The 72089-nt window shown below is 46.7% G+C and overlaps 1 protein-coding gene across 1 annotated transcript; it reads right to left on the bottom strand.

Moving 5' to 3' along the window:
- Window positions 1-36955: 36955 nt before the first annotated feature.
- LOC119250697 (allergen Bos d 2-like) lies at window positions 36956-53605 on the bottom strand. Its single transcript, XM_037518343.1, has 7 exons — window positions 53501-53605; window positions 41324-41463; window positions 39896-39963; window positions 38949-39056; window positions 37915-38019; window positions 37703-37732; window positions 36956-37088 (listed from the first exon to the last, which is right to left on the bottom strand). The coding sequence occupies exons 1-6, from the start codon at window positions 53501-53503 to the stop codon at window positions 37716-37718; spliced, it is 441 nt and encodes a 146-aa protein (XP_037374240.1). The 5' UTR covers window positions 53504-53605; the 3' UTR covers window positions 36956-37088; window positions 37703-37715.
- Window positions 53606-72089: the final 18484 nt, after the last annotated feature.

Below are 72089 nucleotides of genomic sequence, written 5' to 3'. Positions count from 1 at the left end.
TGCCTCCGTGATGCTGATTTCTGAGGAAACTGTGCAGTATGTATGCATGTTCATCAGTTCGGTTGGGTTTGGGGCACTGTTTATAATTTTGCTCGCACATCACCTCTGTTGCTCACAATAAATCCTTTTTCCTTTAATATGGTGTGGTCATTGAATCCCACGGAATTGAGCCTCCCTCAAAGACCTGTGCACAGGGCTAGCAATTATATTTTATTGCTAGTTACACCCACATGGTGCAGCAGACCTCTCCTGGCTCTCCTGCTGCTCCCCTTAGCAGTATATTTCAGTACATCTGCTTGTTCTGCTCCCCACTCTGTCTCTGGTGAATCCTCTCATCCTCCACACCTCTGGCCTGTACCCCAGTTCTTTTATGTATGATAAATAAATCTTAAAAAAAATAAACTGAGAAAAAAAAGAATATCACTCAAAGTAATATTCATTTCAGTGATAGTATGAGATCACAGTCGCCATCCCTTGGGATATGATGTCATTCTCTGGTCAGATTCCTGTTAATGTATTTTCTATTTTTCTTTGAACAAATCCAGTGTCTGTTGAGAAGGGATCTTTACCATGAGTGTTTCATCGAAATGTCACATTAATTTGTTATTTGTTCTTATCAAGGATGACATTTACACTCTATACTGTTTTCACTGTGGGTCACTTTTCACTCCCCCACACACACAAGTGTCCACTCAGAATCTGCTAAACACCTTGCAGTGCCTGGCCCTTCCTTCCACACTCTACTCTCCTCCCCTGTTTCCTCTGGTAGTGAGCAAAATTTTGCACAGAGTCCAACATCTCCGTGTGCTGTTTGCCACTATACTTTTTCAGTTATTGAATTTTTATATTATCTTCTACAGATAGGTAGGACCAGCCAATATCTTTCACTTTGTGTCTTATCTCACTAGCATACACTGTTCAAGGTCCACCTTTGGTCCCGAAGGTCATGGGCTCATCTTTTTAATAGCTGTGTGTGGACCCACATTGTTTATTCACTCTTCTGTGTACCACACTTGGGTTGGGGCCATGGCCAGCAACAGTGGCCAGTGCAGCTATGAACACAGGTGTATGTGGTCTGCACTGTAGAGTCTGTGCATCTGGGATAACATCTGGCAGAGGTTGGTCCAACCTGTGGGAGATCTGTTTTCATTGTCTGAAGACATCTCCATGTCATTTGGCATCAGAGGTGAGAGGCCCTTTATTTCCTTCCCTTCTCACGGGTGACAACTCATTACAGTTTGGATTTCTATTTTCCTCATTAGTGCGGTTGAACAATTTGGAATGGATTAAAAATCTGCATTAGATGAAGCCTTAAGATACCAGAAAGCACACCTGAGTGCTGCCCATTGCACATCTACCCCACAGATGAACTTGGGGACACACACCAAGGACCAGGGAACAAGGCCACGTAGGAACAAGTGGCCCCCCCACACTAGAGAGCTTCTGTGCCTCAGAAAAGCCATCCCCAAAATAGGCCCCTTCACTGGGAGATGATTGTGCACATCACACGCCTGACAAGGGTGAGTGTCCAAAGTACACAAAACCCACAAACCCAGCACGGAAAGAGACACCCCAACCACACATGGCCCGGGCCTCTCCAGCCCAGCCCGCCCGTCGGGGGTCCAGCCCCAGGCCCTGCCAGGCCGCACCCTGTCCCTGCCCCTGGCGCCATCCGGTCACCCTCCCTTGCTCCCAGCTGACCTGGAGCTGTTTGGAGCCGCCGTCCTGGACCGTGTCCTATCCGCATTCTGCGTGTGGCTGCCTCTCCCTGGACCTGCCCTCTGCAGCCTCGACACCAGGTCATGAGGCGCGTGTGCAGAAGCTGCCGCCGGGCAGCACCTAACCAGGGAGGATGCCTACTAGCTTATGCGGGGTGGGCGCGGGTCACGTTTTGGCCGTGTCTCCAAGGCCAGGCTGATGTCAGCGTACCGGCCCCGTGCATGCTGTGGGGTGCCCACGGGTCCCCGTGGGTGACTGAAGGGGCCGCTGGACGCCGCCCTCCCGCAGGGCCACTGCCCCCCGCTGCTGCTGCTGCGGCGGCGCTGCCCTCGCTCTGCCAGGTGCGGTGCAGTCCGCGCTCCCAACCCAGGGGAATGAAGCGCTAATTCTGCTCAGAAGCGTCCTGAGGAGCGGCTGTGAAAGCTGTTCACTGCACATACAGCAGGATTACGAAAAAGTTGTGAAAATGTATTAGGTGGAACTTTGGGGAACAAATAAGAGGATGTAATTTTGTAGTTATAATAGCAAAAGCAGAAACACCAGCCTCCTCGTAGTCTAGAATTTCCAGAAATCGCTGAGGATGGCACCACAGCCTCACCCCACACCTACAGTGTTTGTCCCCATCTGCTTATTTCCTTCTGTGCTGCAGAGATTCAGAACAGTGACCCGAGGGCACGCAACATGGGGCTCTCACCAGAGGCCGGAGTTTCCCAGTACGGGTCGAATTGACAAAATTTACGGGATTTGTGCGCATTAATATAATACTATCATTTAGTGTAGACATAAAGACATGCAAAGAATATTAAGAAGGGCCTCCCCAGTGGCGCAGCAGTTGAGCGCTGGGCTGCGAAGCTGCCCGCTGCCTCTGCAACGCCGGTTCGATCCCCGGCTGCTCCCCGGCCACCGGAGGAGGGTCCCACATGGCGCGCAGACCTCTCCTGCCGCCCGCTGCTCCCCTCAGCAGTGTACTTCGTCAGTCTGCCTGTTCTGCTCCCCGCTCTGGCTCTGGTGAATTCTCTCACCCTCCCGCACTTCTGACTATACCCAGTGCTTGTATAAATAAAGAAAGAAATAAATCTAAAAAGAATATTAAGAAGGTTTAAATTTGGGAAGATAAAATGCCCAGTGTGTGTCGTTGGCTGTCTGGCTACAGATCCTCTCTGCTGACTCCATCAAGCTTTCCCATCTGTGATGTCCAATATTTCAAAATTTCACACCAAAAATTACATGATAAAATGTAGTTCCAATTGGATATCAGACATTTCATTCATTCTCAGACATTCACCCTGTGAGAAGAAAGTCAGGCTGATCTTGCCTTTGGCCCAGGTGAGTTCCAGGTGGGCACAATATGAATTTGGAGGCAGCCAGGAACGGTTAGAAGAAATGGCAAAATCTTGATATTTGAACTTCTGGGTTGACAACTTGTAAATGAGTGGCATTATTAACTTTATTTTTTTTGCCCATAGATAATTTTGTGAATATTAATCCTTGATTCTGTTATAGTTTACTGCTCAATAAAAGTTACAGGGTGCAATGAGAATTTAATATGCATGTTGAGTTATGAAACTGAATTAAACCATTATAACCTTATACTGAGAATATTCATTGCCAATATTTTTGCCAAGTTTGTATGACATAATTAAAATATTTAAATTAATCAAATATTAACTGTCTCAACGTTGTATGAATTCAAATTCACACCCATTTACTCACAATTAAAACTATTGTGGATAGCATGATAATATACTCTAAGATCTCTCAATATATCTGGTTTCATTCTTTTGAATGTTACCGCCCAGTTCTCCCAAGCCCACTTATTGAAGGCTCTTCACTTGCTCCAGTGTAAATTCCTCGCTCCTTTCTCAAGATTAATTGTTTCAAACTAGATCAGTATCTCATATTTCCATGCAAAAACTAATTAAAACAATAAACCATTTCAGTTAAGTTGGAAGGTTACAAAATCAACACATGAAAATCAGTTACCTTCCTATACGCAAAAAAAAAAAAAATAAATAAATAAAATGAGGCAGAGGAGGAAAGAATTAAGAAAACAATCCTATTGCAGTCACAAAATTAAGCACCTAGGAGCAGGGCCGCCCCTGGTGGCGCAGACAGTTGAGTGCCATGCTGTGAAGCTGTCCACATCCTCTGAGGCACCTGTTCGATCCTGGCCGACTGGTGAGACCTCTCCTGCCGCGCCCGCTGCTCCCCTCAGCTCTGTGTTTCATCAGACTGCCTGTTCTGTTCCCCACTCTGTCTCTGGTGACTCCTCTCACCCTCCCACACATCTGGCCCTTACCCTGGTTCTTGTATAAATAAATACATAAATAAATAAAAGAACCTAGGAGCAAAGCTAGCAAAAGAGGTGAAGGTTCTACACAAAGAAAATTGTAAGATATAGTTAAAGATCTGGAGAATTCAAATAAATGGAAATAGATTCCCTTTTCAATGATTACAAGAATCGGCATTGTCAAAAGCCCATCCCACCCAAAGCAATGTACAGATTCAAGGTAACCCCAGTGAGAACTTGAATAGCATCTTCAAAGATATGGAACAAAATTACTGAAATGCATATGGAACCACAAAAGACCCCAAACAGACAAAGCAATCCTGACAAAATTGAGGAAAATGGAGGAATCACACCACCAGACATCTATCTATACAATAAACTATTGTAGTTAAAACAGCATAGTAGTGGGATAAAACCAGACACACAGACCTCTGGAATATAATGAGAACCCAGGAACACACCCACATCAGATGGACAGTTACTCTACGACAGAGGAGCCAAGAGCATGACTGCAACAAGGAGAGTGTGGAAATGGGGTTGGGAAAACTGGGCAGCCACATGCAAAAGAATGAAACCACATCACTATCTCCCAGCAGACACCCCAAAAAAACCCTCAAAATGGATTAATTGACTTTTTCCAAATATGTGAAGTCACCATAATTGTGACAGTGAAACTCAACTAACATGACCACATGTACAGAAGCCCCAATAATCACTCCTATATGTTAAGGATAAATAAGTAATTATTCAAACATATAATAATTATTATAATTTAAATGCAGAGTCGCAAGTGCAGAAAACAGAACAGAATTACATGAATAAACAGGTTTTAAGTGACAAGAATAAATCACTTTCTCAGATGATTGTGTATTCATCCCCTGGCCAATCCCTTCTGCTGAGTTTCTCCTTGACCTCTGACCTCACGTTCCCTCCCTCACCCCTTCCTTCCTTCATGTCTTCCCTTCCTTGCTGCCTCCACAGTTTCCTCACTTTGCCTCACACCAAGATGCCCAGGTCTCCCCATGAGGGGCACACAGTGGGGACAGTGATTTTGCAGCTTCCTCCTCAACACGTGCTCTTAGGACGGGGCCTGCACCTGGGTCAGTGGAGTCTGATAGAGCCTGGAAAGGGGATGAATTACATTCCTCCCCACACAGGTGTGAATCACCAACAAACTGCCTCTGACACACTCAGTGCTTCAATTACCTGCTGATTGTGCCAGAGGATGATGCCAATTAAGACAGTCAACTCACAAAGGGCACTTGTCCCTCTAGAATAAAGTCACTTTACAGATGGATCTTGGACAGTTTCCAACACAGGGACACCAGCTCTAGAGCTCAAATAGCCCAGCCCTGAGGCCCTGCTCGGTCCATGAGGCGGCGCAGGACAGGGTGGAACATCTGTCAGTGCTCAGAAGCTCCCCACGAGTCCTGACCATGCAGTGAGAGGCCAGGATGCCCTCTGTCCTGCCATGGGGAAAATATCAGGAGAGAGACTCAACACGACAGCGGAATCTTTTCCCCCAGACTTCAGGTGTTTAGCTCTTAAACAGTTTTCAAGGAGAATCCATTCAGATTGAAAGATTTCAGATTTCAAGCTTCATTTCACATCTCAGAAAGCATCATAGTTAAAATATTCATTCAGAAAAGAACTACACAGTCTCAAGTTTCCCAAATAGTTCCGTTTCACACCACAATATTTTTTATGGGATTAGTTTCAATGAGAGAAACTAACTTTTTCATTAACTCTTCCAAAGTCTGTGACATTTAATTCATTTTTCATAGAGAATGTTTTGAATTGTGGCCAATGACAATATTGTTTAATAACTGATTTTAGCGTTCAGCACAGTGAGTGAATATCAAGTATTAAATAAAATCACAACTAATGGAATTATAATGATAATAAATATAAGATAAAAAATAGAAATATAAGATGAAATTTAAAATACTTATTGTTAAAATTCGGAGCATTATGCCTTTTTTCCCAAAATTTACAACATATAGGTGTCAAGCAGAAATTAAAAAACATTTTAAGCAACAGCTGTTGATGGTTTCATGGCTCTGACACTAATGTGAGCCTTTCACATTAGTGATTTCTATTTCACGTTAGGGATGTCTATTTATGGACATGAACTTGGAAATTTTCCAAAACTCCAGGACTCACAGATTGTTAGCAATATTGTAAAATGAAAAAGTGACAGTATTTTAACAAAATTATATGTCAAAATTTATCTTATTATTATAGATATTTAAATCAATGAAAATATTTGACATCTAGACTACTTTGTGCCCTTATTGATAATAATATTTTTATTAAAGTACTTTTAAATGTTCAAACCAGTGTATACTTACAAGTTTATTTCCCACATTCTCCTTAAAAATCCTGCTTCCCGGGCCTCCCTGGTGGCACAGTAGTTGAGCGCTGGGTTGCGAAGCTGCCCGCAGTCTCTGCAGGGCCGGCTCAATCCCTGGCTGCTCCCCGGCCAATGGAGGAGGGTCCTGTATGGCGCACAGACCTCTCCTGCCGCCCGCTGCTCCCCTCAGCAGTGTACTTCGGTCCTTCTGCCTGCCCTGCTCCTCGCCCTGGCTCTAGTGAATTCTCTCACCCTCCCACACTTCTGACTGTACCCCGTGCTTGTATAAATAAATAAAAAATCTTTAGAAAAAAAAATCCTGCTTCCCCAGGGCCTGCCACTCCGTCACCCCACAGAGCTGGGAGAGGATGAGGTTGAGGAGAGGAGAGTGGGCAGGGCTGACCCGTGTCCAGATGTCCCCACTCACGCACGGGCCTGGGGGGAGGAACAAACCCACACCCGGGGGACCCAGGGCCCTGGGACCGGCAGGGACAGCCACATGCACAGACCGTCCAGCTCAGCCCCGGAGCAGCCTCCTCACTGCACACATGTGCATGAGTCTGGGGGGGGACAGAGGGGCCAGGAGGTACCCAGGAAGGACGAGCCCATCGTGCAGGAGGGATGTGTGGGCTTGACCCAGGAGGAAACTCTGAGGGAAACATGGTCTCTGAGTCCTCAGATGTAGGGAGTCAAGGGCAGGGAGATGAGGAGATGAGGGGATGGACCAGGAGGCAGCAGTGAGGCCACAGAGGCAAGAATCTGACAGTGGAGGCATCAGGACATGCCACACGGGGACGCCGAGCCCAGATCATTCAGTTCCAGGACAGTGTCAGGTCCTGGGAAAAGGAAAACAGGGACCCACACACCCCACCTCCCTGCATACCCGTCCCTGTGGGGCCTCCCCAGACCAGAGCTGTGCTGGAGGAGCAGGGACAGGCTCTCCAGGGTGGGGAGGGGCTGGGCATGGTCACGTGTCCTCTGGGGATGTGCCCTGGACAACCTCTTGGAGGTGTGCTGGGCAGAGACGCTGGGGCCTGCGCAGGACGGGGAGCCGTGGACCTGGGGCAGTGGGGAGGTGTATTCACTTGGGTTTATTGACACATGTGAGATTCTAATTTGTTCAAGTTTGTAGGGGAGAGTTGAAATTTTCTGGTCTGTACCAAAAAATTTGGACAACATAATAATGACACATGAGATGGAAATATAAGGTTGAATTAGCAGGAAGCACAGAGGAGGATATTAGACTCCGTAGCACCTAGAAGGAATAATTACCTGGTAAATAGATTGAATCATTATCCTATACTTATAACTCATGCTCAAAACTTGAAGATTTGACAATTCTTGCTCTTCTCTTTCATACAGATGATGGCTCCAGGGGTGACCAATCTCACGGCCGTGACGGAATTCATTCTCCTGGGGTTCCCCACCCAGGGGACCATGGGCTTCTTGCACCCATTGCTCTTCTCCCTGGTCTACCTGTGCGCCCTGCTGGGGAAGGGGCTCATCATCCTCATCACCTCCCTGGACCGGCACCTCCACACCCCCATGTACTTCTTCCTGAGTAGTCTGTTCTTCTTAGACCTCTGCCTCATCACAACCATGGTCCCCAAGTCCATTGCCAACTCTCTGAGGCACAGCAGCTCCATCTCCTTCCCGGGCTGTGTCCTCCAGGTCTTCGTGATGGTTATGTCAGCAGGTACAGAGATGAGCCTCCTCACGGTGATGAACCTTGACTGCTATGCTGCCATCTGCCACCCTCTGCACTATGAGGTCATCATGAGCAGGGACAGGTGTGTGCAGCTGACAGCTGTGTCCTGGCTGGGTGGGGGCATCATATCTGTGATACACACAGGTGGCACTTTCTCCTTGTCCTACTGTGGGTCCAATGTGGTCCACCAATTCTTCTGTGACATCCCCCAGTTACTGGCTATTTCCTGCTCAGGAAATTTGATGAACCAACTTGCCCCATTCTCATCAGTGTGTTTCTGGGGTATCTGCTGTTTTATTTTCATCGTCATTTCCTATGTCCACATCTTCTCTGATGTCAAGAAGATCCCATCTACAGAAGGGAAGGCCAAAGTCTACTCCACCTGCCTACCCCACCTGCTGGTTGTGGTGCTGTTTCTCTCCACTGCATGCTTTGATTATCTGAAGCTGACCTCAGGGACCCCATCCATGTCTGACACGTTCATTTCTATGTTCTACACGGTGGCGCCCCCCATCTTTAATCCCGTCATATACAGTCTGAGGAAATAAGCCTTGAAGACGCCTGTGGGGAGACTGATAAATGGCAAATACTCTAAGATGTGAGATTTCATAATGTAAAATTATAACTCCTCATTAATTCAGCTTTCCCCCTCTAACTATTACATGTCATCATTTATAAAGCATAGGCTTCCTGCATTAGAATTTTTCATTTTCCAGAAATTTATATTCTCGTATTCTTCCATAAACTCCTGTTTCCTAAAATACTACAATCTCTTCCCCAACCCCTCTCTACATTGTATGCATAGACTGAAACCAGCTCACGTTTAAAAACATGTTTTTGGTATTGAAAGAATGTTCTAGAACTCAGACATCACCAACTTTACATAAAATGAAGCAGTGGTAAAGGGGTAGTCCTTGAGAGTGCATGGTCATGAGATCCCAGTCCCGGGCACTCATTTCCCACAGCCGATGTGTGTCTCCACAGACAGGCCCATCTTTGGGGAGTGGAGGGGAGACAGAGAGTGGGGACCCCATCCCTCACAATTTCTTTTCTTTTTATTTAAATGCTGATGAACTTGGCCTCTCTGAAGTTTTTTTTTTTTGTTTGTTTGTTTTTTTAAAAAATATTTATTTATTTATTTATTTATTTATTTATTTATTTATTTATTTATTTGTGTATGTATGTATACAAGCACTGGGTACAGTCAGAAGCATGGGAGGGTGAGAGGATTCACCAGAGACAGAGCGGGGATCAGAACAGGCAGACCGACAAAGTACCCTGCTGAGAGGAGCAGCCAGCGGCAGGAGAGGACTGCATGCCACTTGGGACCCTTGCTGGCGGCCGGGGATCGAACCAGCACTGCAGAGGCTGCAGGTAGCTTCTGGGCCCAGCGCTCATCGCTGTGCCACCAGGAGAGGCCCCCTCACAATTTCTAACAAAGCATTTTCCTCTAGGAGAAATTCATGTTTCTGCTACATGAACAAAGGGAGACCACACTTGACTCTGCCAGAGATGGAAAGATGGAGGTTCCTTGGTTCGTCAGAATCTGTGATTGAATCCTGGAATTGATGGGAACATTAATTTATATGATGCCCTGTTTTGATGCAAATGTAACTAAAACTCCCTTGATGTGGAATTTTCAAAAGTAAAGTTATTGGAATTATTTTTGAAGAACTACATTTCTACTTAAAAATTTATAATTTTAATTGTATTTATTTTTAGGTTCCTAATTTTTCCAGATTGTATCTTGATCCTATACCAGGTCTCTTCTCAACCTGCTTGTAGATTACACTTAAGCCCAGTTTTATTCTACATGGGGAATATGTTATTTTTTTATTATGTAAAACATCATGCAAAATAAAGCAGGGAAATATTTGTTCATTCTACACATCTTCACTCAGTGATATTGTTTCCCTAACACTGGTATGTGAGCTGGGCTTGTTGTTCTTGTTCTGAAGTACTTTCTCTGGAACAGGTCACTGTGTCTCCAAACTCTCCTGATTGATTATCACATATTTGTCCATAAATATATTTCTTATAATAATATATGTAGTTAACCACAAAACCTGACTAGTACATTCAAATTTCAGAATTAAACATGAGTTAGAAAATCACTCAAATTAGGGGCCTCCCTGGTGGTGCAAAGGGTTAAGACACAACCTATGAAACTATCTGCATTCAATGAAGCACCAGTTCAATCCCAGGCCAGGGAGCTACCCACATGGTGCAGCAGACCTCTCCTGGCTCTCCTGCTGCTCCCCTCAGCAGTGGATTTCAGTACATCTGCTTGTTCTGCTCCCCACTCTGTCTCTGGTGAATCTCCTCACCTCTGCACACGTCTGGCCTGTACCCCAGTTATTGTATGCATAATACATCTTTAAAAAGAAGGAATCTGAAGGGAAAAAAAAGAAATTCACTGAAAGTAATATTCATTTCAGTGATAGTATGAGATCACAGTCGCCGTCCCTTGGGATATGATGTCATTCCCTGGTCAGATTCCTGTTAATGTATTTTCTATTTTTCTTTTGAACAAATCCAGTGTCTGTTGAGAAGGGATCTTTACCATGAGTGTTTCATCAAAATGTCACATTAATTTGTTATTTGTTCTTATCAAGGACGACATTTACACTCTGTTCTGTTTTCACCGTGGGTCACATTTCACTCCCCCACATGCACAAGTGTGCACTCAGAATCTACTAAATGCCCTGCAGTGTCCGGCTCCTCCATCCACACTCTTATCTCCTCCCTGGGTCCCTCTGGTAATGAGCAAAATTTTGCACTCAGTCCAACATTTCCGTGTGCTGTTTGCCACTATACTTTTTCAGTTATTGAATTTTTATATTATCTTCCACAGATAGGTAGGACCATCAATGTCTTTCACTGTGTAAATTATCTCACTAGCATATGCAGCTCAATGTCCACCTTTGGTCACAAAGGGCATGGGCTCCTTTTTTTAATAGCTGTGCAGTATTCCACAGAGTGTGGACCCACATTGTTTGTTCAGTCTTCTGTGCACCGCACTTGAGTTTGGGCCATGGCCAGCAACAGTGGTGAGTGCAGCTGTGAACACAGGTGTATGTGGTCTGCACTGTAGAGTCTGCACATCTGGGATGACACCCGGCAGAGGTTGGCCCAACCTGTGGGAGCTCTGTTTCCATCGTCTGAAGACATCTCCATGCCATTTGGCATCAGAGGTGAGAGGCCCTTTATTTCTTTCCCTTCTCAGGTGACAACTCATTACAGGTTGGATTTCTATTTTCCTTATTAGTGTAGTTGAACAATTTGGAATGGATTAAAAATCTGGATTAGATGAAGCTTAAGATACCAGAAAGAACACCTGAGTGCTTCCCACTGCACAATCACTCCACAGATGAACATGGGGACACAACACCAAGGACCAGGGAAGAAGAGCACGTAGGAACAAGTGGCCCTCCCACACTAGAGAGCTTCTGTGCCTCAGAATACGCCATCCCCAAAATGGGCACCTGGACTGTGAGATAATTGTGCACATCACACGCCTGACATGGGCGAGAGTCCAAAGTACACAATACCTACCTATTTCAGTCACAAAATTAAGCACCTAGGAGCAGGGCCTCCCATGGTGATGCAGGCAGTTGAGTGCCATGCTTTGAAGCTGCCGACAGCCTCTGCAGCACCAGTTTGATCCTGGCTGACTGGTGATGGTCCCACATAGTGCGGCAGACCTCTCCTGTCACCCCGCTGCTCTCCTCAGCAGTGTACTTCAGTCAGTCTGCCTGTTCTGTTCCCCACTCTGTATCTGGTGACTCTTCTCACCCTCCCACACATCTGGCCCTTACCCTGGTTCTTGTATAAATAAATACATAAATAAATAAAAGAACCTAGGAGCAAAGCTAGCAAAAGAGGTGAAGGTTCTACACAAAGAAAATTGTAAGATATAGTTAAAGATCTGGAGAATTCAAATAAATGGAAATAGATTCCCTTTTCAATGATTACAAGAATCGGCATTGTCAAAAGCCCATCCCACCCAAAGCAATGCACAGATTCAAGGTAACCCCAGTGAGAACTTGAATAGCATCTTCAAAGATATGGAACAAAATTACTGAAATGCATATGGAACCACAAAAGACCCCAAACAGACAAAGCAATCCTGACAAAAATGAGGAAAGTGGAGGAATCACACCACCAGACATCTATCAATACAATAAAGCTATAGAAGTTAAAACAGCATGGTAGTGGGACAAAACCAGACACACAGACCTCTGGAATATAATGAGAGCCCAGTAACACACCCACATCTGATGGGCAGTCACTCTACGACAGAGGAGCCAAGAGCATGACTGCAACAAGGAGAGTGTGGAAATGGGGTTGGGAAAACTGGGCAGCCACATGCAAAAGAATGAAACTACATCACTATCTCCCAACAGACACCCCCCAAAAACCTCAAAATGTATTAAATGACTTTTTCCAAATATGTGAAGTCACCATAATTGTGACAGTGAAACTCAACTAACATGACTGCACGTACAGAAGCCCCAATAATCACTCCTATATGTTAAGGATAAATGAATAATTATTCAAACATATAATAATTATTATAATTTAAATGCAGAGTTGCAAGTGCAGAAAACAGAACAGAATTACATGAATAAACAGGTTTTAAGTGAAAAGAATAAATCACTTTCTCAGATGATTGTGCAATTGGCCAATCCCTTCTGCTGAGTTTCTCCTTGTCCCCCCACCTCACTCTCCCTCCCTCACCCCTTCCTTCCTTCATGTCTTTCCACAGTTTCCTCACTTTGCCTCACACCAAGCTGCCCAGGTCTCCCCATGAGGGGCACACACTGGGGACGGTGACTTTCCAGCTCCCTCCTCAACACGTGCTCTTAGGACGGGGCCTGCACCTGGGTCAGTGGAGTCTGATGGAGCCTGGAAAGGGGATGAATTACATTCCTCCCCACACAGGTGCAAACCACCAACAAACTGCCTCTGACACACTCAGTGCTCCAATTACCCGCTGATTGTGCCACAGGATGATGCCAATTAAGACAGTCAATTCACAAAGGACACTTGTCCCTGTGGAAAAAAGTCACTTTACAGATGGATCTTGGACAGTGTCCAACATGCGGGCGCTGGCTCCAGAGCTCAAATAGCCCAGCCCTGAGGCCCTGCTCTGTCCATGAGGCGGCACAGGATGGGGTGGAACATTCTGTGAGTGCTCAGAGGCTCCCCACGAGCCCCATCCATGGAGTGAGAGGCCGGGACGCCCTCTGTCCATGCCATGGGGACAACATCAGGAGAGAGACTCGACACAGCAGCTGGAATTTTCTCCCCAGGATACAGGTACCTGCCACCAGCCGTTTACAGGGAATCTTTTCAGACTTGAAAGTTTAACAACTTCACGTTTCATTTTAGACTTGAGAAAGCATAGCAGATAAATATTCATTTTGCAAATAATGAAACTAATGGATTCTAAATGAGCACAAGTTGCTCAATGTCCCATAGCTGCATCATCCTGGTGTGAGTCTCAATGAGAGCAAATAGTTTATTCTTAATTTAAGGAGCTCAAACGATACTGACTTTTTAGTACATTTATCATATGAGAGGATTTCGATTTATGGTGCATCACATGGCATAGGATGGTTATTGCTTTGGAACTGTGATGTGAGTGTGGAGCGCAGTGAGTGTCTCTAGAAAGTGAAAGAGCCACGACAGTCAGGGACGCCATGGGGGACTCACGGGAGAGTCCAGGGACGCTGCTGTTGGGGACCGGGCCGCGAAGATCCCAGCCTGTCTCTGGGCCTCAGCGCGGGCCGCAGCGGGTCCTGCGCTCAGAGGAGCCGGTTCCCTCCAGACCCAAATGTTCTCTCCAACCCGGGGGGACGGGAGGGATAGGGGGGATGGGGGGTAGGGAGTAGAGACCCAGAGCAGACACTGGGCTCCTCTCACGGGGAGCCAACCCCTCACGGGGGCAGGGCTGCTCTGAGGACAGGGGTGCTGGGCCTGTCAGTCGCCAGCAAGGCTGCAGCGTCAGGGGAGCGACAGTCAAGGGGTTTGAGACAGCGTCTGGGGAGATGGATCTTCCTCTCAACACGTGGCGCAGCCGCAACTGTGTCCGTTACTGGACACACGCTTTGGGGTGATCTAACCGTCACTCCCTGACACTGTGGCGTGCAGGAGTGCCAGTATCTGATCAGGGCCAGGGGAGATGTGTCACGGCTAAATTTGTCATGAGACTTTTATGTTTTATGTCATTCAGAAGAATCACAGGCCCCTGATGATGGCGTGTCCTAAACTGATCCCTTTTGTTCTTCAAACATCTGGGTCATTTCCACGAGCCTTTCACAGTTATTTCTTATCAGCACATTCTCCTATAAGTCCAGCCTCCCCAGGGCCCGCCCCTCTGCCACCCCACAGAGGGGGGAGAGGGTGAGATTGGGGAGAGGAGAGCGGGCAGGGCTGCCCCGTGTCCAGATGTCCCCACTAACTCATGGGCCTGGGGGGAGGAACAAACCCGCACCCTGGGGACCTGGGGCCCTGGGACCGGCAGGGACAGACACACACACAGAACGCCCAGCTCAGCTCCGGAGCGGCCTCCTCCCTGCAAAGACGTGCATGAGTCTGAGGGGGACAGAGGGGCCGGGAGGGACCCGGGGGTGGACGAGCCCATCCTGCAGGAGGGATGTGTGGGTGGGACACAGGAGGAGACTCTGCGGGAGACACTAGAGATGGAGGAAGGTCCTTTAATGGGAAATCACAGCGGGACAAGCTGGTGTCTCGGTGCCCACAGCTAGGGCCCGCAGAGGAGGAGTGTGGTGACCAGTGACCAGAGAAGCATCATTGCAGGAAGTGGATGTTAAGACAACTCATTCCATGAGCGTCTGCGTATGTGCTTGGGACTGTGCAGGGTTTGGTTTGACAACACTGCAGTGAACAGCGGGGGTGGTGCAGCCACCCAGAAGAGCAGGATGCTGGGGATAGAGCAGACCCCGCCTGTGCAGTGGTAGTGTCGTCCCACAGCACCTTTTGGAGATGCAGGGGGTGACACTGACAATGTGTTTACTCACCGAGGGCTTAGGGGGGACATGAGTCTGTGACCAGATTTTCTTCTACTCCACAAACTGCTGTAATGGAAACCAGACCCCAGGCCCACCATGTTTCCAGTCTTATCGACAAGGTGTCCCACTGTTCAGTCTCTGGGGTCCGGCCATTCCGTCCTAACTCCCGATGTAGCCCTTTCTCCGGGTCATCAGCTCCTGCTCTTGCTTAATTTCAATGGAGTCTGCGGGGTCTGGTGTCCTCCACTCTTGCAGGTCACATCACTGACCATGCTGTTCTCTCCTCATATTGAGGACAGAGCTCCATGCACCCAAGACGGTGGCCCATCAGGCCCTTTAAGTCCAGCAGACCCACATGGCTGCCGAGTGTCTACAGAGTCCTCGATACGAGTGCAGATGTTGGAGGTCTCTACAGTGAGTGACTCCAGGGCAGGACATGGATTGAAAGTTTCTAGGTGGAGGGATGAGGTTCAGTGAGTTTCCTCCTCAGATGTGGCTTCAGCTCTGTACAGGCCTGACCCGGGATCCTGAGGGGCTGAGGGTGTGGGAGCAACAGGAATAACAGCGATGCTGGGCAGGTTATGGAGAGATGGAGCAGAGTCTGGCGGGTTCTGAGGGGAAGGGGAAGTGTCCAATCTCAGTGTTTCTAACATGAGCTGTTTGGACAACATCATAAATCTCTTTCAGAAGAACTGGAAATATGGTAGTTTGTCAGGGCACAGTACTCAGAGAATGACTAGAGATGGAGACACGGGAGCAACAGGGGTGTCAGTGGTGAGTAGCTAGTGTGATTGTCGTAAGAGAATCCCAGTTATATTCAGTCTGCAGAGACAGGGCGGTGGTGATTTCTTCCTCTCCACATTTATTACACAGATGACAGCTCCAGTGGTGACCAATCTCACGGCCATGACAGAATTTGTCCTCCTTGGGTTCCCCACCCAGGGGACCATGGGCTTCTTGCACCTGCTGCTCTTCTCCCTGGTCTACCTGTGCGCCCTGATGGGGAACGGGCTCATCGTCCTCATCACCACCCTGGACCGGCACCTCCACACCCCCATGTACTTCTTTCTGAGGAGTCTGTCCTTCATGGACCTCTGCCTCAACTCAACCATAGTCCCCAAGTCCATTGCCAACTCTCTGAGGCACAGCAGCTCCATCTCCTTCCCGGGCTGTGTCCTCCAGGTCTTTACGGTGGTTATGTCAGCAGGTGCAGGGATGCACCTGCTCACGGTGATGAGCCTTGACCGCTATGCTGCCATCTGCCACCCCCTGCACTATGAGGTCATCATGAGCAGGGACAGGTGTGTGCAGCTGACAGCTGTGTCCTGGCTGGGTGTGGGTCTCCATGCTGTGATGCACACAGCTGGAACCTTCTCCTTGTCCTACTGTGGGTCCAGTGTGGTCCACCAGTTCTTCTGTGAAATCCCCCAGTTATTGGCTATTTCCTGCTCAGGAAATTTAATCAATGAACTGGTCCCCATTCTCATTAGTGCTTTGATGGATTCCTCTTGTTTCATTTTCATCGTCATTTACTATGTCCACATCTTCTCTGCTGTCAGGAAGATTCCATCCACAAAAGGGAAGGCGAAGGCCTACTCCACCTGCCTTCCCCACCTGCTGGTTGTGGTGCTGTTTCTCTCCACTGGATGCTTTGCTTATCTGAAGCCGACCTCAAGAACCCCATCCCTGTCTGACCTGGCCATTTCTATGTTCTACACGGTGGTGCCCCCCACCTTTAATCCCATCATATACAGTCTGAGGAACCAAGCCATGAAGTCAGCTGTGGGGAGACTGATGAAGGGGAGACTCACCCAATTGTAATAGAGAAGATGAGTTCATGTCCCTTTTATGAGAGACTTATTTTAAATTTTCACATTATACTGCCTTTTTTCTTTTTTAGAGGCATATTTTATTTATTTGTTTGTATGTTTGTTTGTTTGTTTGTTTATACATGTGCTGGGTACAGTCAGAAGGTCGGGTGGGTGAGAGAATTCACCAGAGCCAGAGCGGGGAGCAGAACAGGCAGAAGGACCAAAGTGCACTGCTGAGGGGAGCAGCGGGTGGCAGGAGAGTTCTGAGCGCCATGTGGGACCATCCTCCGGTGGCCGGGGAGCAGCTGGGGATTGAACCGGTGTCGCAGAGGCCAAGGGCAGCTTCACAACCCTGCGCTCAACCGCTGTGCCACCGGGGAGGTCCTATACTGCCTTTTATGTTTTTACAATTATATAAGCAACATGTATCCTCACGTTACCTTGTGTCTCAGATAGCCAGGATACTCTGCTGCTCATATGCTCTATTAGCATTGATTGCATCTCTTTTTAACCCTTATGTGCTCTTTGATATTCTGTATATACTGGAGGGAATGGAACTTCTAACCACTCTTTGCTGGTCTCCATTTCTTTAGCTCCCAGCCAAGAAAGGTGATGGTTGGGCTTCATCTCAGTTGTCAGCAGTTCTCTCACTGGGGCAGCATCTCCACTCTCTAAGGCGGCTTCTCCTCTAATGTCACTGACCCTTTCAGTCACGTGTGGGACCAGGGGCCACTCTTGGGGCTGAGGCCCCTGTACTTAGTGAGTGAGGCCTTCATAGCATAAACAAGGCCTTAGGGTACAAGTTAGAATCTGAATAGTCACCATGTACTGTCAATAAGGACCACAAGTGACGTGGTAGAGGCCCTCCTGGAAGCACTGGTGTGGGTGCCGCTGGCATTTAACATAAACACACTTAGAAATAAGAACATTAATTTCCTGTGCAGTATGATTACTAAAATATTTCAACAATATTTTAAATATTTTAAATAATAAATTCAAAAATATTTTAGATAATATTTAAATTCAAGTACTATCTAAAATATTTTTAATTTAAATATTATTAAATATTAGTATTTCATACTATAAAATTTTAAATAAACTTTTAAATAAAATTTTAAATACAATTTTAAATATTTTAGATAAAATTTTAAAACATTAATATTTTAAATAATAAAATTTTAATATTTTAAAGATTAAAATATTAAGTATTGAAATTTGGAGATCAGACAGGGGCTGTAGAAGAGGTGGCAGAATCCTGATCTTTGAACTTCTGGGCTGACAACTTGCTATATTATAAAGTGTTCAATTGATTGGCCATTTTATGTTTTCTGTCAATAAATAACTTTGTTAACATTAATTGTTGATACTGCTATAATTTAACCATCAATATTTAAAATTTTCAAACGTTAAAATGTTAAAATATATTTTTTTAAACAGGCATGCATTTTATTCATTTATTTATTTATTTATTTGTTTGTTTGTTTGTTTGTTTATACATGCACTGGGTACAGTCAGAAGCGTGGGAGGGTGAGAGAATTCACCAGAGCCAGAGCGGGGAGCAGAGCAGGCAGAAGGACCGAAGTACACTGCTGAGGGGAGCAGCGGGCGGCAGGAGAGGTCCGTGCGCCATGCAGGACCCTCCTCCATTGGCCGGGGAGCAGCCGGGGATCAAACCGGCATTGCAGAGGCTGCGGGAAGCTTCGCAATCCAGCGCTCAACTGCTGCGCCAACAGGGAGGTCCTAAAATGTTAAAATATTTTAAATAATATTTAAAATATTACAAAAATGTAAGGCATAAGAATTTTTGAAACAAATAAGAGAAATTAGCAAGTTATATTTATAAAAGCAAAATTCAAGGAGTAACCTTCATCAATTCTAATATTTCCAGAAATCGCTGAGGAATGGCACCACAGCATCACCCCACACTTACACAAGTTTGTCCCCATCTATTTAATTAGCTGGGTGCCTGGGAATTTGGGAACAAGTCCTGTGGGCACCTCATGGGATTCTTACCCAGAGTGTCTGCATTTCTATGGACATATTCAAATGAGAAAGCTCATCAGATTAGTGTACAATAAAATAATACCATTATTTAGTGTAAACATAAAGATGCAAAGGATTTGAAGAAGATATAATTTGGGGAAGTGAAATGCCCCGTGGGTGTGGCCTGCTGTCTGGCCTCAGCTCTTCTCTGCTGACTGCATCCACCTTTGCTTTCCTGTCTGTGATGCTTGATCTTTGAAAAGTTCACACTAAATATTTCATGATAAAATGTAGTTCCAATTGGATACCAGACATTCGGTCACTCTCTAACAGTTTGCCCTGTGAGGAGTGAGTCAGGCTGACCTTGCCACCAGCCCATGAGAGTCCCATGTGGCACAAGGGAAATCTGGAGACCAGCCAGGGACAGTAGAAGAGGTGGCAGAACCTTGATCTTTGAACTTCTGGGCTGATAACTTGCTATACTATAAAGTGTTCAAATGATTGGCACTTTTATGTTTTATGTTGATAAATAACATTGTTAACATTAATTGTTGATACTGTTATAATTTACTCATCAATGAAAGTTATGGGATATAATAAGAATGTAATATATGTATTGAATTAAGAAGCTCAATCAGACCATTATAAACATATGCTGAGACTATTCATTGCCAACATTTTTGCCATCTTTGTACAACATAATTAAAAAATTTACCTTAATGAAATATGAAATGCCTCAAGGATGCATGAATTAAAACTTAATTTCTAGACCATGGGCGCAGGGAAATGCCCTCCTGACTCGCCATTTTAGACCAGGTATCTTTGCATCCAGAATCCACCTCAAATGTGTGGAACTGGAAAAGGGCTGCCCCCCCACAGCCAGAGGTGAGCCGAAAAGCCCCACAAGCCAGGCCCCTGTCTGGCAGCCAGTGGGAGCCCAGGTGGGTGATCCAGTGATTTGGAGCCAAGTGGACGATCCAGCCATGTCCAGGGCAGTCTTTGGGACTGCAAGACTCACCTCTAGAATTAAACAAATACAGAAGGAGGAGATTTTCTGTGCCAGCAACCACTAACATATTTGTAGTGCCACTGCCCTATTGGACTTCTGGTATAACAGTTTTTGACTTGACTGGACCACCAGTTTCCAACATCCCAGAAAGAGCACACCAAAAAAATGCCGTCCAGTACCAGTGACACTGTCCCAACACATAGGACAAATTATAAAACAAGCAGCAGGGAGAAGAAAAACTACAAGCAACCAAGCAAGTCTTCAGGGAAAAGACACACCAAATAAATAAAATCACCCACCAGATTGCAACAACAGTGATTTGGGAGAACTTCTGAGCCTTCCAGATACAGAATTTAAAATTGCCATGATTAAAAAACTGAAAGAAGTCATAAAACAATGATAAGGGAAAAATAATCAATGATCAGAAGAATGAAATTGAGCCCCTAAAGAGGGAAGTGAAAGAAATGCAGGAGATCAAAGGATTAATGGAGGAGCTAAAGAACTCTGGGAGAGCAGTAAAAGCAGAATAGATGAAATGGAAGAATGAATAAGCACTCTCTCGAAGACCCAGAAATAAAAAGATTCAAAACAGAAAAGGAAAGAGAATTAAGAAGGAAAAAGAAGGAAGAAAGACTTCGGGAACTATCTGATTCCATGAGGAAAGGAAATATAAGAGTTACAGGAATCCAAGAAGGAGAGGAGAGAGACATAGGAACAGAGAAAATATTCAAGGAAATAATTGAAGAGAACTTCCCAAACGTGAAGAAGGAGCTGAAATAGATGTAGAAAAAGCAAAAATGACACCAAACTTCCATGATGAAAGGAAAAAATCAGCAAGACATAATAGTAAAACTCCCAAGAATCTGAGACAAGGAAAAAAATAATGATGCTGACAAGAGGGAAGAAACAGATAATGTACAAAGGAAAACCAATCAGGCTGACATCAGACTTCTCTGAAGAAACACCATGGGCAAGAAGAGAGTGGAGGGACATAGCCAATAGGCTTCAAGGCAACAAATGCCAACCAAGAATACTCTATCCTGCAAAGCTTTCTTTCCTCTATGAAGAAAGAATAAAGACTGTCTCAGACAAACAGAAAATCTGGAATTTCATTACGACTAAACCCCCACTCCAAAAAATACTACAAGGAGTCCTAAAGCCAGAACCAACAGTTTGCTCTGTTTAGATCCCTGTCATTTAAATATCAACTTGCCGGATGACTCGACTTATTCACCTCCATGAATTATAACCATCAGGAGGTAAACTCCATTTGCTGCCATGGACAGAACCTCGTCAGCATGAGGTAACACATAGCCCCAAGCAGCAGCATGAAGGAAGATCAAATGGACGCATTGGACTTTCGGATCAAGTTACTATTGTACAATTTAATTCATGAATAAAGATCATTACTCTCCTTGTAGAGTGAAAATGAGAAATTTAGTGGTGGCTTCTATAGTTCCCCTCCTGACCACATCATGGGGATAGAACTGATTCCTTGTCCTTTTTATCTTCCTTTGTCTTCCTCACTGTAGTCTGTAAGGGAATAAGGGGGGATGGTTAAATTCCATCTGCCTGCTGATACAGAGCTACACGCCCCTCCCTACCCATCACGGATATGGTGGCCAGACAAATAATGAACAAGAGAATGAGTGGGCAAATAACAAAAGAAATTAAAGATGTGTGCTTCAAAGGGGATACATCTGGAATGTGATTCTGTCCCTGGACTTGGAATCACAGTCGTTAATGCCCACACCACATTGTCTACTTGGCACATCTATAGGAAAGGGACAGTTCCTGCAGCATAGGTCTGTGAGATCGTCAGAGAAAAGTCCAAAATAGGACAATACGAGTAAAGAAAATGTCTTCACCACATTTTGCAGTAACTCCCTCATTAGGAGAGAAAAATGTAGACAAGGGTAGAGTTGTGAAAATATCCACTTTTGGATAAAAGGCATGGTGAAGTCCACAGGTCATTGCTGGTTCTTTAGATTTGAATTTAATTGGAATTTCATTTTCTAAAAGTTCCTTTCAGCTTTAGTGTAAATGCGTAGGTAGATGAAATATTGCCTAGGTAGATTGCATAGGTAGATTGAGAGTAGCTAGGCAGCAAATGGATAGGTGGACACATCTGTCTGCTGGCAGGGAGGCAGACAGACAGACATTGGATAGGTCATTACAATAAACCTAGAGAGTTGTCTCTGTATGTAGGTGGATGGAATGATGCGCGGATGATGGGTGAATGGATAATGGATGATGGATGGATGGAGGATGGATGATGGATGGATTATTGATGATGATGTGTGGATGGATGGGTGATAGATGGATGATGGATGGGTGATGGATGGACGATGGATGGATGATGGATGGATGATAGATGGATGATGGATGATGGATAGATGATGGATGGATGATGGATGGATGATGGATGATAGATGGATGATGGGTGGATGATGGATGGATGATGGATGACAGATGGATGACGGATGGATGACTGAGGATGGATGGATGATGGATGGATGATGGATGGATGATGGATTATAGATGGATGATGGGTGGGTGACGGATGGATGATGAATGGATGATGGATGCATGATTGATGGATGATGGATGATGGATGGATGATGGGTGGATAATGGATGGATGATGGATGGATAGATACACACACAGAGATGGACAGAAGACGGATGGTGGATGAAACAAATTTTTTCATAGATTATAGAGCTAGATGGACAAATAACTGGCGGCATGGACGATAGATACAGACAGACAGACAGACATGTAGAGAGCATGGACAGTAATTGTCAAGGTGACCTCTTTGCTCTGGGGTGCCCTGAGTTTCCCTACTCCCTGTCCGATGTCTTCACATTCAGTTCTGTTTTCCTGATTGTGCTGAGATGTGATTTTCCTCCTCAGCCCCATCCCTTCCCTGAAGAAACCCTCCAGAATGTGATCCTGCAATAGATTAGACGCAAGAGGCAAAAGTGAGACTCCAGCTGTCTTCTATTAAGGCAAACATTACGGAGAATTGCAAAATGGAATATCACACCAGTGTCATCACTCTTCCTTCTGCTATTAGAAAATGTACTTATTGCCATTGTCTCGCTATCAGCGAGGAAATGGAGTCCGTTTCTACCCGGATGCATCCAGGAACTAGCCAAGAGGCACGAGCTCTTCAGTGCTCATCGCTCTAGGTGACGCGTAAGAGAGGGAATGTGATCCCATTTGCCAATGGATCAATACCTGCCCAGTCTTACTCTCAGAGCCCCTGCACCTGCAGTGTGAAAGATTGTCTTTACCTATATCTACATTTGCATGTGAATGTGCATAAATGTGTGCACATTATTCGTTGCACATTATTTGCTTATTATCCGTCCATAATAATTTTAAGTGAGTTAAAATGTTAAAAAAAAACCAACAACCCTTGTAAGCGCCAATGATCTCTGGTCGCACAAATCCCGTCTACCGAGTCAATTAGCCTTCGTGTCTGTGCTGAAGCACGCGTGGGTGACCATGTTTGGAAGTGGCCTTGACCACGTATGAATAGCACATGTGCCCGTGCTTGCTGTCATGTGGGAGCTCCGTCGCTGAGCTGTGCTTTGGGGCAAACTCCTTCACCTCTCTGGACCCGCATTGCCTCTGTAATCCCTCGTATCTGCGTATCGAAGTTCTGTAAGTGCCGAGCGAATTTACATCCTTAAAGTGAGCAGAATAATGCATGCAAATGTTTGCTCCAGTCACATTAATTTTAATGAAATGCCGGGAAAGAAAATCCTAGTCTAGTTTAATAACAGAAAATAAAATCCAGTAGCACATGAAATTAAAACGTAGCCAACCAAAAAGACAGGGCATGCAGACTCGTGACGAAGCAGCCGTAGGTGTTCCCGGCGGGTTGGTCGCACCCAAGTGAGTTCCATGAGGTCAGTGGCAAGAGAAGGGACAGAGAGGGACAGACGGAGGGACAGGAGGAGGGACTGACCAGCTACATAAGCTCTTTGCTTATTTCTCCCCCCAAATTGCGTTTTTGTCCATATCCCGTGGAGGAAGGACTCACATCTGTGTTGCTTTATCAAGCTGAGCTGCTGAATCTGCAGAGAACACTTGCCTCCTCGTGTGACCAAGATGATTTGGGGATCAGAAACTGACATTCTAGCAACACTTGAGTGAATTAGGGGATGTTCAGGATTAAAAAAAAGGAACAGGAAGAATTAGAATGATTAAAATAAGACACACGTCCCGAGAGCAGCCGAGCGTGAAAGTGTGAGCAAGAGCATGGACCTGCCCAAAGAGACCCAGCGCTGCTCCCCAAGGGGAATCAGAGTTTCGTCTCCCCAGCTCTCCCTGCCACCATCCCTGTGAGCCCTCACTTTCTCACCTTGCTCCCCGCAAACTTGACGTGAGGAGTTTCGGATCGTCTCATGTCCTCTGTGTGCACATGGAGTGGTTTGTTCACAGACGTTCCTTTCCTGTGGGACTGTCCTCCCCACGTCTGTGAGTTCAGTACCCCGTCCTGCTCCGGGCGCTTGTGATTAAAGACCTCTGGTCACCCGGGCGACTGGGGGGTGCCAGGACCTTCCTAGCACTCACCTGGGACTTGTCTGTCTCAAGGGGTGGGGATGCGTCTCTGCAGACCCAGACGTTGGACACCACTAAGGTCCCTCGTGTCATCACGTCTGCTGGGAGCAAGGCAGCCGCTCCGAGCTCTATCAACACACATATGCATGAAAGAAATCTAAGGGGACCCCCAGATGGGTGACCAGCCCTCACCCATCGGTGTTTAACACCCCAATTTTGTGACTAAGAAGCACAGTTGTTTTCACAGCAACAGTGTGAAGCAGTCAAGTGAACGAGGCCTTTCAGCTTCGCCCTGTCCCTCTGAGACTGTGCAGCCGCCGTCCATCTCGGGCCATGCTGATGCTCCTCTGTCCATGTAATCAGTCATCAGCACCACCCCCGCCATGAGTGGCTGCCCGCTCTGGGCTCCCACCACCATCACTTCCCATTGGGCAGGGGATACATCAGATTCGGGGAGCAAGGGCCGGCGTCCATGGGGCCCTCACAGTGGACACTCGTCGCGAGGGCGGAGAAGCTGAGGAGGGAGGAAGAGTCTGAAACTGCCCGGCAGCCCCGGGACTCACTGTCCAGCCTCTCCTCTAGCTTCGGGCACCGGAATGACCAGCAGCTTCAGCGGGGGGGGGGGCTCTGGGAACCACATGGACACAAAGGAAGAAGGGCCTGTGGTCTGGAAGCAGGTGCTGCCCTTCTGACCTGGTTCTTCCCGGGAAATAGACGTCAGAGCACCCAGAGGACAGGGCGTGAGATGGGGTCTCCGCTGGAGGGGTCAGCAGCGGGTGGGGTAGATGAGGCCCCTGGTGAAGGTGTGGGCTCTGTTGGTGCGGACGAAGGACTAGTCTGCAGTCCCGTGAGCGAAATCTAGACTTGACCCGGTCTCCCAAAGATGAGGACGTTGCCGCCCGCCCTCCTGCTGGGTGCTCCTGCCGGGAGCCACCCCGTGCTGCGCCCCTCAGGGCAAGCTGGTGAGGACAGGTGCTGACTCCGCAGCTTTCAGCAAACACCCGTACCTCAGCAGAGGTGATGATTCCGGGGAACGGAGTCAGGGACTGTCTATAATGTGTGTGTTTGAGAGCCTCCCCCCTCCCCGCATTATTAATTTCAGACCCGCTTTGTTGCCAGTATCCCCATGTAGGTCACAGACCGCGTTGAGGGTGGTGAGTGAATGGCAAGGAATCCCCCCAACTCTGGAAGCCACGGGGTGGATTTTACAGCAGCACAGCTTCCAGACAAGCCCCCCCACCCAGGGTGCAGGAAAACAGGCTCTGGGCACGGGGTGACAGGAGCTGTATTTTCCGTCGTCTGCAATGGAAACACTGGATGGCGGTTCTGCACAGCAGCCATGCAGGAAAGCCGCGGGGTGTGCACACTTTCCATGGAAGGGGAGCTGGATCTCAGGAGCAGAACATAAGACAGTGTCGGGGGAGTCAGATGCTTTGTTCTGGGAGCTCCTCCTGCAGCCCGAGCACCGGGTCTTATTCCTGCATGGAGATGGCCAGTAACTCAGAGCTGAGCTCCCAGCCAGAGACAGCGAGCTGACAGGTGGCTGACGGGAGCTAGAGGGAGGCAGCGGGCAGAGCTGGAGGTGGGCAGCTGCCATGTTGCTTGCTGCCTGGAGGCAGCCTGTTGTGGAGCGAAGTCTTTTCCTGCAGCTGAGCTGGGCACGCAGTAGGCGTTTGCAGACGAGACATCCTGGGGGGATGAGACATTCTGCAGGGGCCTGGCCCGGAGAGCAGCTCTCAGCCATGTGCAGAAAGCAGGACCGGACACAGGCTTCCTCTCTGGCTTGTAGAGGTGATACTGACATGTGAGTGCATGTATGTCACGTGCATGTGATGTCGCACATGGCATCAATAATACAAAACACAGAGTATGTCATAACACACGGTGCTGGTGACTATATGTGGTTGGCGAGGTGGTTACCAGTCTTCTTCATGTACTCCTGGGAATCAAGATTAGCAAAAAACACAACACAACAAACAAAAATCTTTTCTTAAACCCACACGTCTGGGACACAGATAGAAAGACACATTTAATATCAAATTATATCCATTACATAGACATAATATATGCATAACACAAGCATCACATGATACATAATGAAGCACAATAGTTTAACAGATCCGTGATGACTGGAATACAGAGTTTTAAAGCCAAACCATACCGGAGAGCTGGCTCCTTTTCCCAGTGTCCAAAATTGAGATTCCGGTAGAGAGCTGTGTGTGTTTCTTTATGATGAGGTCTGACAGGTAATTAAAACCCAATTTTATGCTAAATTTGGACTTGGGGACAGAATGCACTTTTAAGGCATGGACCGCAAGAGTTGAATAAATTCTGAGTTGAGTGTGCAAACATGGAGAAATTATAGAAAATAAAAAGAATGAGATTGTAAAAACTACTAGTATTTATTCCATGCATGTAGGTGGCAATCCCTTTCACAGTTTAATTCCCAAGTCACGGTCGGGTGTCCGAGGCACGAACACTGAGTTAGCAGGACAGGGAATTAGCGTATTTCTGAGACTCGCCATTTCTCTCTAAGTCCAGTGTAATTATTGGGGGCACATGGCCTTGTAAATTCAAAGAAAATCTCTTTTGGCGTGAAAGTAAAGATGTGCATGCCTTTCTAGAGCAAAATAAATTTCAAAAAAGAGGAACCCTCGTTACCTGTAAGTGGAGAAACTCCATCTAATCAACAAGTCATAAAACTCTTTTCTTCCAAAACACTTTTCCTCTTATATTTGGTGTGTGTGGGGGGGGCTTTGCTATTTTATTACTTTTCTTGTGTAAATGGGAATAATTTTAGTATGCTTTCCAAAACCTTATTCTCGTGAACACTGGAGCAATGTTCTCATTGAATCATTCTCATCTTTGAGGGGGAAAAAGTGTAGTTTTGTGAAATATGTTGCTATAAATTAACGCAATTTCAAGAGAAAAACAGAACACATATCTGGCATGTTACATATGTCTATATAATGTGCCATTATGTGTATGTAAAATCTGCATGGAAGTGTGCTAAGGCTTAAAAATGCACGGGCTTCTTCAATTTAAAATTAATTATGATAAAAGCAGTTGGCCTGATAACTTTCTAATTGAACATCAGCTTATCTCTAAGCCCAGCAGAGCCAACATTGTCTTTGCGTGGGTTTCAGGCAGCCAGTGTGCACTGGCTCATGGAGTGAGCAGGTGCAGACACAAGATTTCCCTTATAATTTAAATAATCTTCTGGAAGGTTTCCTGTTTACCTGAAAATGCTTCTTCTGGGATAGAGTCATTCTCCTGTTTCATAAGAAGCTGCCAAAATGGCAGCCGCTTTACATCTCCTCCTTGACGATAAATTTAGGATGAGATTAGCGACTGCTAAGCATGCAGACGTCCTCTGATGAGCCTTGACTTCCATCCCTGGAATTGGCCTAATCAACAAGCACTCGTCTTGGCATCGCAGATATAAACGCCTTATCTTCTCATTCCACACATCATCATCTCTGCGCGTGCATGCTGATGCGAACTTAATCAAAATTGCACATCTGGATGCGCCCTATAAATATTAACAGTGCATGCACCGTGCCTTACTTCACAGAAGTAAATCTCCCAAACACGCTCATCTTGGTGTTCTCTCGTCTTTCCCTGCCAGGGTCTCCCATCATGCTCCTGCCGCGTTTGATGCCCTTTGTGTAACCACAGAGAACGGTTCCTAACCTGGCAGGGAGTGTTGTTGGGGACCAGCCTCCGGCAAAATGTCGTGTCAGGGTTCCTGAAAGGATGAGACGGCCTCGGCGAATACGAATGATCTGAAACGTAGGGACTGAGGGGAAGGGAATGAGGAGACACCGACACTTTGTGAGGTGTTAGTATCTTCTGCCGAAACACTCAGCAGGTTCTTTATTTATAAATTTTTTGCAAGCAGTAAGATTACATTGGCATGTGCATAGAAACAAAGCAGAAACAATTAGTGCATCTCATTTTCCGTGCTCTCAGCAAGAAGGCACCCTTCAAGGTTAATTAAAAACTAAGTCTTACACTAAAATTTATTGTTTCAGCTAAACAATAACCTAAGACAATTGATAGCCACCAGTACATCCCTATCAGCTAAAGCCTAAGCAAAGAAAAGACTTTTCTTATTCTCATGGCCTTCACAGCAGGGGCTGGCTGCTACTCAGCTATCAGAACTTCCTTTACCTAGAAACTCCTTAACTCAAATAGCTTCATTTAAAAACTTTCCCAAGAAACTTCAAGGGAAGGCAAAAGAAGGACCCATTATTATTATTGTATTGTAATGCTTGTCAGGCATGCTCAATAAGTTGTCTCCCATTGTCAAGTGGGCCAAACTGCCCAACGACTTATTTCTAAACAAACAATTTTTCGTGCTATTTACTTACAGTATGCTGATACATATAATTTATTGCCTAATATACTTTCTGATAAATTTTTCTCTCTCTATGACCAAGAACAAAAAGCAAAGGGATGCCACATCTTCAGCCGCACGGTGTGAGGCCTTTTTTCTTAGCTGCTTGTCAGTATCCTATCTGGCTGGAACAACAAGGCCTCCTGCAGAATAGTGTGGACGTGAATTCATTTCCCCCAAGAACTGAAGAGGTATCTGAGGTCGCCACGTAGCCTGTGTGTGGCGGCGTGGGCCCAGCTCGCTGCTGTCAGTGGGTTCTTCAGTCTGTGACATCCTCTAATACCCCGATCAGAAAACCGATCTCTGCTTCCCCCCTTGGTCTCTGTGCCTAATGCAAAATTGTAAAATCGTTGGGCTGCAGAATACGTGTGACTTTCCCGTTGAGACAGGTGTATAATGAAGACCTCCTGACACATTGATGGGGCGCTGCCGGGTTTTAAATGGTTTTTAATGGATACCGTTCACTTTCAAAAGGGCTTAGCTCCCTGCATCCCTCTTGGCTTGCCTGAGTCTCACCACGGCCACTCCTTGCTCCCGAAAAACAAATAATTTCAGCATGTTACTGAGTATTGGATGTGTGTTTGCTGACAGCACTCTGTTTCCAGACATGTTGAAGCCACAAATAATAAAGCTAGATGCTCCGAGTGGGGTCCTTTCGAAGAAACGGCCTCCTGAAATGTTGACGGATGGGGATTTAGGATTTCTTCTGAAATTACCCAGACTGCATCAACATGTGCTCGCACATGCACGGGCAGGAAGCTAGGGCTTGAAAACGGCAGCATCCATTGTGAAGAGACAGCCCAGTTTTCCTGGAGGGTGACTACAAGCCGAGTGACACAGTGGTACCATCTCCTCATTTCACATACAACCGGCTTGTCTAAAATAGTCAAGAATACTGGAAACCCACAACTCCCGACTTTCTCCATTTCCTCTTGGATGGATCCATATTGACGGGAGACACGTGGACCAACACATCCTCTTCCCTGTCCCCAACGGCCTGGGGGGACACTGCTGTCACAGAATCATCCAGTCATCCAGTTTATAGCAAAGATGAAAGGACACGTATCAGTGTCAGAGGAGTGATTACCCCCCAAAACATAAAATCACCCCTTTTATTTCGATCTATTAATGAGGTGTGGCCTACAGCCATCTCATAATAAGCTCTTTGAAATTCAAATCATGCATTTGGGATAAGGAATGACGACTTTGAATGAGTGAGTAATAAGAAAAAAAATACTAAATCCGGTTTCCTCAGACTTTAGTTTTGGGGGACGGTGGTGATTCTTGCTTCAGTTCTCTTGCTTGTGATTTGTTATGTTTGGTTTTCTATTCCCCCCAATATTGTCTCAGATGATTTTGTAATTCTGAGGAGCTGTCATCTCCTCAAGGTTATTGACCTTGTTGCTGTGCGGACATTCATAGTAGTCTTCTGTGTCTCTGAATTTCTGTGGTGATGATCACAACCTCTCGTTCACCCCTAATCCCGTTTGAGTTTTCTCCCATCTTTTCATCGTGACCCTGGCCGGAGGCTTGTCTATTTTGGTTATTTTTTCAAAAAAACAGCTTTTGGTGTCACTGATCTTTTGCACTTTCTTCTGAACTTCCATTAACAGGATTTCTACTCTAATTTGCATTATTTCCTTCCTTCCGTCAGCTTTTGACATTGCTTGTCCTTCCTTTCCTATTTCTTCCAGGTGGGAAATGAGGGTATTTATTTGAGTTCACTCTTGTTTCTTGATGCAAGCCCATATTCTCTATACTGGCCTCTTAATACTGCCTGCACTATGTCCCCAAAGGGGTCAAGAATGCATAGGCTCATTACATGATGGGATACTACTCAGTCATCAAAAATGATAAATCCCTGCCATTTGCCGCAACATGGTTGGAGCTGCCAGGGTTGATGCCAAGGGACATACATCAGGAGGAAGATAACACCAGGTGGTGTCACTTGTATCCTGAATATAGACAAATAAAATGAAGGGAGTGATAGACCCCAATTCAAAAACTAAACCTTGAAAACTCATATAAAACGGAAGCACACCCATTTCATATCACAGAGGAATGCGTGCTCCATGTTACACACCTGGACTATGTACCTTTATATTGTGCATTCCTGGGGGCAACCTTCACACACACACGACATAAACGTGTTCTTTCCTTTCAGTTTTTATCTCTGTCCTCACCACTTGCAGGAATGATGGAGAGATTTGTTCTGGAAATTTCTCTGCATCTCCCTGTGCTATTAGGACAATGGAGGCTGTTTACACAGAACAGCATTTGCTTAATCATTTGAGCAGAAAATGCCACCACCTCACCCAAAAGTAACGTTCCTAGCTCTGTTTTCTTCCCCATTCCAGGAAGTTCCGTTTTTGAGGACACGTTTCCCCGGAAATTATGATATTAGGGCAGAGGTGAAAGCCAGTGGAAATCCTTATTATTGGTGGCTGACAGTGGGCTCTCCGCACATTTTTCTTTCCTGATGCCTCGGCTTATGCGAGAGCAGAAGTGCAGTGAAAAGGAAATTGAACACTACATTAAAAAGAATTCTGATATCTTGTTGTTGAGCTCAACAGGAGACACTGTTGCATTTACTTACTTTTTATTCAGGTGACACTGGTTTAGATCACTCTCTGATCTCTAGGTCGAGGGTCTCCCCCTGCAGGTGATGCGAGGTGACCACCTACCTGTCCACTGACTTACCTGCCTACCTAATTACCACTCACCTGAAAACTCCAAGGAACTTCTTGGTCTCTTTGACTTGCACAGCTGCCCCAGGCACACTGGACATACTGATATGTCGTCCATGGTAAATGGAGGTGAGAATCTGGGGAATCCACGGCTGTGGATAACCCTTCGTGTTTACATAAGTACTTTTGATGAACCGTTGATCAATGGAACCAGGTTTGTTATCACAAACTCCTCGGGGCTTTCAATATGTCAAGTGACATTGCAAGTCCCCGAGTAGGGCATGTGTGATGCAAGAGAGCTTTAAAAAAATTGGGCAGCAGAAACATTTTCTTACCGAGTATCTGGAGAGGTTGGTGTTCTGTAGACTGTGTTGAAGAAAATTTACAAACATGTATCCCGAGGGTCGTGGAGTGATGTTTCTCTGAGCATAATCCAATCTGCAATATTTCATCACTGTTTCCCTGTTGTTCTGTCTGGTTGTAGCTATGGAGATTTAATTGCTCGTTTTTAAAAGTCCTATTTTTTTATTGCAATAACATTGGTTTCCACCCCGCTGGTAGCCTCATATCAGATTTCTAGGACTTGTTTCGGTTTCAGTTTCCCCGTGTCTTCACTTTATTTCTCCATGTTCCATGATGAGTAAAATAATCCAGTATTTATCTTTATCCTTCTGACTTAATTCACTCAGCATCATCCCCTACAGGTTCATCCATGTTGGCACAAATGACAAGGCTTCACCTTTTTGATAGCTGTGTAGTATTCCGCGTGTGTGTGTGTGTGTGTGTGTGTGCGTGTGTGTGCGCGTGCAACCAATCTTTTTTATCCATTTATCTGTCCTTGGGCACTTAGGTGCTTCTATAGCTTGCAGTGTACACAGGAGTGCAGATGCCCCATTGGATGACTTAGCGCTCTTTGGGTAGAGACGTACATGTGCAATTGCTGAGAAAAAAGTGGCACTCTCTGAAACCTGGTGCTCACTGTCTTGAAGCTGTAGAATGCAGCCTCCTTTGTCCCTTTTTTTTGCAGCAAAAATGCATTTCTCTGCATCCAACACATGGACAGAAAAGGATCCTTTCCTCTGCTCATTGTACCAGCACCCCAGACGCCCACGCTATCCACGGAGCATAGACTGCAAAGCTGAGAATGTTGATGTGGAGACGCGTGGCCTCAGATCACTTCCAAACGCACCCTCTGGGCTGCACTCGGGATAACGTGATGTGACCCTGGGAGCCGGCAGGTGGGTGACGATTCTACCCTACGGGACTGGCCCCTGGAATCTACTCACTGGACACAGATTCTTATAGTTACAATTCCTACTTTTGAATTTTAGAAAGATCTACTTATATTCAGCTGAGTTACTTGGAGGAAAAAGTCACAACTACAGGTGACTTAGAAAGCCAGGTAAAAAGCTGTTGTAAAAATTCTTGCCAAAAAGATCGTAGTTTTCCCTACTAAGAACATTAAGGTAATATCAAAGATGGGAAATACTTAATGAGGTTAGATATTAAACCTAGAGTTCATCGTCTCTCTCGCGGGGACTTAGCCACTGTCAGGAAACAAAAATCTGCCTTCTCCAAGTATGTCTTTTTGGTGAAGCTGATTTATTGGGAAGGGCCAAGGCTGTTTACATGGAATCATCTCTGAGCCCTTGGAGGTGAGGCCTGAGGCACGTGGTGAGCTTCCCAGCTTCAGAGGCTCTCCCCCGGGTGCACAGGCCGTATGGGCCATGGGCGTGTCCTTACTAATCTGCTTGTGGGCCTGTTCCTCTTCTCAGTTTGTCCGATGCTAATTTATTTATTTATTTATTTTAACTAGCCCAGAAGAAACGTGGATGGGAAGGGGAAGTATCCCCCATAACCAACCCCCCCCCAGGTGCACCTTATAGTGTCATCGAGACAGGCCCTAATTAATCATAGCACTTGCAGAGCACCGTACTCCGGTATCCAGGGTCTACAAATGACTGCCAGGGAAAATCCATTGCTATTCAAATACAAACAAGAAATCACTAATTGAGTTAGCTGTTAGAACCTGTTAAATCAAATTGCAGGGGATGTTTATTAAAATGTATCAGTCTAGGCAACGTTTCACTTCCTTAGCTGTATTTCAGGGAAACAGAGAAAATGTAATCTCTGAGAATCTGAGGACTATGGATGGATATTTCTCTCATATCGGAGAGTTTAGAAAGTAAAGCTGAAGCTATTTACCGAATACACAGTGATGTCTTTTTAAGCTCTCCTTGCACATGCATGACGGGGCGTGCTCTTCCTTCTCATGGTCTCCTACCACAAGTATGGGGGGTGTGTTCTCTCGCAGACAGCCAAGGTGAGAGTGGGGCATTTGGTTGAAACTCACCCACGCCTTTTTTAGGCATCAAAGGAGCAGCCTGGCAGCCCCTGAGGGTTCCTGAAGCCCACGGTGAATTTTGGGGAATGTCCCTGCAGTGGTAATGAGGTTGTAAGAGTGCTTCCGCCGGCCATCTTGTCTCTCTTTGGGAGGGGAGTAATTCTGGCTTAAATATTTCTCCCTGAGGACCTCATTATTGGCAGTGACAGGACAGGGACAGCTAAATTCCATCAGCAGGTGATGGATTCTGAGTCCGGGGGGAGCTGATTGTGCCCTTTGGATCTTGAGCTTTCCTCCTCCTCCTCTGAAAAATTCCAGCAGCCCTCCAGCACCCCCCTGGTCTCTCTTAGGGTTCCTTCCCAAACACCCTACTTCCCACATCCTGCATCTTCTCTTCATTGGCTGGCAACTTCCTCTTATCAAATCTGAGCTACTTGCTGTCCTTCAATGCCTAATAACTATACTCTAGGGGAAAAAATGAGCTTCCCTTTCTGGAAAGAGCTATGCCTGGATGTGAGCTGGAGTATCTGTCTTAGGAGGCCTTGCTGGAGGACAGATGTGTTCTGTCTACTCTGTGGAATACTATTCAGCCAGGACAAAGGATGTCATGCAGGTGCTTTCAGCCAAATGGAGGGAGCTGAGAGAGTGCTGTGCCGTAAAGCGAGTCAGAATGAGAAAAACAAACAGTCGCCACCCATATGGAAGATACTTGGATAAAATAAAACACTCACCCCCACCAGCAATTAATTAGCACCACAAGGGTGGTGAGGTTAAGGTGTGGGAGAGGAAGAAGGAGGCAAAAGGGATAGTCTTCGGGGTATAAAAACACCATCAAATGAAATTAAACTGAAGGATAATACAAACAATAATACAATTTATAAAATCCTAACCGCATATTGTGGTGCTCCCTTCAAGCTACTGAAGATCAAGAGGCCAGTGACTTTTAAAGAAAATACCTGCGGAACACTCGCCCTCAGTTTTCTTGGCTGGATTCCAATCCCATGGACAGCACGCCCAACTTCTGACCGTTTTTTCCAAATTAATTTTATCCGTTTATCATTTTCCCTGACATGGTGAGTCCATATGTCCCCACGGGGTAGACTGCAGCGGACCAGCGCAGCGGTAGACTGGCAAAGCCGTCCCAGGGATGTGAAACTCGTGCAGGATGGTCAAGGATTCGGCACATAAATGACAGACAGACACACTTCAAGAGTGAAGATCTGAATGTAATTTGCTCAAATCATTACGCATATTTATACATTTTCAAAAGGCATTAGGTCACACAAAATTTATTTTCCCAGCATAACAATGTTTCTTGTTACCTAGGCATAGAACACAATTTTTTAGCTAATGGTTTACAAGTTGCTAAGCATATGTGTTTACAATACGTTTCCTGAAACTGATTTTTACATATATAGAAAAAGTCAGGTAAGAAAATAATATAATTATAGACAAGTTGCTAAGTTACTACTTATTCAGAAACAATGACTAACTGGTTAATGGTGAAACTGCTTTGTAGGTAATTCCGTGAGGCTTGTTTGTAGGCAGCGCTCTTAGCAGCCTTGTTTTCAAGCAAAGGAGGGGTTTTTTACTGCAGACTTATTACCTAGATTGGGCTTACAGCCATTTAGACATTTGCCTGAATTTAACACCAAAGATTTTCATGATGAAGCCCCTTGGGGACTGTGCCTGTCTTTGGTCGTCAGGAGTCACAGACATGAGGCTGGCCAGTGCCTTCTTTAGTCTGCCCCCGATCTTACCCGTCATTGACTGTCCAGTCCAGCGCACAGGGGAAGGGGGTCTTACTCACTCGGATGTGTCTGAGTGAAAGCCTCCCTCTTTCCAGTAAGTTCACTGGTGTTCAGCGGCAGAGGCTGCCGCAGTAGACGTTCTGCAAAACGGTCAGCTTTATTTTTTGTATTATTCTTAAGAATATTTTTATTTGATGGTGTTTTTATATCGCCCATCACCGTGGCGCATGGCAGGAAGGTCAGAGGAGACCCTGTGAGCTACAGGAGAAGCTGCCACCACCACCGTGCAGAACCCAGGGCTCCCTGTGTGGGTCCAGGGCCCAGACGACACCACAGCCGTATTTAGACAGGGGATGCGTGTCCTTACTCAGAGCTGGGCTAGTGCTCGGGGCTCGGCATCCGCTTTGTGAGCTCAAGCCATAAACCCCAGTCCCCTGGGGGTAAAAAACAAGGATTCTGCATCCCAGACTTTCCAGCCGGCCCTTGTCTTCAGGGCGACAAATAGACTTGAATTTCTTTTTGTCTGTGTCTGTGCTCGGTCACCCGGCAGCCCAGCCTGGCTCCCTTGGAACCTTCCTGACGCCCGCTGGACTGGGACAGGCTCCTGTCTTCCCCATGGAGGGGATTCTGAGCTTCCTGCCAGCGTGGGCCATAGAAACCACGGTTGCCATAGTGCGCTCGTGACAACCCAGCTATGCGCTTCACCATGGAGACGCCATTAATGTGTTTCATTCCTCTGGAGAGAGAAAAAAGGGACTCTTAACCCCAGGGGCTGGCACGATGCTTCCATCTCTGTGTCCCTGGGGAGCCGGACATGGCCTTCGGGCCTCGAGCTTCTGCTCCTCCTCTGCCGACCAAGTCCAACAGCCCTCGGGCCCCACTGACCCTCCTCAGGGGCCCTTCCCAAGCCCTTGCCCCACCTCCTGCACCTGCTTCCTTCCTCTGTTCAAAGTTGAGGCTCTTGCAGGCCTTTAGTGTCTGATCATTACACTCTGAGGAGAAATGGGCCCCCCTTTCTGGACCTGGCTGCCCCAGGGTGTGAGGGGGAAGGTCTGGCCCTGAACTGTGGCCTTTGGTCCTGCCATGCGACCATCCAAGCCCCGTTCCTGTCAGCCACCACACGCTCTGCCACGTGGCATGTGGATGTCTGCTCCAGACAGCTGAGGAGCAGAGGCATTCATGCCGACATTTCTGTGCATCGCAGGATGATACATTTACTCAGGGACGCTTGTTTCCTTGGGAATCACTTTATTTAATCATTTGAGAATCAAGAAATATCAAGTAGGGTAAGAAGGAAAAGCATGGTCTCTGCCCATGCAGTGGAAACTATGATTTAGAGGAAAAGACAATTTTATCTTCGTGTTGATGAGCCGGGGGCCTGGAGATGTTTGTGTTTCTCTTACCGATGGTGCCACCGTCTTCAAGCTGCGAAAAGAAAGAGAAACATTATCGAGTTGCCATTACTGATGTGGGGTTGGTGAAACAGGGGCAGAAGAGGTGAAAACAGTTGTCGGTGGGTACAGCACAGCAATTCTCATGGACAGCCCATTTGCCGGCACCTCCTCTGTGGGGCACACGTGTGTCATCCAGATGGAAGCATGTGAAAGGACACTCCACGTGCACATGCTCTGGGCTCACACCGTGGTGACCCCGTGCACAGGAACCCAGGCTCTTGAGGGAGCCGATTATACACTCTCAGCCCGTGTCCCTCACAACCTCTATACATCTAATCTCTAATTACGGAAGAGTTTTTCCTGCAGGAGGATTTGCTCCCACTGGCACAAGCAGGGTTCCTCATCTCTCAGGGTCCAGTGCCTCACCTGACCCCATTCCTGTAACCCCCACCTACTAGATCCCACTGTATGCTCCAGATAAGTGAATTTTTTTGATGACTTCAAACCACACCCTGATATCAGCCACTGTTTTCGCAAACTTTGAAGTCAAACTCTTTTCTTATTTTACTCTTAACACAGTAATCCTGGGAAGAAACACTTCTGTGGGCACTGAAAGTCATGATTTGCAGAGGGATGTGCACTCACCAAACTGATGCTCTTATTGAGGGCAGATGTCTGTGAAGGAGAGAGGACAGGAGACAGTGAGGTCATTGGCATTCTTGATTCTCTAAGAATAATTTTGTAGCTGCCTTTATTAGAGCTGATCATGTGCAATGGAAATTTGAAGTGAGGATCACAGTGGAATGATTCCATTTCAGATACATTTCACCCCGAAAGCCAGAATACAGTGACATTACCATTAGGGGGGATGTACTGGGCGTTTTGCGGTGAAATACCCCTTCTTTCACTCATTCTGTAGTAGGCATCAACCTGTTGATCCGTAAGGGTCTCCTGCTTCCGTGCTTTTTGTAGAAAAGAATCAGAAGAGATAGCCGTTAAAACACAAGATAATTCCCACAGTGTGGCCTGGGTTGGTGCCATTGTGTGATGATGAGCTCACCATCATCCCCCCGCCCCATCAATGCCGCTCAGTGAAGGGCACCCATATACTGCTGTCCAGATGGCGCCAGAGGTGGGGTTCACTGATGGAACATTTTATCACTTTCTAGCTCTGGGGACAGCTAAGAAAATGAAAGACTGTGTTTTGACCCCTACATCTGATACTGCCCTCCAAGGTGCATAGATTGTATGAGATGGTAGTACCTGACAGTTCAAAAGTCTATTTATTTATTTTCTACAATCCATTCTCACCTAATCTTCAATATCATAAGACAAATGGGCACAGGTCCTTGGAAACTCCCTTCAAGCCCCAGCACACAGGCTGAAAGGGAGAAACACAATTCCTTCCCCTTGTCCTTGTCATTCACTACCCAGCGCCCAAGTCATGTCAGAAGGACTCATCTGAAGTGTCTGTGGACTTCATGTGGTTTGTGTGTTTATCTGGTGAAGAAATGATTCACGTCTAAAACAGAGCCCTCAGATTTCTATAAAATAAAGTATTTGTGGTTGAGGTGAACACAGGGAAAGCTCGGAAGAGGTTCATCTGTTTGAGGGAAATATTCAACGTTGGACCCTACTTGCTAGAGCCGTGTGCAGCCTTGGATGGTACCTCACGGCCCACCCAGAAGTCCTGTGTGCCTCCTCTGGATAAGAGTGTTTCATTTTTAGAAACACATTCTGGCGGGTCACCTGGAGCAAGATGACCTTTCAAAATCCCAGACTCCATCAACACAAAATCCGAATCCTCAAGTGCTCAAACTAACACACATACACCTCCTCCTTTCCTTAGTAAAACTCTATATAATACTATGGTTTACCCCACAACACTTACCAAAAGCTTCCATTATTTCTGTAACACTATCACCGTTCACATTCTTAATGTATATAACCATAAAGTCCTTGGATACGTGAAGGAATTGGAAATAATTTTGGCCCGAGACTGTAAATAGAAAGCAATGAAAAATTCAAGAAAAGTAGCATCTTCCTATTTCCAGAGTGTGTGAGGGATGGAGAGAGAGACGCCAGCCATCCCAACATTCCAGGACATGAGGAGGATTTTCCTGAACGGGAACCATGTCTGAGAGATAGCACAGTCACAACAGCAGGGACTGCAGGCAAAGGAAGGGGCGGACTGTGAGGTCTACGTACTGGTTCCCAAGAGCTGATGACAAATTTTCAGGAATTCTGGGATTCATTTTTTTAAGTAGTATAGAAACTTACCAATGTTTTAAAAAAAATAATGAAATCCAAGATGAAGTCTTTTCATTCCCTACATTAAATGAGTCAGGAAGGATTGGTACTGATCAAGCTCTTGGAAAATATTAGACATTATTTTATGTAATTTTGTTATATTAGTTCCTAGTTCCACAGGTTCCTATTTCAAGAAGATGAACTTTCTGCATCAAGATTGGAACACTAGTGTTTCTTTTATGTAAAAACAAGCAATGTTGCAGCATTTTTCATTTCCTACATGAAATGAGTAAGGAGGGGTTGATATTGATCAAGCTCTTGGAAAATATTAAACATTATTTCATTATATTAGGTCCTAGTCCTGCAGATTGCTATTTCAAGAAGATGAACTTGCTGCATCTTTTGTGTAAAAACACACAATATTTAATCATTTGGCCACATGAGGTGTGAGCCAAGATTCCATTTGTACTTGGGAACAGAGGTGGTTTTAGAGGTGAACAGGGAGGTGTCTCGGACAGAGCTCAGACCAGTCATGTCCACACCTCTCATGCCCGAGAGTCATGCTCGTCTGAAAGGCCATGTACTCACAGTCTGTTGTGTAGATATCGTCGCTTGTCAGGGTTCCTACTACTGACAACAGCTGGCATTCAGGTGTCCTTAAAAAGGCCCAGAAAACATGCATGAGATCCGCCAAACATTTCAATGTCTTTTAATTGCTCAAAATACTAGATTTTCAAGCTTATTTACTCCTTCATTTCGCCTTACACTGCACATCATCCATACTCAGCACCTTTGGAGGCCACAGATTAGACAACTCTGTGCTGAGGTGTCCTGTGCCATAGGCGGTGGAAGGGCCTCCTGTGTCTCCACCTGCCAGCCAGTCCCCTGGTGGCCTTCAAGCACTTCCACGTAATGGCTGTGACGGAAGGAGACAGAACCTCCGCGCTCGGATGGTTGCTGCTCCATTTCCACCTTTATAAAGATTCCACCTTGTTTGTGTTCTCTGATCCACACACGGCTTCTCTGCCCCCGCCATAAGCCCTCCCTCTGTAAGCTACTTTTTCATCAGAGAAATCTTTAGCATTGAAATCCAAACAGAACTTGAAGTGAGAGACAACCATGTTGCTCTCCCACATCACCACCATACCCCCGTCTTACTTGTTTCTCCACTTTATATTTTTCTCTGATTTAGTTTAATTCTATTACCATTTCTACTGGTGGGCCAGTTCAAACTGTAGCATTTCATTTGTGAAATAAACTGATCCTCTACCTTTTTATTAACTTGTTGATTTCACCCAACCCCTTTCTCACGTATCCTGTTGCTAAAAGTCCCTCAAATTCGTAATTTGTATATGCTCTGCAGCAGAATGTACTTAGGACAGTGATAATTCAGCAGAACCAGAACTGTATCCACTCCTTACTTTCAATCCGACCCCTGTGCTAACTTACAACACAACAAATGGAAAATCAATCTTCTTGACTCATGAAACTCTCCAGACCAAGGCCTCTTGTTCTCACTTCGAGTATAGTCTTCTGTAATACAATCCTTTCCACATACATGGAGCGTGTCCTCCCTGAAAATCAACATCCCCTGAACTATTGATGGTTTTACTATATCCATTTTGCTATAAAAGCCATTTCTCTCATCCTGTGACTCTTGGTGTAAAACATTCCCCCAATGTCTGCTGATTAAATGCTCTCCCATGTGGGAAAATTTTCTGCATGTGATCCAGACTTTCCTCAAGCCTTTGTTAGTGGGATTTCTTAAAAAAAAAAAAAGAGATGTCTGTGAACCCTCTCTCTAATGACAAAATTCAAATGGAGCTGCTCACCCTCTACACGCTCCAGAAATATGGCACACGCTGGTCTGTGGACCAAGGCACCCCCCAAAACTCAGAGCACCATTTCTCCAGAAGAGCTCTGACTCTTACAATCTTGAACCTCAGATCTACAGGTTTGAGACTGAACTGCCTGTCCAAAGTCATGTCACTTAACATTTGGGCAGATTTTGCTTACTTGACATAAAAACTGACGGTGACTGCCTCGCATTTGGAGTCACAGGTGAATTCACGGACGTACACTCTGAGGGGGCCACCTTCATCTGTCATGCTCGCGTTCGTAGACACGATGTACTGCGTGCGCCATTCTCCGGAAATCTGAAAAGATTTCATGAGCAAAGTTGGTCAGTGTCTCTTGTTTTGACACCCACTGTATCTTTGACTGTCATTGACATCAATTAAAAAGAAATAAATTGAATAGTGTTGAGTGCTGTAGGGTCTGCCTTCTAGCGACTAACCTACAGGGAGTGAAATAAAGAGTAGGGTTCCAAAAGAAAGCGTGGGGTTGAGCTTTTTATCATCCCTCAAAGAATGTCACCGAAATATCATGCCAAAAAGTTATCATTTGGCATGTCAGTTTTATGTGTTTATTTATTAACCTACAACAGATAAAGTGGGGGTATATACAAAGCTGCAAGTTAGATGCATTGTTTTATACTTTCTATTCCTGCCCCACAGCCTTCTACCCATTTCACCCTGTCTGCCTCCCCCCTGACTTCACCTCAGAACCTTTTTTTCTTTTACTTGTACCCATTCATTTTGATAAATATTTTGCTTTAGCCAAATAATTGTCCACTATGCAAATGTCCACTATTTGTCTTTGTCATTGTGATTGTTTCCTCGGCATTGTTTCCTCCTACTCCTTCCTTTTTCTTGTGAATAACAACAACCCTTCATTGTTCATGACTGAATAATATTCCACTGTATGCCCAGACCTCATCTTCTTGACCCAACCCCCCTTCCATGGGCACTCCTGCTGCTTCCTTACCTGAGCTGTTTTATATAGTGTTGCAGTAACCATCTCAGAGCAGATAATACTGACTTAATCATTTTCCTTATTCACATAGATGCCCAAGTGTGGGTGAACTGGATCAAGTTATTTCCAATTTTCCCTTGTTTTGGGAAAATCCAGAGCAGTTTACCCTGTTTCTGTTCCCACTAACATCATAGATGACTGTTTTATGCTCGTAGATGCAGAATCCAAGGTTATGTAAAATCTGATGCATTCTTGCTAACGGACACATCACACACACATGCACACACACACACAGCAGCAGCATCGCCCCCATCAGGAGGTCCCTGGTACCTGAGAGACATGTTTGGCATATGTCAGACCAAAGACTAGAGTCAGCAGCAGCAACTTCATCTTCATGCTGGCTTTTCGTCCTTCTTCTGGAGAAGCAAGCGTGTGAAGTATAAAGAGACTCTGGACATGTGCACTTTTATACCGTTGGCCTGTGGGTGGATTATTGGTCTTATTGCATCACATCAGCAAGGAATCCATGGCTTGGAGTCACGCGATCTTGGCGGTCATGTCTTATCCTGGAAGCCGTGATGGACATGGGTGTGGAGTATCATTTCAATAATGAGATTAGTTTCAAGTGATGCAGAAGTTGATGAAGATGTGTGATCTTTTGAGGAGGTGCAGAGCACTCTGTAGATGAGGTTTTTCAAGGACAGTTAATATTTGCTTTCTCTTATGTGCTGAGTTCCAAGTGGGATCAACATTTCAACCCCTGTATCTCCTCTCCCGTAGTATTTATTTAACTCTCAGTATGTTTAAACTTATCTTCATAAAACAAAGATGTCCCTGGGCAGCTTAAAAAATAATTGCAAACATGGCGGCTCTGCCGCGAATCCATTTTCAAGGACCCATCCTCATGGACACTAAATGAAATATCAATAACAAATATAGAACTGGAATTGTGATTAGATTTAAATACAAGTTATCAAAATGTTTTGAAAAAGTCTAAATTCTCATGTTTTACCGTATTGAGAATCCTTGTCAAATCCATCTCTAAAATTTCACATCTCCACGGGTGTAGACCCTGCTCTTATGACAATTGATGAGGCTCCTGCATTACCTGGAGCTCCGGAGTGAGACTCAAGTTCTTCCACTCACTAGTTCGTCCACTCGCTAGTGTGGACGTACTAGCCGGTCCAGACCCAAGAAACCATGGCAACAAATCACAAACCTCTTGGCCTTGGGCAATTGTTTTAGGGTTCTATTGTTAATTTTTATTTATTTTTCACGAGGCAGCATTGGTCTCCATCAGTGCTTGGATGTTGGAGTTTTGCAAGTACAGGTGTTGTCACTGCCAAGTGTTGTCAGCACCCACAGCCAACACCAAAGCACCCACATGCACCCCACAATTGTTTGGGCTCCCTCCACAGTCCTCTCTCCCCCGCATCCTGTGTACTATCGAATCAGGACTCTACTGGCCTGACTCTGACGCGGCATCATGAATAAAGATGAAGTGGGTGAAGAGCAATCCAACTAGGAACCTACACATATCGAGACCAAACCGCACCTGGGTCACTCAGGTGAGCTCCATCACTATAGCTGAACTGAACAATCTCAGAAAAGGTATAAAAATATCCTCAAAGCGGCACGAAATTCAAATAGATTGGGTGTTGGACAGACATAAGGCTGTGAAAATGACCAGCTCCATTTGTGCAATAGTGCTGTCTTGCTTCTGTCCTCTCCGCTCTTGATGCTGAGATTTCTGTTTCTCTTTGTTTCTCATCTTCCCATCGACGGTGCCCTGAGTCATCTGGCAAACGACTCTGATTTCCCAGCTCGCCATGTCCTATCATGTCCTCTCAGTCCCCTCCCCGGATTGGACAGTTGAATAGGGGCTGAATCGTTATCAATATAATGTCCCGCCCACCCTCAAGCCCCTTGCCCTTCGAGGTCCCCTGAGTTTTCCCCATTTTTCTGTTGCTGCCCCCCACCCGGCTTCCCTTGAAATCTCCTGAGGTCCTGCCCTCTTGGGACCGTCACTCTAACTGTCAATCCAGGGAAAATTAAAGCCATTATTCTTAGAGGTTATTGCAGGAGGTTGCTCTTTTGATCTTGCTAATCCTCTTATTTTCAAGGAAGTCCTGTGACCTCGCATGCATGACTCCCTTTAACATCGCTCCAATGTGACCTTGAGAAGGATCCATACAAAGCAGTGTCCTCACGTGCATGTGCCTTGGAGCCCACGGGTGATGGAAGGCTGCCAGGGAGACTTTCCTCTTTTCCCACCTCAAATTTTTGTCCCAGTACCTGCAACTGTAAATCCTGTCTCTCCAGGTCACAGGATCTTGGACCCTCTGTGTTTCTGTGTCCTCTGTGACGGCTGTTTCCTGATTAGTGGGCCTCAGCAACTCCCTGCATAGCCAACAGAAGCCTTTCGCCCAGGTCACCAGAAATACCATTTTCCCTCCGTGACGCCCCACAGTGCTGGTGGTCCAAGCCCTAGTTGGCGAGCCCCACAGTCCCTGCTTGGAGTGACATTCCTGGAGCCTCTCCATCCAACAGCAGCTCCCATCATGGTGTTCAGAGCAGGCTGCAGTGGGATTGGCCGAGAAGCTGGTTTAAGCCAGTGTTCAGAGCTGCAGCTGTGACTGAGCACTTGTCGCAGGAGGCCCGGACATGTCCCTGCCTCTGCTCTGAAAGCCACACTTTCAAGGTGTCTACACAGTTTGCCCTAAGAGTGTTGTATCACACTGGTAGATACTATCAGAGCGAGACATCCTCAAGTCCATGTGTTGCCAAACACCTCACGTTGCCCAGGACATCCCTCCAGCAGCCAGAGCACACCCAACAATCCATCCCTGGATGTGCGGCCTCTGCCTTGCAGCCTGACTGCTTTCCCAGCCCCGCCGCTGTGGAGGGAATCACTGGCTGTGCTGGGGGTTCTTCGTGGCGTAGGCAAGTTGGGTGACACTACTCTCGGCCGGCCCATTTCCCTGTAAATCTTGACTCCAAAGCCACGTCCGAGTGTGGATAAACTATGCATCCAGGGACAGGGTCTGCGCCAGCACTGGGGAGGGGCACCCAGCCCTTGAGGCATAACTGTGCTGTGTCAGCTGGGGGAACAAGGGGATTTTGTAGCCGAGACACGTGAAGAGCAGAACGGTAGGCATGATGGACTGCTGAGCTCATGATGGCCTGCTGAGCCCATACTGTGTGGTTGTATGAGATGGGGCAAAGGCATGCACTTGCTATCCTGGACGTAACCCCCAAAGGAACAGGAAAACCCTACAAAGCAGAGTCCCAGGAGGCACCCCAAGCAAGCCTTGCAAGGGTGCCTCTCTCATCTGACCTGGCAGAGGGCCGCCATTTTCCCGTTAATGTCACAGTGTTTACAAAAACTCTCCAAGAGTTCCAAGGACGCATGCAGGGGCCGATCAGCCAGTGTGAGCAGAGTCACTCTGCACCTCTCAAATGTCATCACTGGAAGTCCTCACCTGGTGAGGCTTCCGGTCAACCTGTTCCTCCACTGAGAATCCCTCAACCACCCACACATCAGACACATCCATGACCTCCCCGATCCTTCAGGAAGCTTGTAGGCACAGACAAAGATCTGGAAGGGAGTCAGGTCGTCTGAACGCCAGCCAAGGCAGCTCCCAAGAACTTTCCATGTTTACCTTTGCTTTTGATTGTCTGCCATTTTCAGTTGGCTGCTGTTTGTTTTCTGCTTTAACTTCAGTTTGCATATTTGTTTTAATAAATGACAGGCACTGTGATTCTCGGTGATATTTCACTCACCAGCCTCCGGACATAATCCTTTATCAAAATGTTTATTTTGCATTAAGTAGGGATTTTCCCCACTCTTTCCACCTTGCAGTTGCCTGAGCTCTTGCCTAGATTACCCAGGGCCATGTTTGACTCAGTAGCCACGTGAGACTGTCCCTTCTCAAGCATAAGACCCAGCAGTGGAACAGGTCGCAGTTTTCTGCAGAACGGCTTGGTTTTTCTCATCTCACAGGAAAGTGCTAGACAGTGCAGACTGTCCTGTAGCTTGTCAGCTTTTACCCCGCACACCTCTGGCCTGCAGTGCAGCTCTTGCATGCATCAATAAACCTCTCTAAAAAAAAAAAAAAAAACTAAATAGTGATTTTTGTGGGTCCAAAAATGACTATAACATTCAAGTAAGGGTAATAGTGATTGATTTTGAATGGATAAAGTTAAATCTTTCTTTTTTTTAAATAAAAATTTATTTATACAAGAACTGGGGTGCAGGCCAGAGGTGTGAGGGGTGAGAGGATTCTTCAGAGACAGGGTAGGGAGCAGAACAGGTGGATCTACTGAAATCCTCTGCTGAGGGGAGCACCGGGGAGTCAGGAGGGGTCTGCTGTGCCCTGTGGGATCAGCTCCCTGGCCAGGGATCGAACCTGCACTGCAGAGGCTGCGGACAGCTTCACAGCACTGCGCTCAACCCCTGCACCGCAAGGGAGGCCCCTGGAGTTAAATCTTTCTACGTCTTGAATGGGGAGAGTTTTCTGGGCAAAAAGTGTGTTTGCCAGGGATGATGGGTGAGTTCCACAGTAGCAGACCCATCACAGCAGGGGAGGGAGGCTCGTAAAGGGTCGACCAGTCATATCCACCATCTTAGCTGAGCGGAGGCAGCTGCCTCACTGTTGAGATGATTTTTTCTCCTCCAGAACCTACACCCTTTCCCATCCCAGTGGGCCTCATGCCAGGTATCCATGAAAAGTCTATTGAAGTCCACTTTGGGGCCCAGATTCAACAGGAGCAGAATAGAGCTGGGCCTCAGTGGGGCTCACGCATCCTGACTCAGCAGCCGACTCCTGTGGGGACGGGGTGTGCAGGCTGAACCCACCCTTTGAAGGAAGAACACGGGGAGGGAAGAACTTGGACACCCCGTCCAAGCTCCACAGTGTCCAGGGCCAGATGACCTGGTGAGAACCTCTCGCATGACTCAGCAGGTCTCAGAAAATCCTCTTCACGTTCCTGCTCCTCGTTCCGAATCACTGCACATCTCCAGGGCAGCCTCTGAGCCACAACATGCAGACCTACTGCCTTCCTGCACCCTCGGGCTCGTCCTGTGACCTGCAGATTATCCTGCGCCACACAGCACCCTGCCAGAAAACAGCCTCAGAGTGGGGGCTGCTCTTTGAAAGCTCGCTGCAGAGACAAGATGTGTTTTGGGGACGAGTTTTGTCCCCAATTTCATTGCTTAAACCTCCCCCTGCCTTTTAAGAATTCTTCAGAAATGCTGTTTGGACCTTGCTGATACCTCCAACATTTTTTGTTCATACCTCTCTTTAAATGGTAATTCACACAGTGGCTGAAATCCTCGCTTGGCAAGCCCAAAACAGACTCTATTTCCTTGTTTCCTTCACTTGGAAGCTGCATTCTGGGGACCGTCTTCCATGCATAAAATAGACTTACACATTCTGCACAAGTTAGAGAAAAAAGCTCCCCATATATTGGAGAATCCCCCCATGAAAAGAGTTCATTAAAGCATGGCTTTTTTTTTGACTGCTTCGGAAATGGGTGATTTTGGAAAGAACCGAGCGGAAGGCATGCCTTGGAGCGCATTTCCGTGTCCCGCTGGAAAGAGGACAGCAGTGGATTGAAATTCTAATAAACTTAACCTAATCAATATTTTAAAGACTGAACCCCAGGAAACAGGGACCGTGTTCCGTCGGCTTTGCCTAATAGAGCCTCTCACGACTCACAGGCTGGAGAGAAATACAGAGAAGATAAGGAAGCCCATGTTGCAAGTCTGCCCTAAACACTCGACTGGCTTTGGGCCAAGATATATTTCTCGAGGGCCGGCAGGTGGCCAGAAGGATGTCATGATTGTCGGCCTTTTCTTTTCTGGGTTCATCTATGCAACTGTGGGGTGCGGGGTGAGGACTCAATGCCCCAGCATCCGCCGAGCGCCCGAGGTGGGCAGCTGAGTTGAACACCCCGTCCGTCTTCATCTGTATGCAGCCAAGAGGCAGCCAAGAGGCAGCCAAGAGGCAGCTCCTGCATGACATGTTCATACACATCAGCTTGACGAAAGCAACTCTCAGGTGCTGATGGTGAAACACAGATCTGGGTGGGTGACCCGTGGGCGCCCCCCGCACCTGCCCACGAAGCCCGTGATGCCAGACGTGTCTGACCCGCGTTGATTGCAGAGTCACTGATAATCAGCCGATTGATCCAGAAGAGCCGCCTCTCGGGAGTCCAGGGCCCTCTGTGGTGTCCCTCCATTGGCCAGGTGGGTGGGACATGAGAACACAGCCGTGTTTCCACTCCATGGCCCAACTGTGCAGACCTCGGTCTAGGAATTGGACACGATCACCGTGAGTGACCATGCCATCCGTGGTCTGACACGCCCTACCCAAACTCTAGAGACAGTATTTCTTGGGGGAGCCGTTTCCAAAATGACATCATGCCGAGCATGCAGCCTCAGAGGTCGCCTCGGGGGACAGTCACCGAAGCTCCAATTGAAATAGTTTTCACCACATGTCCTCATTCACACAGTGGCGGGGAATTTAGCCAGTCGTTGGCTGTCCTCGAGCACAGTGAGAATAAATCACCCCTCACCCACGCCCTGGATGACTGGGGGACATGCTTTTCTCCTACCCAACGGGTGGCCTTTCAGGAGGCAACCAAGCTGAGGCCTCTGTTGCAACGCCCAGTCATTTGAGAAGGAAGAAAAAGGTCGGTGCTGTGGGCAGCATTGCCACTCCTGCTGTGCTAGTACTGGGTACCCCATGTTTATGAGCAGAAACCCCCCGAGCAGCCTCATATTTCACATTCACGGGGGGGGGGTTAATGGAGCCCTGAGCATCCGTGAACAGTTTTCTTCAGACCGTCTGTGGTGTCTTGAGCAGCACGAGGCTCCTGGTGAGTGGCCTTCTCCGCCGCTCACCTTTAGGATCCTGTCTCTGTCCCCAAACCCATTGAGAGATCCCTGCGGGTCTGCTTTATTTAGGATGCCGGGAGCTCGGGACATAAATCTGTCGCCCTTGTCTTTCATTTCCAGGAAAGACATAATTTCTCATGCGTGGTCCGCTTGCCATGTTGACACACGTTCCTGGAAGTCACAAGTTGCTCTTGGCCTGGGCTTTAATTGCTTTCCTGTTTCCTCCGTCATATTCGTAGCTTTTTTTCTGGTCTTGGTGATGAGCTGCTTGGGCTTAATCTCAAATGTGCCAACCCCGTTCCCTCTGTCCATCCATAAAATGCTGCTGACCGTTATTAACTTCGTTCCCTGCCAAATTCTACCCGCCTGCCGAGTTGGGCTGGGGCACGAGCATGCACCTGTTCTCATAATTTCTCTGCAGCTCCGTTTTTGCTTCCAGAATGTCTCCTTTGCCAGTGGAACACCCCCACTTAGCCCCAAGCTCACTCGAACCATGCCGACCTCAGCCTCCAAGATGCCCATTTTGCCACCGTTCTGTGCCCCCGGTGCTGAGGTGGATTTGCGTTTGTCTGTCCAGACCATTCAGCCCAATGCCGACCGTGGAAATGGGATTCCCTCCATCGATGCAGCGGTTTCTGTGAGACACTTTCACGTCGCTGAGAACAGAGCTGCAGAGTTGAACCCCTTCCGTGCTCTCGTAAAGCGTCCACAACTACATCCCGTTGCTACCTGTATCTCTACAGGTTGCTTGATGCTGTTATGATGCAATGTTTTTCTAGGTTGCAACCCCCGAAGGCTCCAGTTCCCTTGGACACCCCTTCTTTTGTATTCACTTAGCGATCTTGGTGTTTTTAGAGAAAATGTTGCATTTAAAACTGACATTCTGCAGGAGAAAAATAACAAAACACAAAATAAAGTAAGAAGGGCATTCTCTAAGGCCCTCGAGACATCTACACTCAGGTCCTTCATGCTCAGACCCACACGTCTCAGCTCCTTTCCTTCCTCCGGCTCTGCAGCTCCGCTGGGCACCTGCCCCTGGGCTTCCCAATGAGTCCCGCCCAGGCTGAGACCCTCGGGGGTGCTCTGTGTCCAGCCATGCGCCTCCAAGTCTCTGCAAAGTGATGTCTCAACACCTGGAGCCACCCGGGCACAGACAGGCACAGCTGGGGCCGCATTTGCTGCAGGTTGCAGTGCAGGCGGAGCTCAGGAGGGAGCACAGAGCTGCCAGGGGGCCGTGCCTTGTGTGTCCACCCAGCGTCCCTCCATCCCTGCTCAGATCGCACAGGAAATGCACATGTGCTGCTCCAGGCCTGCATTCCTCCTCACGTGGCTTTCCTGCCCCCACTTTGCTCCCCCAGCAAACGCTGCTCACAAGACGGGTGTTGTGTGCACATGCATCTGATTGCAGCGCAGAGGCTGCCAAGCGGCAGGGACTGGGGTCAGAGGGAAGGGCCACGGCATAGGGTGAGGGATGTGGGGCCTCCATCACCTCGGCTGTCCCCTCAGGGTGTCGGGAAGTGATTACTGTCCTCTGGTGAGCACTGCGGGAAACCCCCGTAACACAGATGTGCCGCCGAAGCTGGAGCCAGTGAAGACATGACTGGGTGTGCAAGGACGCAGCCCAGGACATCGACATTGGGACACAGGGGACATTGAATACCAGGCGTCTGGGGCACCCCAGGCAGGAGAGGGTGAGATTCAAGGGTCAAAGCAGAAAGGGAGTTTGCAGAAGCTGCGTGTTTTCCTGCAGGACACGGCACCAGGGAGGCCAATGTCCACGTGACACATGCCGGGGCTTCCTGGCGAAGCTTCCATCCTGGGGACGACACCGTGGGGCTTACAGTTGCGATTTCACCTAAATTCTACTTTCCAGGTTTACTTTATTTGCTCACATGACTCTGGCCATACGTGTTGATGCTCAGAGAGAAATAGGAACCAGCGTTTCTGGATGGAGTAAAAGATGGTGGAATCAAGGTGCCCACCCTGGTCTCCTTGCTCCATGAGGATGGTGGAGAGAAACGAAGAGCCAGGGGTGGGGGTGTCCCATCCAACAGCCGAGCGTGTGTCACTGTCACCAAGATAAGAGGGAGAGGGCCTCCCCGGTGGTGCAGCGGTTGAGCGCTGGGTTGGGAAGCTGCCCGCAGCCTCTGTGGCCCCGGTTCGATCCCCGGCTGCTCCCCGGCCACCGGAGGAGGGTCCCACATGGTGCACAGACCTCTCCTGCCGCCCGCTGCTCCCCTCAGCAGTGTACTTCAGTCCTTCTGCCTGCTCTGCTCCCTGCTCTGGCTCTGGTGAATTCTCTCACCCTCCTGTGCTTCTGACTGTACCCAGTGCATGTATAAACAAAACAAACAAATAAATAAATAAGTAAAGCATGCCTCTATAAAAAAAAAAAAAAAGATAAGAGGGAGAAGCGGGTCGTGTGTGAACCCCTCACCATAGTGGGAGTGTCCGTGGCATTATTTAAAGACACATGGTGATCAATGCAGGTGATGTTTTATCCAACACAACGCCAATCCATAAAAATGGCATGATCCCAAAGAATCAAAAGCAAAGCCTGATGAATGACATGCCACCTACTGGAAACGTGATTTATAACCCGCAGCAGGTCACACACAAGACTGATAAGAGATCAGCGGGCGGGGAGTACACACAGGATCCTTGCACGTAGCTGTGCACATGCCAGGGAGGTATTCCTAGGGAAACATGGGCAAGAATAGAGATGTTGTGTCAAGGGGAAACAACTGATTTTCCAAGAAGACATAAATATCTTAAGTGGGTGCTGGGGGCATCCGTGGTGTTGCAGGGGTGAGTCTCCACACTATGAAGCTATCTGCAACCTCTGCAGCCTGAGTTTGATTCCTGGCCAGGGAGCTACCCATATGGTGCAGCAGACCTCTCCTGTCTCCCCGCTGCTCCCTTCAGCAGCGATTTCAGTAGATCTGCCTGTTCTGCTCGCCACTCTGTCTCTGGTGAGTCATCTCAACCCCCACAACTCTGTCCTGCACCCCAGTTCTTGCATGCATCGATAAATAAATCTTTTAAAAAATTCCTAAGTGTGTGTGTGTGTGTGCCCAAAAGCAGAGCGTGGGTAAAAAGTCTCCCCAAAACTATAAACTGCCAGATGAATCTCTAATTATATTTGGAGATGTCTACATCACTGGCTCAACAATGAACCGAACCAAAAGGTAAACAACCAATAAGGTATAGGTTCTCAAGAACCTGGTTAATGTGTTCCCCGGGTTGACCTTTCTGAAACCTCACACAGGAGCTGAAGGGCACACACTCTCTCCACGTCCCAATGGATACTGCTCCAGAGAGAGCGAGCTCTGGGCCATCAGAAAGACGATTAAATAGAAATCCATACAAGGGATTATCGCAAACCACTTAAAAATCACCTGAAAAATGGGATTTTGAGCCTGACACAAAATCGAACCTCCTTGAAGAACAAGCACCCTCGGAGGCCATCTTGGAAAGACAGCCCCCGTGTGTCCCCCACAGAAGAAAGTCCCTACCACACTGGATCTTTGGGGCTCATTTGCTGACAAGGTGGGCGATGTTTGATGACGACTGAACGGTCTGGTGCATGTTTCCCACTGACACGCAGCAGAGCTCCATGCACAACAACTGTCTAATGAGTCTCCTCACTGCTGTCAGTGACTCCATCGCTATCCTGACACCATTTCTTAACAGACTTGATGGAAAAGTCGCGTCTGATTAGCATCTCCACAACCGAGCAGTCATTCATGCCATAACGGGAATTTAGACTTTTCCATGGGGAGACAGAAGATAAACAGCGTGAGTGAGAAGCAAGTGCATAAAGTGACCAGTGGTGATGTGGCTTAGAGAAAAATCATAGCAAAGGCGGAGTCTGTATCCACATCCATGTTAGTTCATGTCACTCCAGTGAAAAAGTGAGAAGTTCTATTTTGCGAAGCCAAGGGACCTGCTGTGGGTATTTGAAGCAATCGTCATGGTTAGGTGTGATGTAGGGGTGCCCAGGGACCCCAAACTGTTAAGGGGTACAGCCTGAAAGGGCTTAGCCCACAGTCCTAACAACAGCTTCCCAGTAAACTCCCCCAAACAGCTCATCTCCTTGTGGGGAAGTGCCCAGACGAACACGGTTGTCCTCAAGCTTAGGTCTTGAGGCTTGAAAGCTTCCCCCACGTCTAAGGGTCCTTCTGGGGGGACCCACAGGACAGGGGCAGAGGGTCCAGGCAGGGCTGGGAGGATGGCGCACACCCAACTGAAGCTAATGGTGGCCACTGTCACCTCCCATGCTCCCTCCCTCGTGTGTCTCTCCCAAGCTTCTCCACCTGTCTCTCCCCCATATCTCCTGCAGTCCCCTCTCTGCGAGCACTGGGGGCCAGCTGCACCACTGAAGCAACAAGACAGCCCTGCTCCCCTTCCCTGAGGTGCTCCTGGCTGCTCCCTCCACCCCATCTCCCACTCGCTGCCCTGCTCGGGAGCTCTCATACCATTGTCCCTGGAAAGGGTCAGCTGCCTGACTCTATATGAAAAGTGTCCAGCCACATGGACAAGTTCAGCGATGGAGACAGTAAACCCCGGTTGCTAAGGGCTGGTGGGAGGGGATCTGTGTGATGTCATAATAATGGATCCGGGTCACCCCTTGCTGTGAGCCACAGGAGGTAGCTCCTCAGTGAATTGTCTGAACTCTGGGGCAGGGCAGGGACATGCCAGCTCAGTCCCACAGGGATGAGAAATGCACCCCGTGGGGGGACGCTGAGGTAGGGATGGTCGTGTCTAGGTGGGGGGTAGATGGGAATCTTTGCCCGACTCTTGAATTGGATGTGAAGCTAAACCAGCTTAAAAATAATATTGCACTCTTGTAAAGACTTCTCCGTCAGCCTGTGGCTGCAGGTCCTTCCCCTAACAGAGTTGGCTCTAACTTGAGAACTCAAGTCATTTCCGAGGAGGGTGTGTAGAGGGAAAAAGGGGAAAGAAAGACAATTTAAGGGAACGGACCATGATACCATTTAGGACTGGGTGTGTGCAGAATTGGGATTATTCTCATTTCCTCTTCACTTTCAGATTTAATGCCACATATTTTTTATTTATTAAATTTATTGATGTTCTTACATTGATACTAATTTTGGGGCAGTCTTTGATTTCCCTTTCCTACCATATTTCCCCAGCCTTTTAGTTTCAAGCTTTCCCTGGCCTTTTGGCATGATATGCACCTTATAATCAGCGTGTGTTTATTCTCCTTGTGACTCTTTTTCAAATCCAACTTGACAACCTTAATATGTTATTTGAAATTGTTTGTTTGTTTACATTTATTGTAATTGCTCATGACATTTTAATCCAGAAAATTTTGAGTGTGTATTTCTTCCTACTTATACCTTAGCATAGACTAAGATTAGTCTAGTCTAAGATTATAATCTATATCTTAGCTGACAATTTAATATAAAATATTATATCATCACTTCTCCAGCCCAGATAAAACCCTAGAACCTTCAAATTCATTTTCCTGTATCTTCTTTTTCCAGGTTACTGTTTCCTTCCATGTTTTCCTTCAATGAACTGTGAAGCCCAAAGAAAACCAGAGCTAGGACTGTCTTGTAGACATTTATTAATTTGCATGCATATATTAGCTCTTTGCTGCTCCATATTCTTGTATAATCATAGCATTGACATGTTCCCTTTCCTCTGCATGCCTACTAGTGAGTGACTCCATCAGCCTCCACACGACAACAACTTTGTCTCCCAAACATTTTTTGAAAGATCTGTAATGTAACTTTTGGCATTGAATGATCTCATTCCTTGTTTCTGACAAATGCAACTGTCAGAATTATGACCCAGCTCCGTACACAGGAGAAATGTCTGGTGCTGTGTGACAGCAGAAAAGCACTATGTTTTGGTGGCACTGCAGGATGCTACAAAGCCTCACATAACCTCAGACCGCGTTGCAAGAAGAAGGGCTCTAAAGAATGACCTGTCATGGGCCTCCCTGGTGGCGCATGGCTTGAGCCTCAGTGCTGTGAAGCTATCGCCAGCTGTTGTGGCCTGAGTTTGATCCCCGGCCAGGGAGGTACACACATGGCACAGCAGACCTCTCCTATCTCCCTGCAGCTCCCCTCAGCAGGGGATTCTGGTTTTCCATCAACTATAATAATTCACTCAGCAGTTCAGTCTCTGAAAACCTATGGGACATTTTTTTTTTTTTTAATGTTCGTGCTGATAGGCAATCTCAGAGTTGGAATCACAGATCAGTCTTGGATTTCTAGGGCAGGCACTGAATTCCTGGGTGCTGGTTAGACAGTGGCCTTGGTGGTGGTGTTCAGAGTTTGTAAACACATGTTTCACCAGGGAGTCTTTTCACCCTTGGAGAACTGCTCCCATTTGCATGGTAGTGAGGGTAATTCCACTTGCAAGCAGTTAGGACAAACCCACAAGAGCTCCCTTAGCAGGACGATACGCTGGATATGTTTAAAGTCATACTTCACCAGCCAATTGCCCCGAATCAAAAAATGTCTTTGCCTTGTTAAAAACAAACAAACAAACAAACAAAAAAAAAAAAAAACTAAAGAAAACAGGGATTTCACGCTTCAGCATGGCACGCCGGGGGTCCATCGGTGTCTGCTTAGCAAAAAATGCACACAGCTCCCTGCATGCAGAGCTGGGTTGGGCTGTGCGGAGTCACCTGAGTTCAGTTATGATCCACGAGAAATAGAATTGGCCATGACATTTGTGTTCTTAAAATGTGATGTTCCTGAACTTTGTCAAACCCCTTCTGTTGGGATAGAAAAGGAGGTTCAGCTCAACCACCACAAACACCAACACGAGCCAGGGAAACCACAGCGTTACCTGTAGCGTCCTCTCTGAAATGGGATGATTTGCAGTGAGTGCATTGAATCCTGACAGGGAAGGGTTCCGTGAAAGTGAGGCAAAAACTGTGGAATGTCGTGGGAGGTGGCGACCCCAGAGACCCTCAAAAATACAATATTTCAGTAAAATCTTCAGTAAAACCTGTGTGGGTGAGTGTCTTCATGCATCTACTCATATTCTGAGGGTTGATAAAAATGACATATTTGCTGATTTTGCTTTCATATGGAAATTATATATCTCAAAATATTTTATATATACAATATATACTACATTTATATATTTGTATTTATATATGTATTATATATATTTATATTTATAAAATATTTATATATATTTATATATAGTATACATATATTTTAAATATATATTTTAAAATATATATTTTGCATCTATCAAGATATACATAGTCTTATATGAAAGCACATACTGTATGATATAGGATATATTTCTATGCCACTACATAAAAAACATGTTATATAAATATTTGACATTCTTTATATGCTAACAAATAATCTAAAAATATAGAGTCTATATATTGTTTGTTATATAATTTACGATGGAGCATAATAAATCTCTTTCAGGAGGTAGTCCTCTAAATAAGCCCCCACCTGTGAATTTTAGAACAATCCTGCATGGGATTTCAGGATTATGACATCCTTATGGCCCATGAAGCTATTTAAGGACATCTGTGGGGCTCAGTCAATACACGTGTAACGAATACTCTTATTACCACTGGATTCTTTTGTCTTTAATCAGTTTAAAAGAAAAACCCATTAAGAGAAAGCCTGTATCAAATAATTACACTGTCAGTTTTATTTCTAAGGAGCCCAGGCAGGGGGACCAGCTGAGGATTTCAACCCAGCACACGTGTGAGGTCGTGCAAAAAGGTGTTAATTGCAAATAGGCCTTTTTTGCCACCAAGGTCAGAAACTGCAGATTGAAGAGCATATTCCTGGAAACTCTTTTCCTGAGTAGCTGGAGCTACAACCCGTCACCAAAAGACCCGCTGGACCTGTAGCATGAGAGGGAGAAGCACAAATGGTTTTCTTGTTCCGCATCTCCAGGAAGCTGACGATTCTGCGAGTTATTTCCCGCAGTCGGAAATCCACCGTGTCTTGTCTGAGGTCCGGATGCCTGTGTCCATCTATATGTGAATATCCCCGTGCCCCCTCCTGTCTGTCTGTGATCCGGGGACCTGTTCACATGTTTAACCACCACCAGCACAGGTAAGGGTAGCAGGGGACTCTCCAGAAACCCACCAACACCCGCCTGTTCTGGACGGGGTGGGGGAAGCAGATTCCCTGCCAGATGGATTAGATCTGTCAGCATCGTACCTGAATAATGACTCCCGTTCTTAAAGCGCTGCAAAAAAATAAAACAATGGCAGTGTGGGAGGCAGATCTACCTAAATTAAGTGGAAATCTGAAAAGGATCCTCTTCATCAAGAACTTGATAGCAACACTGAGCTGAAGCCTCCTCTGTTGCTTGAATTTCAGAAGATCAGTTATCCAGGCGGCAGCAGTCAATAATACAACATCTTCGCGGTCCCAGGCCCAGACGTGACTACTGGTCTCCTGTTTCAGGAGCTAAGGGGAGCTGATGCAGTCACCAAGGGCACATGATTCAGAGCAAAATCCATCCACTTGCCCTGAAGCACGTCGTGTTGAAAGCCTTGGACGCAGGCGCTGCAGGGGCATTCCTGAGAGGCACAGTCAGCGTTTGCTTTTATTTCTTCTCAACATCTTGTTTGGAGGTAACATCGGTTTCCAGCACTGTGGATGGCACAGGGGTACAAGCTCACGGCTGCTCACATCTGCGGCACCGCACACCCACGCCCTCCTGCACAGCCCAGCCCCTCTAGCTCTGCTCCCATCCCTTCCCTTCCCGCCCCAGGAGCCTCATCCTTGCAGCCAGATTTCTAAGGTTATTGGCTTAGTGGTGTTGGTCACAATGGACACATGAGACTGAAATAATATGCGTGTCTTTCTGCTCCTGCTCATGTCACTCAGCAGCATCCCATCCAGCCCCGGCCATGTTGCCACAAATGGCAGGTTTTCAACTTTTGTATAGCTGCGTAGTATTCCATCATGTAGATCAACCACATCTTTTTTTAAAGATTTATTTATTTATGCACACAAGAACTGGGGTACGGTATGGGGGTGCCACGGGTGAAGGATTCACCAGAGAGAGATTGTGGAATAGAACAGGCAGATTGACGGAAACACACTGCTGAGGGGAGCAGCGGGGAGACAGGAGGGGTCTGCTGCACCATGTGGGTAGCTCCCTGGCCAGGGATTGTACTCATGCTGCAGAGGTTGCAGGCATCTTCATAGGTTGCATCTTAACCCCTTGTGCTACCAGGGAGACCCAAAAGCCACATCTTTATCTGCTCACCTGTCACTTGGCACTTGGGTTGTTTCCACAGAGTGGGCATTGTGCACAGTGTTGCAGGAACACGGGAGTGCAGATAACCCCTCAAAAGAGTGTTGCTCTTTTTCATTGTTCACCTAGGTGTGCAGTGGCTGAGCACCTGCCAGATCTGTTCTTATTGTGAATTCATCACACATTGATGTGAAAAGTCACATCAACGTTGTGCACCCAAGTCTGGCATTCAAGGCAGTGATTTGGGAGGGACAGCAACCAGGAGAAGCAGAATATGGTAACAGACACATATGCACACGCATGCGTGCGCACACACACACACACACCACAACACTCAGGTCAAAATCTCTTTGAGAACCCATTTGCGTTGTTAAAGTTAAATATTGCCCAGGGCCTCCCTGGTGGTGCAGGGGTTAACGCTCAGCATTGTGAAGCTGTCAGCAGCCTGTGCAGCATGAGTTCGATCCCCGGCCAGGGAGCTGACCACAAGGGGCCCAGACCTCTCCTGTCCCCCTGCTGCTCCCCCCAGCAATGGATCTGTCTATTCTGCTCCCCACTCTGTCTCTGGTGATTCCTCTCACCCCACCCCAGACCTCTGGCCTACACCCTGGCTCTTGTGTGCAGAAATAAATAAAATCTTAAAAAAAAAAAAAAACAAATAAACGTTACCCAATTTTCTTTCTCGCCAACCATCTGGAAGCTTTTTCAGAGGACAGCTTGTAGTCCGATCCCGGTGTGGATTTCCATCTGTATCTACCAAGATAGCTTTAATCTGTCTATAAATTTGTGGAATATCTTCCTTCCTCCCTGTCTCCCTCCCTCCATCCATCAGCCCCTCTGCCCATTCATCCAATCTCTGTCTGTCTGTTTCTAACTATCTATCTGTCTGTCTGTCTATCAATCAATCATCTATCCATCCATCTATCCATCCATCCATCCATCCATCCATCCATCCATCCATCCATCCATCCGTCCATATAACTATCTATCCATCTATATACCCATCCACTCATCTATCTATCTATCTATCTATCTATCTATCTATCTATCTATCTATCTATCTATCTATCTATCTATCTATCTTTCCATCCATCTATCCATCTTCCATCCATCCATCTATCCATCCATCCACTCATCTATCTATCCATCTATCTATCTATCAATCATCTATCCATCATTCCATCCATCCATCCATCCATCCATCCATCCATCCATCCATCCATATAACCATCTATCCATCTATCTACCCATCTACTCATCTATCTATCTATCTATCTATCTATCTATCTATCTATCTATCTATCTATCTATCTATCTATCTATCTATCTGTCTGTCTGTCTGTCTGTCTGTCTGTCTGTCTGTCTGTCTATCTATCTATCTATCTATCTATCTATCTATCTATCTATCTATCTCATCTATCCATCCATCCATCCATCTTCCATCCATCCAATTATTTATTTAGCTAGCTACCTAGCTAGCTATCTCCATCAATCCACCTATCCATCCATCCATCCATCCATCCATCCATCCATCCATCCAATCATCTATCTATCTATCTATCTATCTATCTATCTATCTATCTATCTATCTATCTATCTATCTATCCATCCATCCATCCATCCATCCATCCATCCATCCATCCATCCATATAACCATCTATCCATATGTCTGTCCATCCATGCATCTATCTATCTATCTATCTATCTATCTATCTATCTATCTATCTATCTATCTATTATTGTCTAGTACACACAACAGCAAATTTACCATTTTAATCAGTTTAAACAGCTTGATCCTGTGACATCTGGTAGACCCATGAAGGCATCCATCGCAACTTTCTAGTTCAAGAAACATTTAATCTCCCCAAAAGGACACCCTGTAGCCATCAGCACACACTCCTCCCCATTCCTGCCCCCCGCCCAGCCCCTGGAAACCAGCATCCCTCTTGTCCCTGCGGCTAGCCCCTTTCTGGCCACTTCACATCAGGGGGATCACACACTTGATGCAGCCCGTGCAAGGCTGTGGTGTGAGATGGGTCCAGACTCGACCTTTCTGGTTGGCGAACTTTGCTCTTAGACAGAGACACTCACTGTGCAGCCACCTAAGCTCGAGGGCCCCCGAGTCCTGGGAGGCGCAGAACCGCAGTCGGCACCAGCACTGTTGTGCCAAAGCTTCCAGTGGGGTCACCCCCCCCCAGTTCGCATCTCCACGGCCTGTCCTTTCCACCGCCTGACCTTGTTTCATGCTCACAGATGAAGTCTCAGCAGCAACACTTTCCGCGGCTAGTCCCCGCTTACAGGAGGATTTGTCTTCATAAATAACAGTCTGGTGAAGCGCAGCTGACTCACCAGATAGTTCTTCGAGCAGGAAACAAGTCATCTCCATGTATCCGGGTGTCGGGCTTCTAACCAGCAGGCCCCCTGGAAGACGCGACGGTGCCTTTGGCTCACGGGGGAGGCGCGAGATGTGCCGCATGGGACAGTGGGTGCCAGCAGGGCACGCTTGGCAGGTCAGCAGATGCCTCCAGGCTCGTCGTGAATTAGCCCCGGGAGCCCCAGCCATCAGGACACAGCAGTTGCCTTCTGTTGACTCTGCGAGGGGAACGGCCATTTAAACGGCAGTGACACTGAATGGCTCGGCCCCTCGCAGCTGCCAGAAGGAAGCTCCTCAGTGGCTATTTTCAAACAGACTCTGGGGATCAACTGCTTTTCTCAAGGCAGACGTGTCCCCTTCCTGCGCCCGGCTGTGCAGTATTTTGCTCTTTCTCTGGACGCTGGACGAGCGTGGCAAGGAGTGCGGATCTTTCTAGGCGATTGCAGCAGTGCCGGGGGCAGGGGTATAATCGGTTTCAAAATATTACCTTCAGTCTTGTGGTCCTGGATTCGTGGCAGCTGATTGAAGGTATCAGCGTCCTTGTAAGGAACTTCCAGGGAACACTGACTCTTTGTCTGGCTCAGAACACAGCCTGACTCAGTATTTTGCAGATAGGGAAACGGTTGAAGGCTGAATCAACTTTGGAGATTATTTTGCTCAATGACGCTTTCATAACGAGACAGTGATCCTTGCTGGTGTCTGGTGTCGTGTGCAAGATTGAAGGACAAGCATGTTTTGTTGCTCTTTGGAACTCAAACCACCTGGCTTGCAAGGTGTTTTGGCTTCTAAGAATGTTCGAGCCCCACTACTTACTATTTGGAGAACCAGAAAAAAGGATGCAGGGAGGTCATAGGCTGTGAATCATTCAGGGGGACCCTAGTGGAAGTGTTTTTGGATAAAATTAATATTTTCTGCTTGGTAAGCTTTGAGCAGATTGTCCTTCTAAATGTGGGTGGGCTGTGTCTAATCAGTTGAAGGTGTGACTAGCACAAAAAGGTGCAGAGTGGTCATAGGCTGTGAATCTTTCACGGGGATCCTAGTTGAAGTATTTTTTTAACGATTTATTTATTTATACAAGCACTGGGTACAGTCAGAAGCGCGGGAGGATGAGAAAATTCACCAGAGCCAGAGCGGGGAACAGAACAGGCAGACTGATGAAATACACTGCTGAGGGAAGCAGCGGGTGGCAGGAGAGGTCTGCATGCCATGTGGTCCCCTCACCAGCATCCGGGGATCGAACCGGCGCTGCAGAGGCTGCGGGCAGCTTTGCAGCCCAGTGTTCAACCGCGACGCCACCAGGGGATGCCCCCTAGTTGAAGTAATTTTACGGATAAAATTAACATTTTCTGTTTGGTAAGCTTTGAGCAGATTGTCCTTCTAAATGTGGGTGGGATATGTCTACTCATTTGAAGGCCTAGCACAAGAAGACTGACCTCCCCAAACAAGATGTGCTTAAGGGTCATAACCTGTGACTCTTTTGCAGGGACCCTCCTAGAAGTTATACCCTCCTAGAAGTAGTTTTTGGGTGACATTAATACTTACAGTGATAGGATGATGAACGTAGATTGTCCTCCTTAGTGTGGGTGGGCCTTGTCTAATCAGTTGAAGGCCTGATTACAGCAGGTGGCTTCTGACTTCACCTGCTTCCCCAGCTCTTCTGGATCTCAGCCAGCCCAGCCTGCAGATGTTGCACTTGCCAGATGCCATATTTGCATAAGTCAAATATTCATAATATATTCCCATCTATTTACATATATGTGCATATTATTGTTTTTTGTTTGTTTGCTTGTTTTTCTGGAGAAATCTTATCAGGGTGGGAAGGAATTATTATTTGCTTATCATTAATTTCAGTGACCAACTTGAGAGATGAACTGGCCTAACAACTAGAAATATGATCACAGTGGTTAACAATTAACATTTTTTTTTGTGTGAAAAAGAACACCTCAATATGCTCGGTTGAAATTCACCTCTGTAGTCCAAATATTTTCACTGAGTTCCTCGTATCTGCCTGCGTGAACTCCCCCAGGGTGATCGGCCATTTTTTTCTTTTGAGCTATGCCCTGTCTGTCCCTGTTCCCCAGTCCGAGTTTCTACCTAAACCCAGTCACTGATCAGTTAACAAACTCCCTGGAAGGTGTGCGCTGCTGTGTCACATACATGAACACCCACATGCCATCAAGAGTCTGATTAAGAGACTCTAAATTTAATACCCTCCTCGTATCATCACCAAAACGTAGTGGCACCCCAGGGGTGCGGGGCAGAATTTCTGTTGCTTGCTGCTGGCATGGATTATTAAATATGCTAACAGCAGGAGTATTTAAAATTCTTTCTGCTGGTTTTGAAATGTTCCATCGATAATGGAATGAGCCGTCCTGAGCAGGTAAAGTGTCCAAAGTCTCTCATCGCTTCAGGTGAGTGATACTGATCCAGTGTCAGGATCTTCATCTTGGAGAATTTATGGACTTAATGAGTTTAACATAATCCCCAGAAGATGTCAAGGTGCTCTCTCCAGCAGACAGGAGCAACTGAGAAAACAAAAAAAGTGGGCGAAGGGCATTGACTTCTCCACCGGGTGTTCCGGCCAGGGTGCTGGGTGCCCAATAAAATCTACAGGTGTCTCTGAAACAGCCACTCTGCCTTCCCTTGTCACTCCCTCACGAGTGGTCAGGCTCGTCCCTACAGCTGATGGAACATTGGTTGCCCGGAGTTCCAGGAAGACAAAATCCTTTGGAAATGGGTTTTCATCCTCTAGTCTCCCGGCAAGGTCTTGGGCTCCACTCTTGGGTGTGCTGGAATCTGGGCACGTGTTAGGGATGAGACGGGACTCCTGGATTCTGCTGGACCATCCCTGGGCCATGTGCACCCTCAGGTGGTCTGGAGTTGGGTCAGCTCTACTCAGAATCCCCGAATCTGGGCATAAATGGAGAATGTATCCCCAGGAAGCTCACATGATTGTGCCAGACATGGTGTGCCAACGTGTAAGCAACGCCATTTGATTGCAATGTGCAGAATCAACATGATTCCCACAAAATGGTGTCCATTATGCTGGTGCGTGAGATTATGTGGTGTCTCTAATATGTATGAAATCTAGTAAAATTAAGCCCAGTGTTTAATACCCGTGGGGCTCCTCCAGACACACAGGTTTGCTGATGAAGGTGAAGAAATTTGTCAACTGAGCCTCCGATTCCAGTTATAATCATTGGATATTTGCGTCTGCTCTGAAGCACTATCTCCCCAGGCTTGTGTTTCGTATAAATTAATCTTCCTGTCCAGACAGTTACGATAAATGTATTTCTTACTCAACATTCTGCTTATGAACACAATTTAACTTGATGGCATCTAAGTGATGCCCACAATACAAACACCCCACCTGTGAGCGGAACAAGCTTATCTCTTCTTTTCTGTTTGAACCTTTTCATTGGTCTCCGTCTTATGTTGCTAAAAACCGGGAACCATCAGCACTGGTTTGTGCAGATTTTGCCCCTTACGTGACCAAGTCTGAGCCTACGCCTTTCTTAGGAAGGAAAGACTGTTTATATATTTTATTTCCATTTTTTTTAATTGAAGGCACATCACATTATAACATCATAGAAGTCTCCCTGGGTGTACATTTTAATCCAGTCAACAACCACTGTTTCTCATCTGTGTTTCCGTTGTCTCGTGTCCTCCTCAACACCTGTTTTCTTGGGGTGGTTTCTGTGTCTTGAGCTGTTGCTAAAATGCAGCTCTTACTCTAGTTTTTATTTTCAATCCCCGTTTGAATTCTCACTCATTGTTTAATATGTATTTGGTGTATAAAGAATGTTCTAGAACTCACACATTACCAACAGTTATGTAGAGTGAAGCAGTGGTGAAAGGGATCTCTCCTTGGGAGCTTTTGGGTCACCAGACTACAGTTCTGGACTCTCAGTTCCTTCTTTCCTGTGTGTGTCTCCCCTGAAGGGCTCCCGTGCAAGTGAAGGGAAGGTGTGCACCATTGAGTGGATCCCTCACCTTCACGAATGTAATGGGTCACCTCCCTCTGAGACAAATTCATATTTCTGTTCAAAGGACAAGGAGCATCTGCTCCTGAATTTGCCGGAGATGGAAGGATCAACACATTCTTGGGAAAGGAATCTGTGATTGAAACTGACAATTGATGTGAATATTAATCCAGATGCCGAATTTGTTTCTAACAGGACTACTTTCTTGAATGTACTATAATAAAAGCAAAATATCCATGAATTCTTACTGAAACTGAATATGTACAGTGAAAGTGTTTAGCTTGGAGACAGTGGTTTGTCTGTGTGTTTAAGCTCCCTTAGCTGTCAAAATTGTATTTTGATGTCTCACGCCTGGAGTTCTTGTCAACTTTCCTGTGGGTAATATTTACGTCCTCTTCTACTTTGGAACTATGTTATTTTTTACATTATGTAAGGTATATTACATAAAAAATTAAGCATGGCAATATTTTAAATGTTTCATCTCCAGCAGCTTCTGCTCTATAGATCCCAGGGCCTCAAGGCTGTGTCTACCCTGAGACAATGAGCTGGGGGTGAGGTTCCTCCTCTTCAGTGTTAACTCTGGGAGCCGTCACTTGTCTCCATGCTCTCCTTACTGCTTATAACACACGAGGTCCATGACAATCTCTTAAACATGAGTGTTACTAACCTGCGGATGCGATTCTTGAGGTGATGGCACTGTGTCCACCACATCCACCTCGAGCAGCACCAAGCTGCCCCTTGGCCTCATGACCTCCCCTGAGCCCATAAAGACTCTCCTCAGAGGCGATGACTCTGCCCTGGCCCCTGCAGATGCACCCCCCTGCTGAGCAGGAGAAAAGGGGGTGTCCCTCCCGGGGGTGCCTCTGGCTCGAGGAGTGTCCAGGCTGCTGCGGTGACAACACACTGGTGAGCAGGATCTGCGGCTCAGGCTGCCCCAGGCAGGACGCTGGTGAGAAGCCAGGCCCAGCCCTTGGTCGTGGAACCAGCACAGGGGCAGCTGTGGGACCAGAGGACACCGGGAAAGGTGGGCAAGGCGGGAAACGTGCTGCTCTCTGTGGACTCCGGGGTCGGACATCCCCCCCAGGCCCCTAATGTGGGGCCACTCGGCGTTGAGACAGAGGTCACCTCCCAGATCCCGGCCATGATTTCCAACCAGTCTCCACTGCTCGGCTCCTGCAAATAAACTATGTTTTCTCCCGAGTACCATAATGTACCATCGACTGGAAGACACCCCAGCTGGGGTCTGCGTCGTTGTGCGGGTCAGGCCCTGCTGTCCCTTTGTCCCAATGTGGCCCAAGTGACCCTCGTCCCTAGTTCTCGTGCACACGAGGAGACTCCCAGCAACATCAGGAAGGACTGCAGACAGCCCTCGGGAAACATTTGGTTCCTCCCTTTCCTCTCCCCAGGGAGGCAAAGATAGGAGGACATGAACCAACCCACCCAAGACAGCAGTGATGTGCCCTTGCTCACCAGGTACAAATTCAGACCCCAGGCACAGCTTCAGAAAGGACCATCCACAGATCAGTGGGTCTGGCCCTGCCTTGTCCATTGGTGGGTGACCAGCCCACAATCGAGGATTGTGGATTTTACAGACACACGTGACCAGAGATGTGGCTCTAACTTCATTATCAACTTCATGTTTTCCGGTTTAACGTTTTGAATTTCCTGACTTAATTCCTCTCCTTGATTCCTTTATAAAGCGTGCAAGTAAGTCACTTAAGTGCAACATTTTCTCTGGTGGCACCGTGAAGCAGATGGCAAAGGGACCAATCAAGAGATTGGACCCAGCAAGAGGTGAGGGAGGGAGAGAAAAGGCCTCTCACCTCTCCTGGGAATTGGTGTGGAGACATCTTCAGACACTAACAACAGGACAACCAAGGATGGAGCAACCTCATCCAGGTATTTGTCCCAGATGTGCAGACTCTACAGTGCAGACCACGCACACCTGTGTTCCCAGCAGCACCGTCCACTGTAGCCGGCCATGGCCCCAACCCAAGTGCTGGGGACAGAGAGGTGAATAAAGAATGTGGATCCACACTCAATGGAATACCGCACGGCTATTAAAGAGGTGAACTAGTGTCCTTAGGGACCAAAGGTGGACGTTGAAGAGCATATGCTAGCGATATAAGTCAAAAAGTGAAAGATATTGGCTGGTCTCACCCATCTGTGGATTATAATATAAAAGCCAACAATTAAAAAAAAAAGTATAGTGGCAAACAGCAAAAGGAAATGTTGGACTGAGTGCAAAAATTTGCTCATTACCAGACAGAACAGGGGAGGAGAGTAGGAGTGTGGACTGAGGGGCCGGGCACTGCAGGGAATTCAGTAGATTCTGAGTGGACACTGGTGCATGTGGGGGAGTGAAGACTGACCCACGGTGAAAACAGTAAAAGTGAAAATGAGTGTCCTCCTTGAAAAGAACAAATAATAAGTTCACGTGATGTTGGGATGAAACACTCATGGAAAGATCCTCACAGACACTCTCTGGATTTGTTCAAGGAATAACAGAAAATGCATCAACAGGAATCTGACCAGGGAATGACGTTACATCCCAAGTGGATGGGGACTGTGATCTCATGTGTATTTTTTAAGATTTATTTATTTATACAAGAACTGGGACACAGTCAGAGGCACGCGAGTGTGAGAGAATTCACCACAGACAGAGTAGGGAACAGAACAGGCAGATGGACTGAAGACACTGCTGAGGGGAGCAGCGGGGAGAACTTAGAGGTCTGCTGCACCATGTGGGTTTCTCCCTGGCTGGCCGGGAATCAATCCCACACTGCAGAGGCTGTGCACAGCATCAGAGCGAGGTGCTCAACCCACTGTGCCACCAGGGAGGTTGTGTGCTCTCATGCTATCACTGAAACAAATATTACTTTGAGTGATTTTCTAGCGCAAGTTTCATTCTGAAATTTGAATGGAGGAGTCATGTCTGGTGATTAGTTACATTTTATTATCATAAATAGTTTCATGGATAAAATGTGCTCATCAGTCAGGAGAGTTTGGAGACCCAGTGACCTGCTCCCAGAGAGGAGGAACATCACCCCAGCTCATGTTCTTACTGTTAGGGAACAATGTGAGATCAACCGGCGTGCAGTGCAGATGTAGGATTATTAAAAAAAATACCAAATATTTTCAAGCTTTATTTTGCATAATGTTTTATATAATAAAAATTAATATAGATCCCAAGTGGAAGAAAAGTGAACTAAAGTGTAATCTACACAAAAATTGAGAAGAAGACCTGGTAGAGGATGAAGACACTATCTGGAAAACTAAGGAAACTAAAAATAAATTCAACAATTAAAATTTATAATATTTTACTTAGAAACGTAGTTCTTCAAAGATAATTCATATAACTACTTTTGAAAACACCACATCGAGGGGTGCAGTCACGTTGGCATACAAACAGGCATCACAAAAATTAATATTCCATCCATTCCAGTTTTACTCATAGATTCCTACTAACAAAGGAAGCTTCCATCCTTCCACCTCTGGCAGACTCAGGTGTGGTTTCCATTTGTTCTTTGAGCAGGAACAGGAAATTGTAGAAGAAGATGCCCTGTGATGAATTGTGAGGGATGAAGGTCCACTCAACCTCTCCCCTGCCATCAATAAGGACAAGGCCCTCAGTGGAGACACACACAGGCTGTGGGAACCGAGCCTCAGGACTGGGGCCCCATTGCCATGTGGTCCTGAGGACAGACCCCTTTACCACTGCTCACGTTATGTAAATGGTAGTAAATGTGAGTTCCAGAACATTCTTTCTATACCAAATACAAGTTTTTAACCACAAGCTGGATTCAGTTTATGAACATCACACAGGGAGGGATTGGGGGAAGAATTGCAGCAATTTAGGAAACAGGAGTCTAGTGAGGATTATGAGAATATGAATTTGTGACAAGAGAATAATCCTAATGCAAGAAATCTATGCTTATAAATGATGACATGTAAGAGTTGGGGGGAAAAGCTGAATTAATGAGGGATTATAATTGTAGATTGTGATATCTCACATGCTGGTGTACTGGCCCTTCATCAGTCTCCCCACAGCCGTCTTCAAGGGTTGGTACCTCAGATTGTATATGACAGGATTAAAGGTGAGGGGTATCATGGTGTAGAACATAAAATGACCAGGTCAGACATGGACGGGATCCCTGAGGTCGGCTTCAGATATGCAAAGCACCCAGCGGAGAGATACAGCACCACAACCAGCAGGTGGGGAAGGCAGGTGGAGTAGGCTGTGGCCTTCCCTTCTGTGGATGGGATCTTCCTGACAGCAGAGAAGATGTAGATGTAGGAAATGACGATGAAAATGAAAGATCAGATAGTCAACACCACGCTAATGAGCATGGGGACAAGTTCATTCATCAGATTTCCTGAGCAGCAAGTAGCCAATAACTGGGGGACATCACAGAAGAACTGGTGGACAACGTTGGACCCGCAGCAGGCAAGGAGAAGGTTCCAGCTGTGTTCATCACAGCATAGAGACACCCACCCAGCCAGGACACAGCTGTCAGCTGCACACACCTGTCCCTGCTCACAATGACCTCATAGTGCAGGGGGTGGCAGATGGCAGCATAGTGGTTAAGGCTCATTACCGTGAGCAGGTGCATCTCTCCACCTGCTGAAAGAATCAGCATAAAGACCTGGAGGACACAGCCCAGGAATGAGATGGAGCTGCTGTGCCTCAGAGAGTGGGCAATGGACTTGGGGACCGTGGCTGAGAGGAGACAGAGGTCCAAGAAGGACAACTCCTCAGGAAGAAGTACATGGGGGTGTAGAGGTGCCGTTCCAGGGTGGTGATGAGGACGATGAGCCCGTTCCACAGTAGGGCGCACAGGTAGACCAGGGAGAAGAGCAGCTGGTGTAAGAAGCCCATTGTCCCCAGGATGGGGAACACCAGGAGGACAAATTCTTTCACGGCCCTGAGATTGTTCACCCCTGGGGCCATCATCTATATAAAAGAGGAAAGAGCAACAAAATCTTAATTCTTCCAATATTGAAAATGGAATGGGTTATCAATACAAGATAAAAACTGTTGGGCTTCCCCGGTGGCACAGCATTTGAGCGCTGGGTTGCAAAGCTGCCCGCAGCCTCTGCGGCGCTGGTTTGATCCCCGGCTACTCCCCAGCCACCGGAGGAGGGTCCCACATGGCACGCAGACCTCTCCTGCCGCCCGCTACTCCCCTCAGCATTGTACTTTGGTCCTTCTGCCTGCTCTGATCCCCGTTCTGGCTCTGGTGAATTCTCTCACCCTCCCACGCTTCTGACTGTACCCAGTGCATGTATAAAACAAAACAAACAAACAAACAAACAAATAAATAAATAAATAAAGCATGCCTCTATTAAAAAAAAAAAAAAAACTGAACGTGTTTTCTACCTGATGATTCCTTCCATTTCTATGGACACTAATATCATCTATGTCTGCTGTTTCATTCAACCCATTTATTACCACCTCATGTGAATGTGTCATTATTACATTCTCCACATAAGTCCTGAAAATTGATGAAAACTGAAAATTTTATCTCTACCCTATAAAACTTGAACAAATTAGAATCTTGTATTTGTCAAAAATGTCAACAGAGCTCCCAAGCTATGCTCCTCGCCCCAGATGTGCTGCTCCTGCCTCCTGCCCAGGCCCCAGGGCCTTGGCCCAGCACACCTCCCATAGATTGTCCAGGGCACAACCCAGATAACACGGGACCATGCCCAGCACCCCCCCACCCTGGACCCACCCTGGAGAGCCTGTTCCTGCTCCTCCAGCACAGCCCTGGTCTGGGGAGTCCCCACAATGAGAGATGTGCAGGAAGATGGGGTGTGCGGGTCCCCGTTTTCCTGCTCCCCAGGACCCGACACTGTCCTGGAACTGAATGATCTGGGCTTGACGTCCCCGTGTGGCGTGTCCTGACGCCTCCTCTGTCAGATTCCTGCCCCTGTGGCCTCACTGCTGCCCCCTGGTCCATCCCCTTGTCGCCTCATCTCCCTGCCCCTGACTCCCCACATCTGAGGTCCCAGAGACCACTTTTCCCGCAGAGTCTCCTTCTGGGTCACACCCACACGTCCCTCCTGCAGGATGGGCTCTTCCACCCTGGGTCCCACCCCTCCGTCCCCCTCAGACTCATGCACATCTGTGCAGGGAGGAGGCTGCTCCGGGCTGAGCCGGATGGTCTGTGCATGTAGCTCTCCCTGTGGGTCCCAGGGCCCCGGGTCACCCGGGTGCGGTTTTGTTCCTCTCCACAGGCCCGTGGGTTAGTGGGGACATCTGGACACGGGGCAGCCCTACACTCTCTCCTCCCCACCCCAATCACACCCTCTCTCCCCTCCATTGGATGGCGGAGGGGCATGCCCTGGGGAGAGCAGTATTTTTTCGAGAATATAGTATACATAATAATTGCAACGCATTGGTGGGAATAATTCCAATATTTAATAAAAACAAGAAAATAAATTAGGATTCGTGGAGGTAAAGCATGTGTATCTGTTTTTTTTTTTTTTTAGATTTATTTTTATTTATTTATACATGCACTGGGTATACAGTCAGAAGTGAGGGAGGTTGAGAGATTTAACCAGAGCCAGAGCGGGGAGCGGAACAGGCAGAAGGACTGAGGTACACTGCTGAGGGGAGCAGCAGGTGGCAGGAGAGGTCTGCGCGCCATGTGGGACCCTCCTCTGGTGGCCGGGGAGCAGCCAGGGATCGAACTGGCGCCGCAGAGGCTGTGGGCAGCTTCCCAACCCAGCGCTCAACCGCTGTGCCACTGGGGAGGTCCATGTTTGCGGTCTTTTTTAGTTCCATATTCTTTTCTGTAATGGGTGCTTCATATGTTTGGAAATGCCATTAAAATTTACATTTGGATTGCATTAATCTGTAATGTGCTTTGAGTCTGATGGATATTTTGTAATCCTGATTCTTCCTGTCCATGAGGAGGGCATAACATTCCCTATTTTTATGTTTCCAATTTATTTTAAGAACGTCTTACAAGTTTCTGGGTATCTTCACTTTCTTTTTAGGGTTACTCCTAGGTAATTTTGTGATTATATGTAAGATTGCCTTCTCAAATTTTTCTCTTCTGATTCTTTTTTTGCACTTAAGAAGGCAATTGATGTTCATGTGTTGATTTTGAACTTTTGAAGTATACTGAAGTGAGTTATTTAATTTAATTTGTTTTTTCAGTGGAGTCTTTAGAGTTTGCAATGCATATTACCTTGGTGTCCACAATAATTTTCATTGTGCTTACATTTTTATATTCATACAACCTTGAGGCATTCAATGTTTATTACTTAAATATTTTAATAATGTTATACCAAGTTGGCAATGAATAGTCTCATAAATGTGTATAATGCTCTGATTCAGGTTCTTAATACATATATTAAATTCTCATTATATCCCACCAGTGAACTATAACAGTATCAATAATTGATATTAAGAAATTAATTTATCAGGGCCTCCCCGGTGGTGCAGCGGTTGAGCGCTGGGTTGTGAAG

The sequence above is a fragment of the Talpa occidentalis genome, unplaced genomic scaffold, assembly GCF_014898055.3.
Source record: "Talpa occidentalis isolate TD23 unplaced genomic scaffold, MPIMG_talOcc4v2.1 talOcc4.18, whole genome shotgun sequence".
Classification (NCBI taxonomy): domain Eukaryota; kingdom Metazoa; phylum Chordata; class Mammalia; order Eulipotyphla; family Talpidae; genus Talpa; species Talpa occidentalis.
The sequence above is the reverse complement of the archived record's forward strand: the minus strand, read 5'-3'. Positions and strand labels throughout refer to the sequence as shown.

Coding starts and splice junctions, on each gene's coding strand:
- LOC119250697 (XM_037518343.1), bottom strand. Junction 39,057..39,895: donor CGATATCTACACAACAGACT/GTGAGTACATGG, acceptor TTCTATTTACAG/TCTCGGGCCAAAATTATTTC. Junction 38,020..38,948: donor AGAAATAATGGAAGCTTTTG/GTAAGTGTTGTG, acceptor TTCTACAAAAAG/CACGGAAGCAGGAGACCCTT.